The sequence below is a fragment of the Oryctolagus cuniculus genome, chromosome 7 (genome assembly GCF_051225735.1).
Source record: "Oryctolagus cuniculus isolate XC-2025 breed Fujian yellow rabbit chromosome 7, ASM5122573v1, whole genome shotgun sequence".
NCBI classification, from domain to species: Eukaryota; Metazoa; Chordata; class Mammalia; order Lagomorpha; family Leporidae; genus Oryctolagus; species Oryctolagus cuniculus.
Genome location: NC_142873.1, coordinates 102,496,370 through 102,568,458, shown reverse-complemented (window position 1 = coordinate 102,568,458; position 72,089 = coordinate 102,496,370). Strand labels below are relative to the sequence as shown.

The 72,089-nt window shown below is 41.3% G+C and overlaps 1 protein-coding gene across 1 annotated transcript; it reads left to right on the top strand.

Moving 5' to 3' along the window:
- The first annotated feature begins 13,144 nt into the window (after positions 1-13,144).
- CTH (cystathionine gamma-lyase) lies at positions 13,145-41,728 on the top strand. Its single transcript, XM_008265065.5, has 12 exons — positions 13,145-13,459; positions 16,207-16,288; positions 18,312-18,407; positions 21,588-21,697; positions 24,748-24,879; positions 28,045-28,102; positions 28,546-28,623; positions 31,854-32,006; positions 34,810-34,931; positions 36,506-36,558; positions 40,787-40,925; positions 41,156-41,728. The coding sequence occupies exons 1-12, from the start codon at positions 13,292-13,294 to the stop codon at positions 41,198-41,200; spliced, it is 1,236 nt and encodes a 411-aa protein (XP_008263287.3). The 5' UTR covers positions 13,145-13,291; the 3' UTR covers positions 41,201-41,728.
- Positions 41,729-72,089: the final 30,361 nt, after the last annotated feature.

Sequence of the window (72,089 nt, the reverse complement as noted above, 5' to 3'; positions counted from 1 at the left end):
GCACAATTAGATCTACATATTAAAATGATCACTCAGGCTACTATGTTTTTTTTTAAATATTGATTTTTTAAAAGATTCATGAGTACTTTTTAGAAATTTTATTTATTTATAGATTTAATTTTTATAAATTTTTTAAAGATTTACTTATTATTTATTTGAAAGGCAGAGTTACAGAGAGGCAGAGGCAGTGAGAGAATCTTCCATCGGCTGGTTCACTCCCCAGGTGGCTGCAACAGCCAGAGTTGCGCCTTTCTGAAGCCAGGAGCCAGGAAACCACTCTCCCCACCATCACTCGATTCCTCCTCCTCCCAATCTCCCACTCAGGTTCAGCGGCCCAAGGACTTGGGCCATCTTCTACTGCTTTCTCAGGCCATGGCAGAGAGCTGGAATGGAAGAGGAGCAGCTGGACTCAAAAACTGATGCCCATATTGGATACTGGCACTGCAGGTGGCAGTTTTACCCACAACATCACAACATGGGCCCCGGGACTACTATCTTGAGGATGAGCTAAAACTGGGAAAAAGGGAGGGGAGTTTAACTGATAAATTAGTAACCAAGAGATGGATACAAGTGGTGGAAGACAGTGGGGGTTCTTGTGTCTCTGAGGGTTTAAAAGAAGGAATCAAATGCAATATTAAACAATGAGAACAAATTCTTTCAGAAAATGATTCTCTGTTTTAAAACTGTTTGTTTGATCTACTTTCTTACACTTCAGTAAGATCCTTGAGGTTAGGAACTAGGTTTATTTCTTAATTGCTGTATCTAGGTGTACCCAGCACTTAGCACACTGCCTGGCACATAGTTGGCATCCAATAAATATTGTTGAATGGATGACTGGGTGGTGATATTATCCGCCCTAATTCTTACGACTTACAACTCTTGTTTAAGGTTCTGTTAATAAGTGAACATTTAACAAGAAACAGGAAAATGGACTTTGTATCTCTACTTATGGAAGAAATGTGTCATAGAATGTAGCTACTCACAAAATGTTCTGTAAAGATTAAAGGAATTTTAATAAGCAAGTGAGGAGTTATAAATGGGAAAACATGACTTAATGCTGCTATGAAAATAAAAACTATTCTACTAGGAGGAACTCAACAGTGCTCAATTTTAATTGGGTAAAATTACCCAGTGGTCTTTAAGATGAATAATCTGTTTTGTTGATGATTGCATTAAGCAGTCAAGCTTATGAGTGACAATTTGAAGATTCAAGATGTAGGAGCAGAGGAAGATATTATGCTTGTTTTTTCTTCTCTTGAACAGCAACTACAAGGAAAACAGTCTAATGTGATTGACTTTTTTTCTACTCTCCTATTTTTCATTGCTTCTTAACAGATTTTCTACATTTTCATATTCATTCCTTTTCTGGTCAAATTTGTACATCAGAGAGATCACTCCAAGAGGCTTCAAGGGGTCTATGAATAAAGCAATGGGTTTCTACAATACTCCAGTTAGGAATTCATCTGAGAACAAAGTTCTCTTATAAAGAAGTTAGCTTCATTTGGAACAAACACAGCAGGTAATGTGGCAATCCTAGCATGCTTCCATTATTTATTTTTCATACCTCTTGAGGGCACAGACTAAGTCTTGACTGCCTAGCATTCATTCAGTTACTTAACAAATACCTACTGAGTATTTTCTGCATACTGGTAGAAGTGAGTTGCTGCTGATGAAATATTGCTTGCTGCTTCCTTCCTTCCTTCTAGAAACATAATAGCTTAGCAAAAGACATTTTTTTTCTTTTTTTAAAATCTTTATTTAATGAATATAAATTTCCAAAGTACAGCTTATGGATTACAATGGCTCCCCCCACCCATAACTTCCCTCCCACCTGCAACCCCCCCCTTTCCCGCTCCCTCTCCCCTTCCATTCACATCAAGATTCATTTTCAATTCTCAGCAAAAGACATTTAAACAAGTAATTATGATTAAACATAGTAAGTGAGCTAACTATGGGGATAGTAGTTTCAGATAAATTTTGCCAGAAGAGGAAAATCTTGAACTGAGATGTAGAGAACCAGATGAGTGTTAGCTCATCTGGAGAAGTAGGAGGAAGGGAATGCCAAGATAACATTGTATATAAAAGACTCATAATCATGAAAGGATATTGCCATTTTCAAGGAAATAAACATAGGTTGGTATGTCTGGATTAGAGCAGGGAAGGGCAAGATCATGTAGAACTCTAAACTTCAGGTGAAAATACACAGACATAGGGAAATCCTTGAAGAATACTTAAAAATAGGACATACCGTGATCAGTTTTGCAATTAGTTTCCATAGTCCTGGGGTTGACCTTGTGGTGTCACAAGTAAAGCTGCCACCTGCAGTGCCAGCATCCTATATGGGTACCAGTTTGAATCTCAGCTGCTCCACTTCTGACCCAGCTCTCTGCTATGGCCTAAGAAAGCAGTAAAAGATGGCCCAAGTCCTTGGGCCCCTGCACCTGCATGGGAGACCTAGAAAAAACTCCTGGCTTCATATTGGCGCAGCTCCAGCCATTGCAGCTATTTGGGGAGTGAATCTCCCCAAATCTCTCTCTCATTCTCTCTCTCTCTCTCTCTCTCTCTCTCTCTGCCTCTGCCTCTCTATAACTCTGCCTTTCAAAATAAATAAATCTTTTAAAAAATAAGAAAACACATTTTCAAAGTCCTTTCTGGTAGTAGAATGGAGGGATTATGAATATTCTTGGACAGATAATAAAATACGTGAAACCAAGACAAATCATTAAGCTTGCACATAATTGGCAAAATGATGGTTTGTTGAGTGACTAAATGAGTGAAGAGTGTGTACAGATCAATGTCTACATTGTTGCTACACATAAAATGCAACTGTAGAGACACAGAACAAACAGAACTTTCTTGAGAGGAAGGACTTGAGACTACTGACATGATCAAAACTGTACTTCAGAAAAATTATTCTGGCTGTAGTGGGCAAGGTGAAGTGAAAAGGGAGCAGATTGGAGCACACAGTAGTACCTGATCAAGGACACTACCGTAGGGATGAGGACAGGGTAGATCTAAAAGAGAACAGCAATCATGAAGAGATTAAGAGAATTAGAGTAGTTGCTGGAGAGGAATAAGGTAGTGAGGGTTTTTGCCTTTTTTTTTTTTTTTCAAATGGAGTGACTCGAGTATGGAATTGTTGGAGAGGACACAATTGGAAGAAGGAATTGGAGGAGAGGACATAGTAAAAATGTAGGAGAATGGGATGAGAGAGGATGAGAGCTGTAGTTTATATTCTCCATTCACCAGCTATGTGACTAGAGCAATTTAGATCAATGCTTTGAACTTGTTTATCCACTTGTAAAACAGATAATTTCTGTTCTCTGATATTGTTCTAAGGATTAGAAAATAATGGTGTAGAACACTTAGAATAAGCAGGTACTCAATTAAATTAGCTATTATAAAGGCCAGTGTTGTGGTGTAGTGGGTTGAGCCACTGCCTGAGATGCTGGCATCCCATATGGGTGCCAGTTTGAGTTCTGGCTGCTCAACTTCTGATCCAGTTCCCTGAGAATGCACCTGGGAAAGCAGTGGAAGATGGCCCCAGTGCTTGGAACGCTCCCTGTACCCACGTGGGAGACGTGGAAGAAGCTTCTGGCTCCTGGCTTCTATCAGGCCGCTGCAGCCATTTGGAGAGTAAACCAGTGTATGGAAGAACTCTCTCTGTCTCTCCCTCTCTTTGCAACTCTACCTTTCAAATAAATAAAATAACTCTTTTTTTTTAAATTAGGTATTATCATTGCTATTGGTATTATTAGAGTATGACTTCCAGATAGAAGAAAAGACACTTGGAGATGAAGGAAGTTTGCAGTAGAGGGCAGCCAGAAATGAAAATTAACTGAATTCATATCGATTTTTCTGTTAAGATTCCAAGAAAAGAATGAGGAAGAAAGTACTGGAGCTGGGGTTTAAAAGAGAGTGGTGGAAGTATCCACTAGCTATAGTGACTTTTCAGAGAAGAAATAACTGTGGACATATAAAGGCATTTCTGGTTTAAGGGGTCAGAGTAGAGAATCTTAAAGTACTGCCCATTTCTTTATCCAAAAAAAGACGGAAAATTTTAAACTAGTCTTTACTATTTCTTGATTTATTTTCTTCTACACTGGTATTGTTTTAAAAATATTGTGAAACCTGTCCAATGAAGCCCTTTTAAAATTGCTGTTAAGAGAAAATCACTAAAGCACAAAAGGGAAATGGGCTATAGAAAGAAGCAAGTTGGGGCCGGTGCTGTGGCACGGAGGGTTAACGCCTTGCCCTGGAGCTCTGGCATCCCATATGGGCACCGGTTCTAGTCCCGGCTGCTCCTCTTCCAGTCCAGCTCTCTGCTGTGGCCCAGGAGGGCAGTGGAGGATGGCCCAAGTGCTTGGGCCCTGCACCTGCGTGGGAGACCAGGAGGAAATACCTGGCTCCTGGCTTTGGATTGGAGCAGCTCCGGCCATTGCGTCCATCTGGGGAGTGAATCAGCGGATGGAAGACCTCTCTCTCTGTCTCTACCTCTCTCTGTAGCTCTGTGTTTCAAATAAATAAATAAGAAAGAAAGAAAGAAAGAAAGAAGCAAGTTAACAGTCACATGCAGAAGACAGTCTTCTCTTTAGAAATATTTTGCACTTGGCTTTTAACCTAAGACTTCTCTGACGCAGGTATCATGCTAATGATAGGTATTCTCAGTGTAAAGCTGGGTGGTTGAGGCCAGCATTTGGCATAGTGCTTAAGATGCCATATCTGAGTGCCTCAGTTGGCCTCTTCAACTCTGCTTCTGATCCAGCTTCCTGGTAATGCACACCCTGGGAGGCAACACATTACTGCTCAAGTACTTGGGTCCCTGCCCCTTCATGGTAGACCCAGATGGAGTTCTGGGATCCTGGCTTTTTTCTGGCCTAATCCAACCCAGCCCTGGCTGTTGCAGGCATTTGGGGAGTGAACCAACAGATGTCTGTTTGTCTGTCTGTGTCTGTCTCTCTGCCTTTCAAATAAAACTAAAATAAATAAAAAGTGAAAGGTGGATGACTGAATATGTGATGTTTCTCAAACATTTCTGAGCACAGAACTGTTTGTGCATGGGTGATTGAATACATGATGTTTCCCAAACATTTCTGGGCACAGAACTGTTTGTTTTATGCAGACTTTCCTAGGGACACAGTTTGAGATTAGGTTTAGTACATCTTACATTGATTGCCTGGTTTACCTTTTCCTAGATACCACAGTCTACAACAAAATAAGGCCATTTTCTCTTAAATTTTTTCATTGTTTCTGTTACCAACCCATTCTCCTTGTCTAAATTCAGAGCAACCAGGTTGATCTTTCTGTGTTTGAAAATATGTCGGGGAGAGCCCTTGGCTATCAGGGAGATTAAAAAAGCCTTGCAGTGAGCCAGACAGTCTCAAAACATGGTGAATTTATCCCCCTAAAATGCTTTTATTACATATATTTGCCATCAAGGTAAGTCAAAGGCTTTTTGATTGCTGCATCCAGTTGAACAACATTTTTGCATGCCCGGATGGCTCCAATCAGCTATCACTCATATCTCTGTGTCTGTTTAGGAGCTGTGCAAAAAGATGTTGCCTACTTTCTCCATTGCATAGCCTCTGCACAGTGTACTATAAAGATACTGAAAATATCTTTGATTAAAAAAAATCAAAAGTAGCTTTCTGACCTAAATGCTTCCACTGAGTCTACTTGCTCCATACCCATTCCCTGCCTATTGTGACCTTCTGGGAACATATTTTATCTGTTTATTTAGGCAGAGAGACAGAACTGGAACTCAGTCCAGGTCTCCCATGTGGATGACATGAATCCAAGTACTTGAGCCATCACCTGCTGCCTCCCGCAATTTGCATTAGTCGGCAGAATTGGAAGCAGAGCTGGGATTTGAGCTCACGCACTCTCACATGGCATGTAGGTGATCGTGCAACATCTTCACTGTGCATTAAACTTCTGCTTTAGGGAACTGCTAAATATTTTATTCTTATCTTGATTTTGGGAACTGCAAAGTATTATTATTTTTCTCATTTCACAGAAGAGGAAACAGATTTCAGAGGTTAAGCAAATTGTCCTCTCAGGAGAACAGAGACAGAAGGTGCTAGAGCTGAGTTTCAAATCCAAGCATTCTGACTATAAAACTCAATTGCTTAACTGTCACTCAAAAAAGTGTAAGTTGCTACTTTAGTAAGTTACTCAGTCATGGCTGGCCACTTTTACATCATTGTGGAATGCAGCCCAATGATTTTAGGATTACTTTTTTATTCCAAGTATCTGAAACTCTGAATTGAATTCTCAGCCTAGATATTCACTGTAAATATTAGAATGAGAATATCACATATCTCCTTTCTATCTGTAAAACAAAGCCATTATACTAGAAATTTGCTCTACAGTATCTCCATATTAAATTCAATAATTCTATCAACAGTACTTAAACTATTTTATTTTCAAGAGATATCATTTCAATTATTTCATATCAAAACAAGATTGTTTCTTTTTGTTATTTAAAAATTGTTTATACTGACAAGTGATAGTAGTCATAAGTACTATCTAAAGGGCTCTGACCTTTTGCAGTGATCTACAAATTCGAGTCCTGGCTGCTCCACTTCCAATCCAGCTCTCTGTTAATGTGCCTGGGAAAGCAGCGGATAATGCCTCAAGTGCTTGGATCCCCTGCACCCATGTAGGAGACCCAGAAGAAGCTCCTGGCTCCTGGCTTCAGATCTGCCCAGCTCTGTCTGTTCAGTCATTTGGGGAATGAACCAGTGGATAGATGTTCTCTCTCGCTCTTTCTCTCTCTCCTCTATTTCTAACTCTGTCTTTATCACTCTTGGTAACTCTGACTTTCAAATAAAAAATAAATGTTAAAAAAAGGGGGGAGTAATAATATACATATGGTGTATAAAAGGACAAAACAGTAAAGAAATGCAAAAAAGAGAGAGTGAGAGACAGAGAGAGAGAGAGAGATCTCTCATTTCCTTTAAAATATCTGCCATTGCTGAATGCCATTCCAAGGAGAAATTAATAGTTTCTCATCTGAGTAGACATTTCTCAGAAGACATAAAGTGACCAACAGGTATATGCAAAATGCTCAGCATCATCAATTATCAGAGAAATGCAAATAAAACCTACAGTGAGTCAGCTGCTGTGGTGACCCCAGCATTCTACAAGGGTGCCAATTAGTGTCCTGGCTGCTCCACTTCCAACCCAGCTTCCTGCTATTGGCCTGGGAAAAGCAGCAGTAGATGGCCCAATTGTTTTGGCCCCTGCTACCAGCACAGGAGACCCAGATGAAGTTCCTGGCTTCTGGCTTCGACCTGACCCTGCCCTGGCTGTTGTGGACATCTGGGGAGTGAATCAGCAGATGGAGGATCTCTCTCTCTCTGTGTCTCTCCCTTTCTCTCTATAACTCTGACTTTCAAATAAATCAATCAACCAATAAGTAAATCTTTTAAAAAATGTTATTATCAAAAAGAATAAAAACCAAATGCTAGAAAGGATGGAGAGACAGGAAAATTCTTTTTTAAGATTTATTTATTTGCAAGGTAAAGTGACAGAGAGAGACAGAGACAGATATCTTCCATCTGTTGATCCACTTCTCAAATGGCTGCAATGGCTGCAACTGGGCCATTCCAGGAGCCCAGAACTCCATCTAAGTCTCCCACGTGGGTGGCAAGGCCCAAGCATTTGGGCCATCTTCTGCTGCTTTCCCAGGGCATTAGCAGGAAGCTAAATCAGAAGCAGAGCAGCTAGTATTCAAACTGGCACTCCAATCACTCCAACATGTTGCAGGAGCTCAGGACTAAAAGCAGGCCAGACTAACATCATCCCACAGCTCCTTGCCAGCACATACAAACTACAGTGCCTTCCCAACAATAAACAGAACAGGATGGAAGCCCCTTGTAACAAATACTTATCAACAATGAAGGACAAGATCTAGGTTTCGATAAAAACAAGCTAGAAAGGGCTGCATTAAGACTGCCCGTGGCCTTCACAGTAACCGATGTATAACCACTACCTTTGTTCCTTGGAGATAATGTGGTAAGGACATACGAATACCTCTAGACTGCTAGACCCCTATGGTTTGGTCTCTCTATCAGCCCTTCTGATCCCTCAGTTCAGAGGTTCTCTTTACTTAAATAAAACCTCACTTTTACTCTCACCACTGTGTCCAGTCTCGTAAATCATCATCAACACCAGGACACAAACTTGGACCCATCTCACCAGTTTTCCTGCAACAATGGGATGCCTGTGTTGTGAGCAGTGGCTTAACCTGCTGCATGACAAAGCCAGCCTAAAACAGGAATTTTTTTAAAAAGACTATTTTATTTGAAAGGTAGAGCTACAGAGAGAGAGAGAGGGAGTCAGAGAGATCTTTTATGCGCTGTTTCACTCCCCAAATGGCTACAATGGCCAGAGCGAAGCCAAGCCAAAGCCAGGAGCCAGGAGCTTCCTTTGGGTCTCCCGCATGGGTGCAGGAGCCCAAGCACTTGGGCCATCTTCTGCTTCTACCCAAGTGCATTAGCAGAGAGCTAGATCAGAAGCAGAGCAGCTGGGAATTGAACCACCACCTATATGGGATGCTGGTGGTACTGGTGGCAGCTTAACCTGCCATGCTCCAGTGCCAGCCCCTTGAAAGGGGAATTTTTATACATTTTTGGTGGGAATGTAAATTAGTACAGTCCCTACGGAAGATAGTGTGGAGGTTCCTCCAAAAATAGAGAACAATGCTATCACTCAATCCCACTACTGGGTATGTATATATATCCCAAAGAATCAAAATCATTATATCAAAGAGATACCTGGACTCATCATGTTTATCACAGCACTATCTATATTAGCCAACATAAAGAATCAACCTAGGTGTCCATGTATGGATGAAAGGTTGAAGAAAATGTGGGCACATATAAACTCACAATAGAATATTATTTCACCACCTTGTGGCAATATGCATGGAAATGGAGGACATCATGTTACAGGAACCAAAGTAGTCATAGGGGAGACTATTATTGCAAATTGCTATCCATTTGTGGAAGCTAAAAAAAAAGACCTTTAGAAAAAGAGAGTATAATAGTGGTTACTTGGCCGGCGCCGTGACTCACTAGGCTAACCCTCCGCCTGCGGCGCTGGCACCCCGGGTTCTAGTCCCGGTCGGGGCGCCGGATTCTGTCCCCGTTGCTCCTCTTCCAGTCCAGCTCTCTGCTGTGGCCCAGGAAGGCAGTGGAGGATGGCCCAGGTGCTTGGGCCCTGCACCCGCATGGGAGACCAGGAAGAAGCACCTGGCTCCTGACTTCGGATAGGTGCAGTGCTGGCCGTGACGGCCATTTGGGGAGTGAACCAACGGAGGGAAGACCTTTCTCTCTGTCTCTTTCTCTCTCTCACTGTCTAACTCTGCCTGTTAAACTAATAATAATAATAATAATAATAATAATAATAGTGGTCACTAACAACCTGGAAAGATACGGTAGAAGGGTTTCAAATATATCCATACCAAAATATGGTTACATAGGAAGAATTCATTCTAGTGTTCTAGATCATAGTAGGCAAACTGTAATCTACAACAATGTGTGACATATTTCAAAATAAGTAAAGGAGCCAGTGCTGTGGCATAGTGGGTTAAGCCACCATCTGTGGTGCCAGCATACCATAAGGGTACTCCTGGCTGCTCCACTCTCCCTCTCTCTCTTTGTAAGATTTATTTTGTTTATTTGAAAGGCAGGGTTACAGAGAGGCACAGGCAAAGACAGAGAGAGAGAGGGAGACAGGTCGTCCATTCTCTGGTTCACTCCCCGGACAGTTGCAACAGCTGGAGCTGTGCTGATCCAAAGCCAGGAGCCAGGAGCTTCTTCTGGGTTTCCCATGCAGGTGCAGGAGCTCAAGGACTTGGGCCATCTTCTATTGCTTTCTCAGGCCATAGCAGAGAGCTGGATCGGAAGTGGAGCAGCCAGGACTAGAACTGATGCCCATATGGATGCTGGCATTGCAGGAGGCGGCTTTACACGCTATGCCACAGCGCCGGACCCTACTCCACTTCTGATCCAACTCCTTGCTAATGTGTCTGGGAAAGTAGCAGAAGATGGCCCAAGTGCTTGGGCTCCTGCACCCACATGGGAGACCCAGAAGAAGCTCCTGGCACCTAGCTCTGGCCATTGCAGACACTTAGGGAGTGAACCAGCAGATAAAAGACCTTGATCTTTCTCTCTCCCTCTGTAACTCTGCATTTCAAATAAATAAATCTTTAAAAAAGTAGAAAAGTTCAAAGGTTCCCAACACACAGAAATATTAAATGTTTGATATGTGAATGCTTATTATCTGATTTGATCACTATATATTATATACTTGTATCACACTGTATTGTATCCCATGAATATGTACAAATATTGTCTCAGTTTAAAAAGCAGAAGTTAGAGATCTTGACATATAAGTGCATATCAGTCTCCTCCTGCTTCTTGGCCAAAGTGTAGCTACCACAGAGCTATAGTATAACTGGCTGGAAGCTATATTATAACTGGGCTGGATAATTCAGATTTTCCCAACAGCAAAAATAAATGTAAAGAGCATCTTCACACAGATGTAGGAATACATTTAAAGAATGAAGCCGGCGCTGTGGCATAGCCAGTAAAGCTGCCACCTGCAGTGCTGCCATCCCATATGGGCACCGGTTCAAGTCCTGGCTGCTCCACTTCCGATCTAGCTCTTTGCTATGGCCTAGGAAGCAGTAGAAGATGGTCCAAGTCCTCATGCCCCTGCACCCGCGTGGGAGACCTGGAAGAAACTCCTGGCTCCTGGCTTCGGATCGGGGCAGCTCCTGCCATTGCGGCCAATTGGGGAGTGAACCAACAGATGGAAGACTCTCTCTCTCTCTCTCTGCCTCTCCTTCTTTCTCTGTGTAAATCTGACTTTGAAAAAAAAAAATGAAGTCTTGCAAAATAAATTAATGAGTCATAAGAATGAGGCTTTTTTTTTTTGGATGTATTTGAAACTCAGAGTTATAGAGAGATGGGGAAACAGAAACAGACAGAGAGAGAGAGAGAGAGAGAGAGAAATCTTCCATTCACTGGTTTACTCTCCAGACGGCCACAATGACCGGGGATGGGCCAGGCCAAAGCCAGGAGCCAGGAGCTTCTACCTGGTGTCTCACAATGGTGGCAGGGGTCCAAGCACTTGGGCCATCTTCCGCTGCTTTTCCTAGGCCACTAGCAGGGAGCTGACTTGGAAGTGGGGCTGCCAGGACTTGAATGAGTCACAAGCTACAGCTTAACCTGCTGTGCCACAACGCCAGCTTTAAGAATGAGAATTTTTAAGTTCTTGATAGATAATAGTAAGCTGCCATCCAATAAGGTTGTCTCAATTTGTGAGAATAAAAAAGGCCTAATTCAGATGATGTGCACTGATGCACTTTTAAATAATCCCTTATTACAGTAACACTAAATAAAACGTCCACATTTATGTAACTCAGGAGCTGTCAAGAAAAACCAGGAAGTAAAACTAACTGGGACTGTTTTATACCCTCCTAAGTGCCATATCATATCATATAAAAGTACACTCATGCACAATCAAGTATTGAGATGAATGCAGTTTACATTTTTAAAAGATAGTGCTAATTAATATATGTATCTGTATCTATTAGCATTTTGGAGTGCAATCATCTTTTTCTCCCGGTACCAAACACCTTGCACACCCTAGACACTGCTCCTTCAGTACTTAATGGATAAGTGTCCCCGAAGCTAATGTGAAAAGCAAATGCCTCAGTCCTTTTCTTTATATGTTTCTCTTTTTTGTTAGTCTACTTAAGTCTTTATTTTATTTTATTTTTATTTATTTGAAAGACAGAGTTACAGAGAGAGGTAGAGACAGAGAGAGACGAGTTCACTTCCCAAAATACCGAAACGGCCCAAGCTGGGCAGATCCCACACCAGCAGCCATGAGCTGGTCTCCCACGTGGGTGCCAGGGCCCAATTACTCGGGCCATCCTCCGCTGCTTTCCAAGGCCCATTAGCAGGGAGTTGGACTGGAAGCGGAGCAGTGGAGACTTGAACCAGCACTCATATGGGATGCTGGTACGGAGGCCTGAGCTTTAACCTGCTGTGCCACAGCGCCGGCCCCCATGTTTCCTTCAAAGTGTAAATTTTGAGTTGTTTATTCCTTATTCTCCTCTTTCTTAATTCGTTTAATGAAGTTTCAGGTCTTTAGCTGATACTTTGCAAAAAGCAGAACTATTCCTACACTTCCCAGACCTATAAAATAGTCAGTCCCCTAAGTAGGTCGAGTCTGTCTGGGGAACAAGGAGTTTCTTGTTTGTTTTAAAGGAGTGATCCCAGTGAGCACAGGGCGCAGGTGAGTGGTGAAGTGTGAAGACTGAACGCCTTCTTTTTCTTGCAAGGTTTTCACTGTTACCTGTGTACAATAAAACCATTTCACATAAGGCTCCAAAAAGTGTTTCAAAGCCAGTTATCTGTCTCCCCAGGGAAGTTTCTCTGTGTACTTCAAGAGACGATAACAACGCTTGAGAAAGCACAAGTTCTAAGGGCTCTAAGGAGGCGGCTGCAGTTCTGCTTAGGCAGCCTCCAACCTCAGCCCGCTTTCGCTATTACTAAAGAAAAGTTTGGCCCGCGCTCATTTCAATCCTCATTAGCACCGGGGAGTGTCAGAGTTCAGTGTACCTTAAACGGCAGCCAGCCTGCCTGCCATTAGTAACAACCCAAGCGGCTTTAACGTCGTGGCTTACGTTTTTCACCACTGCCCTCAGGACAAAAGGTGGTGGGGCGGGGGTGAGGTCAGGGGCAACGGCCGAGTAAGAGGAGGCCTGTTTACAGGTTACCCGGTTTCAACATCAAGCTAGTCCTTCTCCACGTCTCGAGCGAACCTCCCGCCTGAGGTCACACAAACGCCTGGGTGGCTCACGGGAGCCAGCAATGGCAGCTTCCCCTGGGCCAGCACTCAGGAATTTCGCCCGCAGGCACCCACACCACGTGGACTCAACGAGCCCGGCTTCTCGTCACTTTGTGCACCGGGAAGGGCGTTTGCGGCGACGCTCCAGGCAACGCCTCTGCAGCCAGCCAATGAGGGGCGAGGGCCGCAAAAGAAAGCCTCGCTCATTGGGTCTCGCTGGCTCCGCCCCCACGGTGATCGCAAGCCTCCCAGCCTGCTAATGAGTCTCAGCCCCAGAGTCGTGGTATCCGGCTTTTTGTGAGCTTCCTATCGGCTCGGCTCTCTTTCGCTGGGTTCTGCAGTCTTTTCTCCGCCCTGACGTCCCGGTTTCTTAATTATAGCTCCCTCGCCCCGTGCCTCCCTCCTTTCTTTGAAATTCAGCATGCAGGAAAAAGACGCCTCCCCACTTGGTTTCCTGCCTAGCTTCGAACATTTCGCCACGCAGGCCATCCACGCGGGCCAGGAACCGGAGCAGTGGACCTCCCACGCCGTAGTGCCCCCCATCTCACTGTCCACCACGTTCAAGCAAGGGGCGCCCGGTCAGCATTCGGTGAGCTGGGGTTATCCAGGGCCATCTAGGGTTGGGCAGGAGAAGAGCGATGGCTTTTAAATGTAAAAGGCATGCAGGTAATTTGTAGATGAGTTAGAAATCAGGAAGGATTTCTGCGGTGTAACCCTTATAGGAAAGCTTTGTATTGAATGGTCCAGGTATCATGTTTCTTTTAATGAGCGGGACTGGAAGAAGCAGTTTGTGCACCTTGCCATAAAGATTTGCACTGAAATTCATGTAACTTTGGCAAGTTTGCAGTTCAAAACCGAGGGCCGTAACTCCTTTGAATTAGCTTCAGCAGCATGAATTTTTGGTGATATAGTGAGGAGTCAATTTCAGATACTGAGGGTCTGCTAACTCACCTAAAATCAAGATCATTCCCAATTACTGAGTAGGACCAGGTGCCAAACACATACAGATATATATTGTGTTACATATATTGCCTTTTCTAATCCCAACAAGAACTCTGAATGCATATATTTTTTTTTCCTGACGAAATAGCTGAGATTTAGGGATGTTAAGTTAATAAGTAGCCTAAGGTCTGTAGGTGGTGGAGCTGGGATTCAGATTCTGTAAAACCCCACTCTCAGGTGCTAGGCTACATTGTGCTATACTGCAGTAATGCTAGTAATAATTTAATCTATTGCATCATTTAAACAGTGTGGCCTAGTGATTAAGCACACACATCATATAGTCAATGGATCTAGTTTGAATTCTCACATCACCTCTCCTGAGGTGGGTGACCTTGAGGAAGTTAGTTAACCTATCCACAAGCCTCGAGCTGGGCCTGTTTAAATAGGAATAATAATAGTTCCTACCACATTAAGTTGTTGAGATGTTTGTAAAGCTGTGTGGCACATAATAATTACTCAGTGGTACTATGGCATTTCACAGTGTTCACATTTCCACTATTTTCATTTGATCCTCACAACAGCCAGGGGAGAGGGATGGACAGGTATTATTGTACTTTTATAGAAAAAAAACTGACCAAAGAGTCACATGTACATGACTGTAAAATCTGGAAGAGAACCCTCTTTGTTAATCACAAGCCTTTTTGCCTTTTGACTGCATGCATAATAGATCTTGGAGTATTTAAAAGTTGCTGAGGTTCAGAAGAAGTTAGTTACATAAATTTTCTAGGTACAAAACTCTGATTGTACTTTGAAACCACTTTATAAAAGTTATAGAAGTTGAGGCAAATTCTTACAGATTTAGCCCTTTGTTTTGTGAGTCAGATTCTAGGAGCATTTCTACAACCAGTTTAACATACTCCTGATTACTTTATTTTGGAACAAAAATGCATGCAGTTTATTTTCGGTGTAGAGTATAGTAAATGTGTAGCTGCCCAAGCTTTGGAACATAGAATAAGAGTTAACCATTTGGGTATGATATTAACAATTAAATATTTTCAGAAAAACACCATGAAGACTGAGCTTAACACCTTGAAAAAAAATCAGTTAAGAGTACTAAAGGTTATTTGAAGAGCTGAATTTAAAAAATAAAAGTACTAAAGGCTATTTGAAGAGCGGAATGAAAAACATTCAACTCTCCAGTTTTGGCAATGTGCTTCTACCCAACCCCCCAACCACCCCCCCCCCCCCCGCAAAAAAAAGTTAATTATCTCCACTGAAATGTGCTTAATGCTTTTCCTCCTTCTACATGTTAAATATCTGCAATGAATATTTATGGAAGCATGACTGTTTCTGTGGCACTAGCCACATGAATCCAAGCATTTTTTTCCTGTTTGGTGGGTGCCGAAACAGGTCATAGTAAGAGTGATGATGAGGAGTGGCAAGGATATCCTGGAACCCTATAAAATGTGTCTGTTCAGTTTGTCAAAAACAAGGAAACAAAACAGAAGTTTAAAAAAATTAGTAATTCTGGGAGCTCTTGAGTCAGAAACAAAGATGTAAAGAGTGATGATTGTGTTTTGTTAGGTACTTTAAGAGGTGGCTGGAGGGGGTGCAGTACAAATTCAGGGCTTTTAATTAGTGTTCAAATGTTAGATTTCTGGCTCTGGTTTTCCTTAGATACTATGACATTTGTCTTCACTTTCTTGAAAGTAGGTCCATGAATATAAAATAAAATGACTGGCTCAATATATATGGTGCCATGTTCGTAAAAAGAGCATAATGCAACTTTTTAAAATAAATACTATGTGGAGCCGCTTTGCCAGAATTAGTCTTGGTTTTTTGAATCACATTTGTTGAGCTATGATTCGAACTCTGAGCAACTGTAGGATCTGAATACTTAATAGAACTTGCATCACATCGTTGTTAAATCGAATGCAGATTACAATTAGGTTTACTATGTTGGTTCATTTCCTTTTCCTGATGTTTCCAGAGGAATAGGTAAATGGGGAATCCTGACAAATGCTACTACTACTACTGCAAATAAGTTACCATTTATACAGGGGTGAACTTACACATTATCTCATTTTATCCTCTTGACAGTTTTGTGAACTAGTTGTCTGTATTTTATTCTCATTTCAGAGATCGACTCTTGGAATATTGAATAATTTATGAGCACACAGCTCATGAGTGACAGATTCAGAACTGTAACCCAGTTTGGATGCCTTTAGGGCCTCTCCACACTATTACAGTCATGACACTGTCATGCCTCTGTCTGATGGCTACACAGATCATGACTTGTTAATAGAAAGTCTCAGTGGTAGGAGGAACACGGGGGTGTGCTTATGTCTCTGATAACAAAAAAATCTCAGGATGAATTCCACTTCTTGTCTTCAGGGTTTTGAATATAGCCGTTCTGGAAACCCCACTAGGAATTGTTTGGAGAAAGCAGTGGCGGCTCTAGATGGGGCCAAGTACAGTAAGTAACTTCCATTTCCAAGTTTGTAAAGTCTAGAATCTGTTTTTACATACACGTTCATGCTGCATGTCTGTGGGTTCTGCATCCTTACATTCAACCAACCTCAGATGGAAAATATTCTGAAAAAACTGTGTCATCCTGAGCATGTACAGACTGTTTTTTCTTGTCATTATTCCCTAGAAAACACAGTATAACAACCATTTACGTATCATTTACATTGTATTAGGCATTATAAGCTCTCTACTTGTAGATTATATGCAAATATAATGCCATTTTAACTCAGAGACTTGAGCATTCAGAAAGTTTAGTAGCCATGGGGGGTTCTGGAACAAATTCTCTATGGATACTGAGGAATGTATGTATAGGCAAAGTCATAGGAACAGTAGAACTGGAGAGAAATGCACATTTACTAGTTCAATATTCTTACTTTACTAAGACATTGAATTCTTTGCCCAGGGTTCCTCAGTTCATATTATATGCATATGTGAAATAATCAGGCAGAAATTAATATGAATGGAGGCAGAATACTGGAATCCACTATTTGGTACTCATGTTCACCCTTCACCTGAAGCTGTCAGTATTAATAGATTAGAATTAACTAAGTGTTATAATATTATTTATGAGAATATAAATTTTCACTTCTCTAGTTCATTCACATGATAATTTCTGCCTGAGACTAGCACCAAAGTACATTTATAGTAGTCAATAACCATTGATAATATGCTCTCAGAGATTAGGAATTAACTCCCTGAACTTTTTTTCATGAAGCAAGTAGATTGCTACTTAAATCATTTATACTTCTAAAATAAATGATATTACAGACTAGTGAATAGAAAGTAAATCTTATGTATTTTTTATTATTTATCAGATAAATCTGGTTCTATTCCTCAAGTTTGAAATTTTTCTTTTTTTAAATATTTGCTTATTTATTTATTTGAAAGGCAGAGTCACAGAGGGAGAGAGAGAGGGAGAGAGCAAGAGAGAGAGAGAGAGAGAGAGAGGGAGAGGTAAAAAGAACTTCCATCTGCTGGTTCACTCACCAAAGGGCCATAGGGCCGGAGCTGGGATGAGCTGAAGCCAGGAGCTGAGAGCTTCTTCCAGGTCTCCAAGTGGGTAGAGGAGCCCATGGGCTTGGGCTATCCTCCTCTGCTTTCCCAGGTGCATTAGAAGGGAGCTGGATCAGAAGTGGAACAGCCAGGACTAAAACTGGTGCCCAGATGGGATGCCGGCGCCACAGGAAGAAGTTTCACCCACTATACCAAAGCGCTCACCCCTGAAATTTCTTTTCCTTCCTTCCTTCCTTCCTTCCTTCCTTCCTTCCTTCCTTCCTTCCTTCCGCTTTATTTATTTATTTGAAAGGCAGAGTTACAGAGAGGCAGAAAGAAGCAGAGGCAGGAGAGAGAGAGAGAGAGAGAGAGAGAGAGAGAGAGGTCTTACATCTGCTGCTTCACTCCTCAGATGGCCTCAATGGTCGGAGTTGTACCGGTCCAAAGCCAGGAGCCAGGAGCTTCTTCCAGGTTTCCTAGGGCCCAAGGACTTGGGCCATCTTCTTCTATTTTCCCAGGCCATAGCAGAGAGAGCTGCATTGGAAGTGGAGCAGCCTGGACTTGAACTGGTGCCCATATGGGATCTGGCACTGCAGGCTTGGCTTTACCCTCTTCACCACAGTGCCACCCCCTCCCCACAAATTTCTTCAATTTGTTATTTTTGAATTGCAATTTAATTGGTAGAAGGCCTTTAACCTCTCATTTTTGTGAAGAATTATTTCCTTGAAGTGCTTCGGAGAAATGTAATCAAGGTGGAACTGATGTAACAAAAGTTTATGGGCCTTCATTATTTTAAAGATATTTTATTCTTGAAACAGGGAGATTTTATGATTCTATAAATCAAGGGATCTCTGGTAACTCAGTGGGGTTGTCTGTTCTAGCATAGAGAGGGACATAAAGCAATGCAATAGGTACTATAGGTATTTCTTCATCTTTAGGTCTGACTTCTGGCTTACTCTAATTTGGTTTTATTTTAGGCTTGGCCTTTGCTTCGGGTTTAGCAGCCACTGTGACTATTACTCATCTTTTAAAAGCAGGAGACCAAATTATTTGTATGGATGATGTGTATGGAGGTAAGTGACTCCTCTCATTTATATTGTGTCAACTACTATTTTAAATATAACAAAATGGACGCTAAATTATACTAACAATGTTGCTGGCATTATTGATTACTGATTATTTGTTGTTATTATTTATTTTTGACTTTTTTCATTTTATTTGAAAGACATAGAGACAGAGAGACAGAGAGATTGAGATTTTCCATTTGCTGGTTCACTTTCCAAATGCCTATAACAGCCAGGACTGTGCCAGGCTGAAGCCAGAAGCTGGGTGGCAGGGATCCAAATACTTGAAGCATCATGTACTGTCTCCCAGGGTGCACATTATCGGGAAACTGAATCAGAAGTGGACAAGCCAAGACTCAAACCAGGCACTCTGATATGGTATGCAGGCGTCCCAAGCGGTCTTAACCACTGAACCAATGCTCACCCCTATTTATTATCTTTTAAAGGTGTGTTGGACACCTCTGTGATGGCTCAGACTTAGCAGATGAGGAGCATCAACACTTAGAGTCCATGCTCTGGAACTGCTTATGGGAAACGCTGCTTAATAAGAATGGTATTAATGCTACTGGAATGAATACACAGGACTTGATCGACTTTCAGATGTATTCTGCCCTAGAGAAGATAGTGTTTAAATAGTGTTCTAAAGCCAACTTAAAATTTTACTGTAAGGAAGATAAATTATAACCTGGATTCTTTTCCTTTGCCCCTTCTTTATTTTTCTTTTGGTTTCAGAGAACCTTTTTAAAATCTTTGAAAGCTGTGAGCCCCTTCCCCAAAAAGTGTTCTTGAAATTACCATGAGTATTCAGCATTTCAACTTTAGGTGTCTCCCTTAGAACCCTCCCATGGATCCAAATTTAAGAATTTGCATACCATGTTAGCTACATAAAGAGGGGAAAGGGAATGGGGGAGAAGACAAGCTTACCTCAACCTTTAAACAAGACTGATTTTTGTGTTCAAAACAATAGCAAAGGGTTTTGTAAATGTATATATAAATTCTAAATGCTTCCAAATAATTAGAAGGTGACTTAACAAAGTATTATCACTTTATCTATCTCCTATCTCAACAAAATACTCTGTATATTCTTTAAAGGAAGGGACTTAATAAGCATTTTGTTCCACAGACATTTGTACAATGTGTTGTATTTTATCTTACATCCTTGTAAAATTGAAATTACAGAGCTCTCCAACCATTAGTCACTTTTATAATGCAATGGAAAATCCTCATGGCAAGCAGAGGAAATTGTTGATTTTTAAAAAAAAAAAATTATTTGAGAGAGAGAGAACAACAGATGGACAGGTAGAGAGAACTCCCATTCCCTCGCTCATTCCCCAGATGCCCACAATGCTAGGGCTGGGCCAGGCTGAAGCCAGGAACTGGGAATCCAATCCAGGCCTTCCACATAGTTGGCAGGGACCTGACTAGTTGAGCCATCATCACATGTTGCTTTCTAGGGAAGCTGGATCAAGAGTCAGAGTCAGGACTTGAACCCAGACACTCCAATATGGGATGTGGGCATCTTAACCCCTAGGCCAAGTGCTTGCCCCAGTTGTTGATGTTTTGATAGTTCTTTATATTCTTTTTCTTTCTTTCTTTTTCTTTTTCTTTTTCTTTTTTGACAGGCAGAGTTAGACAGTGAGAGAGAGAGAGAAAGAGAGAAAAGTCTTCTTTCTGTTTTTTCACCCCCCAAATGGCTGCTACTCCCGGCACACTGCGCTGATCCGAAGCCATGAGCCAGGTGCTTCCTCCTGGTCTCCCATGCGGGTGCAGGGCCAAACACTTGGGCCATCCTCCACTGCCTTCCCCGGCCACAGCAGAGAGCTGGACTGGAAGAGGAGCAGCTGGGACAGAATCCAGCGCCCTAATCGGGACTAGAACCCCAGGGTGCCCACACTGCAGGCGGAGGATTACCCAAGTGAGCCGCGGCGCCGGCCTATATTCTTTTTCAATCTTTCATTGCCGAGGGTCAATCTATGTAAAATCAAAAGTCCAATTTATCTTTGATCACAGTTTCTTTCTTTCTTTCTTTCTTTCTTTCTTTCTTTCTTTCTTTGCTTACTATTAGAAATAGTTGCCTGGCCTTTTAATTTGTATATGTAAAAATCAAATCCTGAAGAGTTTATAAAAAAATTATTCAAAGTTGAAATGATTTATCTTTTTCCACTATAAAAATGTAGTAGTTTGATTTACATTGTTTCATATATTAAAGCTTCAGAACTACACAACAACAATGCTGAGAAAGTACAAAGACTAGTAACCAATTCTTTTCCATTACCAAAGTATCAGCAACAATTGTTATTTTAGATTTGAGTACCAGGAAGTAATTGTTAAAAAAACCTAATGTTTCTGGAGCCGGTGCTTTGGCTCTGGCATCTCAAATGGGCGCGTGTTTGAGTCCTGGCTGCTCCACTTCCAGCCCAGCTTTCTGCTATGGCCTGGGAAAGCAGTAGAAGATGGCCCAAGTGCTTGGGCCCCTGCACACATGTGGGAGACCCAGGGGAGACTACTGGTTCTTGGCTTTGGATCGGCCCAGCTCCAGCCATTTCGGCTATTTGGGAACTGAACCAGCAGATAAAAGACCCCTCTCTCTCTGCCTCTGCCTCTCTGTAACTCTGTCTTTCAAATAAATAAATAAATCTTTAAAAAAAAAAAAATCTGATATTTCAGGGAGTATACTGCTTACTGTTTGAAGAGTAGAAATTGAGTATTTTGAGAAGTATGATTAGAAGCCACTGAAAACATCAACAAGATTAAAATAGGTCTGGCATCTCTCAAATATTGCATGCTAGTTAGGTCCATGAATTGTGGAGTGAATTCTAATAGTTGGTATATTATCTCAGCCAAATTATTAACCAAAGTCTGTTTTTTCATTTACAAAATAGGGATAATTGTACCTGCTTTAGAGAAGTAGTTGTGAGAACTGTGTGAGAAATATACCCAAGTATTTTCTGCTTTATGCCACTTGTGTATATTAAGTGAGCTTTAGTTGGCTCTTAAACCTTTAAAGTCAAGCATCATTATTTTTTATATATTGGCTAGCCAAATTATTTAACCCAACTAGAAATGCTTTCAATTGCATTTTTATTGATGAATTGGAGTTTCTTTTATTTTTAAAGTGCTTATACTTATAAGGAATGGCCATTTCTTAATATAATGTTCTCTTTATTTTATCTGATTCTCTTGCTGCAGGTACAAACAGATACTTCAGGCAGGTGGCAGTTGAATTTGGATTGAAGATTTCTTTTGTTGATTGTTCCAAAACCAAATTGCTAGAGGCAGCAATTACACCAGAAACCAAGGTAACTCAGTGTTTTGGTTTTGTCTGTTTTCCCTGTGATGTGTTTTCATTATTTCTGTTTACTAGAGAATAAAATTTAGATATACATAATGAATTTTGTTAGAAGCCATAAAAAACACCTAACAAGATTCAGATAAGCCTGATCTCTTTAAATATTATAACATGATTAGGAACATGAATTCTGTAGTGAATTCAGATTTTAACTATGTATGATAGATGGTATATATTCTCTTGGACAAAGTATTTAAAGTCTCAATTTCTTCATTTGCAAAATAGGATTAATTGTATCCACCTTACTGAAAAATAGTTGTGAGAACTAAGTGTAATGCCTGTGAAATGCTTAATATAGTAACTGGATCTATGGTAATTGTTAACAACAATTGGATACAGGACCATTCAATTCTTAACTTTCTTACCAAACTCCTATTGGTAACAGAAATCATCGTTGAGATTGGATTATAGAAAAAGAAGTTTGCTGAGCCCCAAACCTTAGGCACAGTGGCTTTTTCAGGGCTCCAGGAATATCTTCACAAATAATGGAAGTAGAGAAAGGATCGCAGCAATTTTAGCCTTCGTCCTGGGAATCTTGTGTGCTGCCGGAAGGTGTTTTGTGCCTGAGTGAATGGCAGATGTGATATTCTTTATTGGGATCTCATTTAAATTCAGCAGGGGTAAGAGAAAGACCAGTGTCTTTTATAAATCAGCCATTTCCAACTTCTTGCTCAGGATTGAAAGGTTAGAATTGTACCCAAGATTAGGTTGCAGGGAGTGCTAAAAATTTTAAATCTTTTCTCATACAAGTTACTTTGCAGATTAATATAGGGATGAGCTTTGGTAGTTAAGGTTTGTTGTCAAAGGAACTTGTTTTTCTTGCTTGGGAGAAAAGATACTTATTAAAACAGCTGGTCTGCATTATGCTTAATGAATAAGCCAGTCCCAAAAAGACAAATATCATGTTGTCTCTGATTTGTGGTAACTAATATACAGAACATATAATAAATGTAATGTGTATCAGTGAAATCGACATTTTCAGATATGATTATTGTTTATAACCCTCTTCGGTACTCCTGAGGAACAGTGGTTTTTCTGCTTACCACTTGTTGACTTCTTTATTTAGTGGAGGGTAAAGCTTGTGATTATAAATTGAAAGTATGTCATTATAAAAATTAAAAAAAAAATAAGAAAAGAAGGAGGAGGGAGGGTGGAAGCCACAGAGGGAGGGCAGGTAGGGTGAGAAGTATCATTAAACTCTTACAACTGTATATATGAAATACATGAAATTTATATTTTATTTTATAAAAATAAAAATTTTTAAAAAACAATAAATGCAAAAGTAAATGAGCACAAAATAAAGTAAAATGAAATAAAATAGCTAGTCTTAGTCTTCCTAAGGAAGGAAAGCAAATTATGTGTATGTTAAACTTTGTAAACAGGCTTTTGTATATTGACTTTTTACCAACTTGAGTTAATAAATCCTGCACTTTGTCTGTCCTGAATTATCAGGCTCATCATTTGAATGAAAACTTTTAAGTCAATGTATAACCTAGTTTGCATTTATTTACTTCTTTTTAATTTTTTACTTCTTCCTCTTTGTGTCATTTTATTTATTTATTTCATTTGAAAGGCTTAGAGACAGACACACACATACACACATACACACACATATATATTAGAAAGACAGATTTGCTGGTTGACTCCTTCAATTCTTGCAACATCTGGGACTGGGTCAGGCAGAAGTCAGGAGCTTGAGAACGTGAATCTGAGTCTCCCATATAGGTGACAGGAACCCAAGTACTGAGCCATTACCTGGTGCCTCCCAGGTTGCACATTAGCTGGAATCTGCAGTTGGGGGCAGGAGAATTTGAACACAGGTGCTCTGATATGGGATGTGTGCATCCCAAGTGGTGTCTTAACTATTATACCAGATGCCTGCCCCATTATTTATATTTCAGAACAAAATTTCCAGATACTAAATTTTATCTTTTGAATACATCTTCCTTTTTATGAAAAAATAATTGTAATAATTAGTTTTAGCACTTTTCTGCTTATGTACATTATCTCACTTGATATCCTTACAGGTCTATAAGTTAAATATTATCAACCCAATTATATAGTTGGAGGATTTGAGAAATATACAAGATAAGTTGCTTAGCTGTGGCATCAGAAATTCATAGGGGGAGCTGGTGCTATGATGTAGCAGGTAAAGCCACTGCCTGCAGCGCCAGTATCCCATATGTGTGCTGGTTCTGGTTGCAGCTGCTCCACTTCCAATCCAGCTCCCTGTTAATGTCCTGGGAAAGCAGCAGTAGATGGGCCCAAGTCCTTGGTCCGCTGCACCCGCGTGGGAGACCTGGAAGAAACTCCTGGCTCTTGGCTTTAGATTGGCCCAGCTCCATTTTTTTTTTTTTTTTTTTAAACAGGCAGAGTAGACAGTGAGAGAGAAAGACAGAGAGAAAGGTCTTCCTTTGCTGTTGGTTCACCCTCCAATGGCCGCCGTGGCTGGCGCGCTGCAGCCGGCGCACTGCGCTGATCCGATGGCAGGAGCCAGGTACTTCTCCTGGTCTCCCATGGGGTGCAGGGCCCAAGTACTTGGGCCATCCTCCACTGCACTCCCTGGCCACAGCAGAGAGCTGGCCTGGAAGAGGGGCAACCGGGACAGAATCCGGCGCCCTGACCGGGGACTAGAACCCGGTGTGCTGGTGCCGCAAGGCGGAGGATTAGCCTGTTGAGCCGTGGCGCTGGCCCCAGCTCCATTTGTTGTAGCCATTTGGGGAGTGATCCAGTGGATGGAGGCTCTCTCTCACTCTCTGTCTCTCTCTCCCTCTAACTTTACCTTTCAAATAAATAAATGTCTTAATAATAAAAAAAGAAATTTGTAAGGAAGGCTAGGATTCAGATTTGAACCTTCTAACTTCATTGTCCATATGTTTCTGTTGTTTTTTTAAAGATTTAATGCAGCCTCTCAGACTGTTACAATATATGAGATGAATGTTTGTGTAATATTATGTTGTGTGTTTTTATAAACTATTGTTCTTTACTGAATTATTTTAGCTTGTTTGGATCGAAACACCCACAAACCCTATCTTGAAGATAATTGACATTGAAGCTTGTGCACAAACTGTCCATAAGCATGGAGACATTATTTTGGTTGTGGATAACACTTTTATGTCCGCATATTTCCAGGTAAATGACAATAAATTATTCTGGTGTGATTTGTAGATCACTCAGATAGCTGCATATAGGAAAGGAAATATTTGCTTACAATTAAAATAATTATTATTTAATTCATGAAAACCAGTCATAATTACTGATTAGACAAACGTTAAATTTGGACCTTTTCTACCATCAGTTAGTATTTGTTCACACCTATATTAATATGTTGCATATGGCACTTTGTGTTTGTAAAGGTTATCTCAATTACAGCTTTTCTTTTGGGATGTATAAATTCTTTGAAGACATAGCCTTATGATATATGATTGTGTGTACTAATGCCTTATACACAGCAAGGACTTGACTGTTTATGGGTTAGTTATAAAATAGTCATATTGCTTTTCATCACACTTCATGTATTTTTAAATATATTAGTTAACTTTTTTTAAACCCAGTTTTTCAAATAAAAGGAAAAGCTATATGCAATGAAATCCCTGGATATGTTAATACATATCATTGCTTCATTTGCTACTTTTTTCTGCTCACTGCACCCCAAAGACTATTACTAGCCCCATGTAACTTTATTTATATTAGGAATTTCTATTACATATGTTTTGTGGTAGTATTTATAGTGCGCCTGTCTTTGTATGGGCTGCTATAACAAATTCCCATACTTACAAACAGAATTTATGTCTCAGTTTTGGATGCTGGGATTTCCAAGATGAGGGCCCTAGCAGCAGATCTGGTTTCTGTAAGGGCCTGCTTTCTGGTTCATTCCTGGTGCTTCTCCCTATGCCCTCACAAGGTAAGAGTCCAGGAAGCTCTCTGGGGCTTCCTTTAAAAGGGCACTCACCCCATTCATGAGGGCTTTGTGTTTATGACCTCATCATTTCTCAAAGGGGCTACCCCCCAACCCCCAATACTCTGACACATTGGTAATTAGGCTTCAAACTATGAATTGGGGTGAGGGGAGGGGTACCCAAACATTCAATCCATAGTGGCTCTCTTTAAACTATCTCTTGTCTTCACTACCCTGTGACATTTATCTCTTGAATACAATCCTCCCATCTATATGTCCTTTGTTCTTTCTCTTTTCCAGGTTCTTCCTCTTTTCTGTTTTGCTCTTTTTGGTAGATAATCATGGACTCTGCCTATAATTGACTTGTTTTCTGCCTTTTCCCCATGTCTTCTTCCTTTCCTTATTACAGTTACCTTCTTCTTGCTCTTTCCTTCTGCTTGTATCTTTTCACACCTAGAACTCTTCCTGTAGTTCAACTTGATTCTGCAGAGTTCATGGAACTCCAGCCCATTTTCTCCAGCTTGTCAATGAGGCAGATGGCCCCGGCTGCTGTCTCCCTGTGACTGGCTGAGGCCCCTGTTGCTCACTTTTCTCCATTTTATTTGAAGGCACAATTAATATTTTGTTTTTCTTTCCTGAAATACTTTCTGTCAACATTGCATTCTGCTAGCTTCATGGGCCATCTTTCTTTGGTTCATGATGTATCTTTGGCTTTTGTGTATCAGGTAAGGCAATCTAGTTCCGGCTGGAGAATCTCCTGACAAAGTCTACTTGTCCCAAGTCATTTTCACCTTTGGACTTTATATTCCCACTCTTGAATTCATATGCTACTTACATTAGGCTCTGTATATAGCTTCAAATCACCTTGGCTGAGTCACAGTGAGTCCTGTATATTCCAAGAGAGAGTGCATGATTTTTTTTTTAGCCTGGCCCTGCCCAAGTTACTCATCAAGCCAAGCCCTCTTTCTCATGCTACTGTCGCTAGAATAGGTCTAGTTTTTCTACCTTTCCAAAGCCCACATCTCATTTCTCATGTCAAGGGTTGCATTTGCTTCATTTCAATTTGGATTCGGTTCTAGTTGAATGAATTAGCATTACATTGTCCCTGGGTAGCCACCTGTATTGATTTCACAAAGTCAATCTCCTTCTGAAAAGATAGATCCTCATTGTCTTAGTTTCATTAAAACTGGATATATCCTTTCCCCCTCCCGTTGTCTTCTGCATCTTCTCTAAGTCTCACAAAAGGGAAATAAATGAACATCGCACCATGACGTTCAGAGCCTGTGGAGTCAAGCAGTCTGGGTGGGCGTGAGTCCTATACCAGTTTTTCATCTGCATGATCCATCTTTTTTAAAGTCCCTTTTCCATCCTTACAGGAAAACCATAAAAGTACTGGTTTTTTGAGTTAAAGAATTTTTTACAGTGCTTTACTGGATTATATAAGATATTCAGCATGATTCTTGGCACAGAATGAGAGCAACAGCTGTTAGTGGTTTTTATTTTTCCTTCACTTTTGACCATAGAATTTACAGAGCATCATCCGCTTTGGCCCATTGCTCTACAGAAGAGCAGACGCATGTGTTGAGATTGCTTTGAGCAATACCTTACATCCTATTTTTGAAATAGTCTGTATGAAATGGTCCTGTAGCCACCCACACTACTTTCCAAAGACATCTAATGAGGTCACGATATACTTTCCTAAACAAACTTTTATGTTAAAAAATGTACATGGAAAAATGTTGAAAATCCATTGTTTAGTAGATGAATTGATTTTAACTGTAAGTCTTACTGTAAACAAACATTTTGACTATAGCATTAACTTGTAGGAAAATTAGGTGGGAAAAAACAAATTTTTTATGAGTAATTTTTACACTTGTCAAAAGTAGTGTAATAAAATTAGAGTAATTAGGAGTCAAGATCATGATAAACCAAGTATAAATAATTACAGCATACATCATTAGGTTTTAATGATTAAAAATGTAAGCAGATTAGCTCATACTTACTTGACATAAACACTGGTGGATGTTTATGTTAACTATTTTATGTGTATAGTAAGTCATAAAATGCTGTGTCTCTGCCATAGGTAATGAACTTAGGGGCCAGTAAGCAACCACCATAAACAGCTCCAGGAGCCTTGTTGACTGGGTCTGTCTGCTATTTCTACAAAACTTGTGCCTTCAATTGAGTATTGGTCCACTGCTTCATATTTGTATTTTTATTTGGTGGGAGGGAAACAAGACAGCATAATATCAAAGATCTGGAAAACATTAAGATATATGTATATTTCTGCAAAGTTAGTATTGGTTAGAATGGGAATGGAATTACAATTGCACTAGTCATGGTAATGAAGCATATTTTCAAATGGTTTCACATTCAAAGCAAACTTCCGTTTCTTTCAGCGGCCTTTGGCTCTGGGAGCTGATATTTGTATGTATTCCGCAACAAAATACATGAATGGTAAGCTATGCATAGTCCACATTTGAAATGTTTTTTTCCATAGATAGGTGGGAATAGCCTAGGGTTTGATATTTTATGCCTTTTACTTCTATTACAGTTTTTTTTTCTGTGATTTATGGAGAATAACATTTTAATTTGATTAAATATATGATTTCATTTGTAAAGACAGAACTATGCTCATGATTTATGAGGAGAAGATTAAAATTTACTGTAAAAGGTTGTACTTTATCCTTCTGACAGCTTAAAAAGAAATATTTAGCTTTTATATGATTTTTATTTTTGGAGTGATGTAGTTTTTGCCCCTGCCAAATTGAATACAGTTTACTTAAACTTGTTTCATAAGATTTTGCTCCTGAGAGGTTTTCTCAGATGATAGTCACATTTTGGATATTACAAAATGAGAATAAACATAAATTGTTTGCAACATAAATGTTTCGTCTTAGGCCACAGTGACGTTGTGATGGGCTTAGTGTCTGTTAATTCGGAAAGTCTCCATAACAGGCTTCGCTTCTTGCAAAATTGTAAGTATTCTAACATTTACATTGCTTACATTTAGAGGGAAAAGATTGTGATTTTTTAGAAGAAAGTGGAGAAAATTGGGCTATCGAAGTATTAGTTATAGCATGCGACAACTAACTGAGCACCAAAGAGGAAACCTGTTGAAGTGAAATGGACACTATGAGAAACAGTGACTTGATCAGCTCTTGTCCTGACTGTTGATGTACAATGTAATACTTTATCCATTTTAGTATTTTTTTTTGTTCTAGTACTATTGGTTGAACTCTGTAATTAACACACAATTATTCTTAAGTGTTTAAATTTTAACTGAAAAGTGATCCCTGTTAAATGTAAGAGTGGGAATAAAAGAGGGAGGAGATGTACAATTTGGGACATGCTCAATTGGACTTGCCCCAAATGGTGGAGTTAGAATCATGCCAGGGGATTCCAATACAATCCCATCAAGGTGGCATGTACCAATGCCATCTCACTAGCCCAAGTGATCAATTTCAGTTCACAATTGATCACACTGATAGGTCTAAGAGTCAAAGGGATCACTCAAACAAGACTAGTGTCTGCTAATACTAGCTGATAGAATCAAAAAGGGAGAGAATGATCCATCATGGGAAGCAGGATACACAGCAGACCCATAGAATGGCAGATGTCCTAAATAGCACTCTGGCCTCAGAATCAGCCCTTAAGGCATTCGGATCTGGCTGAAGAGCCCATGAGAGTAGTTTAGGCATGGAAAGCCAAGACACTCTGGAAAAATAAAAACAGGAACCTAAATGAAAGATCTCTGCGAATGAGATCCCAGTGGAAAGAACGGGGCCATCAAAGAAGGAGGTACCTTTCTCTGAAGGGAGGAGAGAACTTCCACTTTGACTATGACCCTGTTGGAATAAGATCGAAGTTGGCGAACTGAAGAGGCTTCCATAGCCTTGGCAACTCATGACTAGAGCCTAGGGAGATTACTGATGCCATAACCAAGAGTGTCAAATTGTTAAGTCAACAACAAGAGTCACTGTGTACTTGCTTCTCATGTGGGATCTGTCCTTAATGTGTTGTCCAATGTGAAGTAATGCTATAACTAGTACTGAAACAGTATTTTACACTTTGTGTTTCTGTGTGGGTGCAAACTGATGAAGTCTTTACTTAATATCTACTAAATTGATCTTTTGTATATAAAGATAATTGAAAATGAATCTTGATGTGAATGGAATGGGAGAGGGAGCGGGAGATGGGAGGGGTGCGAGTGGGCGGGAAATTATGGGGGGGAAGCCATTGTAATACATAAACTGTACTTTGGAAATTTATATTTACTAAATTAAAAAAAAGACCAAAAAAAAGTATTAGTTATAGCATAATAAGGCTTTATGATATGATACAAGGAGTGTCTTTTTATTTTCATTTCTATGTTAATTTTTTTAAAAAAAGATTATTTATTTATTTGAAAGGCAGAGTTACAGAGAGAGAGAGAGACAGAGAGAGACACACACAGAGAGAGAGGTCTTCCATCTGCTGGTTCACTCCCAAAATGGACGCAAGGGCCAGAGCTAGATGGTCTGAATCCAGGCCAGGAGCTTCTTCTGGATCTTCCACATGATTGGAGGGACCCAAGCACTTGAGCCATTCTTTGATGCTCTTCAAGGCACATTAGCAGGGAACTAGATCAGAAGAGGAGTACTTGGGACTTGAACTGGTGTCCATTTGGGATGCTGGCAACAGCGTGACCTACTATACCACAGTGCTGGTCCTTCCATGTCTATTTTACTTATAATATGTTAGAGTACAGTGAATTTTTAGTTTAGGACGATGAATTTTTTTGAATAGCTTTTAAAAAACATTAGAATTTTGGCTTTCATATATTATATATTTTATATTTGGAAAGGTGGTTAATTTTAAATACAGTTAAGCTATAAAGTTACATTTTTCAACAGATGCTTAAACACCATTTCCTGTTTATATTATTTAGTTTATCTTAAGTATGGCTCAAGATTTAACCATTACAATTTGACAGATGAGAAACAAGCATAATTGGGAGTAAAAGTACTTCTCTGGGAAGTAGATAAAACAGAAACGAAAGGAGGCGGGAAGCCAAAACTTAATGCTTGATGAATGTTCTTTCATTGAATCAAAGTAAGAATGAGGGGTGGGGTTGTGGCTCCCATATTGGAGGGCTGGTTTGCATCCTGGCTTCCAATCCAGTTTCCTGCTAATGCATCTGGGAGGTAGCACATGATAGCTCAACTGCTTGGGCCCCTGCCACTGATGTGGGAGCTGAATGGAGTTCTGGGCTTCTAGCTTTGGCCTACCTCAGCCCTAGCTATTACAGGGGTTTTGAGAGGCTGCCCCACAATGTCTACCCCATTTTCATATTTGGAAGTTCATATTGTGTGTTTTTTTTTTTTTAAAGATTTATTTATATATTTGAAAGTCAGAGTTACACAGAGAGAGAAGAAGAGGCAGAGAATGAGAGAGGTCTTCCATCCTTTGGTTCACTCCCCAGATGTCTGCAATGGCTGAAGCTGAGAGCCAGGAGCTTCTTCCAGGTTTCCCACGCGGGTACAGGGACCCAAGGAATTGGGCCGTCTTCCACTGCTTTCCCAGCCATAACAGAGAACTGGATTGGAAGTAGAGCAACTGGGACTTGAACCGATGCCCATATGGGATGCCAGCATTGCAGGTGGTGGCTTTCTCCGTTACACCACAGTGCCGGCCCCTTAGTGTGTTTTTACTTAGTTTTTAGGATATCTGTTTCCCTTCTCATTCTTTTTTTTTTTTTTTTTCTTTTAAAGATTTATTTATTTGAAAGTAGAGAGAGAGAGAGAGAGAGAGCACGTGCCAGGGCTGGATCAAGCCAAAGGAGTTTTCCAGGTCTCCCACGTAGGTTCATGGACCTCAGGAATTGGGCCATCTTCTGCTGCTTTCTTAGGCACATTAACAGAGAGCTGGATTGGAAGTAGATTGACCTTGACATGAGCTGACATCTACATGGGATGTCACAGGCAGGGCTTTACCTGCTATGCCACAACACTGGCCTCTCCCCTCTCATTCTAAAGTGCATTTCTCTAAGCATATTTTGTGCTTCATTTTTATGCTTGTGACTTGGTAAATTCATTTTCTCCCTAAAACTCAAGCATTGAGCTTTGTAGCTAGCTTCTCAGAGTCACTATAATGAAAAGAGGGGGGCAGAGAATTTTCTGGGTCCCACTCCACCTTCAGAGTAACCCAAGATGTATTCATTTTGCAGCTATTGGAGCAGTTCCATCTCCTATTGACTGTTACCTCTGCAACCGGGGTCTGAAGACTCTGCAAATCCGAATGGAGAAACATTTCAAAACTGGAATGGCAGTAGCTCAGTTCCTGGAATCAAATCCTCTGGTGAAGAAAGTTATTTATCCTGGTATGATATTCTTATTTCTAAGCACATTTGCATATTGTAGCATTTGAAGGGGTGTCCTGGGCATCCTGTGTATGTAACATTTATTTGTATGGTAGGCACTTTGATGTGTTTTTGTTTGTTGGTTTATCATGGATCTGGTGAGAAGAAGAGAGACATGATCTCAGGTCTTGCATTAGGTTGCCAGTAGTCTAACGGAGGCTTGGATGTTAGGAATTGTGTTATGTGGTAGATGTTCCTCTGATGGTCTTTAGCTGCAAGGCTTGGGTATATATTTTTCCAAGATGACAACATTGTACTTTTCAGTTGATGTGCTTATAATCTTGTCAGTCTGCTGTTCAACACTAGCTGTAACTTTGATCCAGATTTGTGCCCAGTTGAGACTTACTACTTGTTTACCAAAATTCCCAGTCTTGATACTTGGTTACCAAAATTCCCTTGGAGCTGTCTTTTTGAATTTCTTCACCTCTCCCAGTATTTTTTTTTTTAAGATTTATTTATTTGAAAGTCAGAGTTACACAGAGAGAGGAGAGGCAGAAAAAGAGAGAGAGAGGTCTTCCATCCGATGGTTCACTCCCCAACTGGCCACAATGGCCGGAGCTGTGCTGATCCAAAGCCAGGAGCCAGGAGCTTCCTCCGGGTCTCCCACACAGGTGCAGGGGCCCAAGGACTTGGGCCATCTTCTACTGCTTTCCTAGGCCATAGCAGAGAGCTGGATTGGAGGTGGAGCAGCCAGATCTCAAACTGGTGCCCATATGGGATGCTGGAGCTTCAGGCCAGGGTGTTAACCCACTGCACCATAGCGCTGGCCCCCACCTCTCCCAGTATTTAGGCATATTCATGTGTACTTAACAGAATTATATGTCACTCTTTGAATTTATTTTACCATTGTTTTAAACTTAGTAGTCTTAAATAAATCATTGTTTATAGATTTTAAAAAAGATATGTATTTGTTTATTTGAGAAGTAGAATGACACACACAGAGAGACAGAGAGGCAAAGAGAGCTCCCATCTTCTAGTTTACTCCACAGATGACCACAATGGGGGAGACAGAGACAGAGAGACATCCTTTGGTTTACTCCTCAGTTGCTGGCAGTAGCCCATGCTGGGCCATGCCGAATCCAGGAGCCTAGAACCATAGTCTGAGTCTCCCACATGGATGACAGGGACCCAAGTATCTGGACCATCATCTGCTGACTCCCAGGGTGTGTATTAGCCAAGAGCTAGATTAGAAGTAGAGTAGCTGGGAGTCAATTCAGGCACTCTGATACAGGGTTTGGGCATCCCAAGTGGCATTTTGACAATGCACCAGATGCCTGCCCCTTAGATCCTTTTGAGGTCTCTAACCATATACTCTTGGTTACACAGGAGAATTAAAAATTCTCACTGTTCTCAAGGAACTTAGGTAGATAAGGGCAGTGATAGGTATGAGGGTACTTCAAAAAATTCATAAAAATGCATATTATGGAAAAACTGCTTGGATTTCAAAATTTTTGGTATCAAAGTAAACTTTCAGTCTATTTTATGAACCTTTTGAAGTACCCTCCTATAAAATTAAATACCCCATGTATAGTCCAGGTAAAGAGTTGTATATTATTTTGAATGGAGGGAGGGAGAAGAATTTGAGCTATGCCCTGAAGAATGAGTAATATTTGTTAAAATATCATGAATAGAGCATTTCAAATTCATTCAACTGTTTTTTTTTAAGATTTATTTACTTGAAAGGCAGAGTTACAGAGAGAGTCAGAAAGCAAGAGATCTTCCATCCTATGGTTCACTCCCCAAATGGCTGCAATGGCCATGGCTGGGGCAGGCCACAGCCAGGAGCCAGGAGCTTCATTTGGGTCTCCCATGTGGATGCAGGGGCCCAAGTACTAGGCCAACCTTCTCCTGCTTTCCTGGGCACATTAGCAGGGATCTGGATCAGAAGTGGAGTGACTGGGATTTGAGCCATGCTCATATGAGATGCCAGCATCACCGGCAGCAGCTCAGCTCACTATGGCATAACACTGGCCCTTCAACAAACATTTTCAATTGCCACCCATGACCAGATTTTGTACTAGGTACTGGTATCCAATTATTAGAAGAAATGGATTTGCTCTTATGGAGTTAGTTTGCTGGATAAGACAGATATTGAGGAAGAAATTACCAAAGGAGGTAATGGAACAAGTGCAGATCAAAAGAACAGCATGTAGGCAGGCTCTGTGGCTCACTAGGCTAATCCTCTGCCTGCGGCGCCAGCCCACGGGGTTCTAGTCCCAGTTGGAGCACTGGATTCTGTCCCGGTTGCTCCTCTTCCAGTCCAGCTCTCTGCTGTGGCCCGGGAAGGCAGTGGAGGATGGCCCAAGTCCTTGGGCCTTGCACCCGCATGGGAGACCAGGAGGAAGCACCTGGCTCCTGGCTTCAGATCAGCACAGCACCAGCCGTGGTGGCCATTTTGGGGGTGAACCAATGGAAGGAAGAAGGAAGACATTTCTCTCTCTCACTGTCTAACTCTGCCTGTCAAAAAAAAAAAAAAAAAAAAAAAAAAAAAAAGGAACAGCATATACAAAGGTCCTGAGACAGAAGGGTGTGCAGTGCCCTGATTTAAAGAAAGCTGGTGTGGCTGACTCTCTATGGAGAGTGTAGAAGAGAGAAACCAGTATGAAGCTGGGAGAGCAGACAGGGGTCAGAATAATAGTCAGATGTGAACATGGCAGAAAGCTCATTGGCAGTTGCTTAAGTGGAGAGTGAAATCCACTCCCCCCCCCCCCAAACTACACATTTGACTGTAAAATAAGACTTCTGTTATACTTTCTGATTCCAGGGCTGCCCTCTCACCCGCAGCATGAGTTGGCAAAGCGTCAGTGCACAGGTTGCCCAGGGATGATCACCTTTTATATTAAGGGCACTCTTCAGCACGCTGAGTCTTTCCTCAAGAACCTAAAGGTAAAACTTTGAAATGGGTTTTTAAACTGTAGATGCAAGACCTCCTTACAGCATTTCATTATCTGTCATTTCACGTTTTTGGACCTCTGTGTCATACCTGCAAGCCTCATCATCCTGAAATGTATTGAGATGAAAATAACAAACTTCAATGGCAGAGGAGCAGGCGTCTGGAGATGGATGTTTGCTTAACTGTTCACAACCTACAATCAGTTTGAGAGGGATAGAATGTTATACATTGGCTTAAAAATGTATTTAAAAGTGAACACTTTTTCACATGAAATCTTATGGGAAACATCAAAGCTGTGTGAAGTTAAGTTAGGGCACTGCAAAAGGCTTTGCAACTCTACGAAGGCTTCCAGACCCTGTGCTTCCCAAGCTGGGGTGGAGTGAAGAGGAGGCCTTTGTCTAATTCTCACAGAGCCAGGAGGCTTTGCGAGCCCTGGGCAAGAGGCCTGTCTAATTCCACACACTGTGTTTACCTTGAGCTCATGCAATAGGCTTTGAAGTTCCAATGGCACAAGTCTAATGAATGGGTCATAGCCAGCTTAGGCAAAGCCCTCCCAGTGTCTCAAGTTTGTCCACCTCTAAAATCAGAAAGATAATAATGTACATATAATTTAATATACTAATGAGTATAAGTTTGAAAACATTTGTAATATTCCACAACACTCTAATACTGTCTTTGTTCTGTATTGCTATAACAAAATACCAGAGATTGGGTGACTTATATAAAGAGGTTCATTTAACTCATAATTCTGGTAGCCGGAGAGTCCACGCAGCATACTGGCTTCCTGCTGAAGACTTCTGGCTGTGTCACAGTGTGATGGAGAAATAGAAAGGGAACCAGCCCTGGGAAGAAGAAACACATGTGTGAGCAAGAAAGCAAAAGACCAGGAAGGATCAGGCTCACTTTTTTTTTCTTTTTTTAAAAAGATTTATTTATCTATTTGAGAGGCAGAGGCAGAGAGCAAAAGAGAAAGTCTTCCATCTGTTGTTTCATTTTCCAAATGGCCACAATGGCTGGAGCAGGGCTGATCCAAAGCCAGGAGCCAGGAGCTTCTTCCGGGTCTCCCATGCAGGTGCAGGGGCCCAAGGACTTGGGCCATCTTCTACTGCTTTTCCAGGACATAACAGAGAACTGGATCGGAAGTGGAGCAGCTGGGACTCGAACCAGCACCCATATGGGATGCCGGCACTGCAGGTGGCAGCTTTGCTCACTATGCCACAGCGCTGACAGGCTCACTCTTATAGTAAATCCAACTCAAGGGAACGAATCCTAAGAGACCTGACTCATTCCCAGATCCAGCATTAATCCCTTCAAGAAGAGATGCACTTTGATCAGTTTTTAATATTTTAAGCATTTCCACACAATATGTATAATTGGGGAAATTATTGTTACAGACTATATTCTCATTTTTTTCTCTGAGTTTTTTGGCTAATAGTTTATTCATAGTTGCGACCATTCCCAATCTACCACCCACTGTGTGAGAACCATTTTATTAAAAACAGTTACTTCTAGATTTTAGTATTTTTATTTTCCTGAAAGATCTAATCTCATGTTTTCTTTATTATAGCTATTTACTCTGGCTGAGAGCTTAGGAGGATATGAAAGTCTCGCTGAGCTTCCGTAAGTATATTTCTGGGTTTTTTAGTATTTTAAATCGGATGTGTGATGGAACCAGGGATAATTCCAGATATTTAACAATAAGACTAGTGTGGCAATAACTAATCAAGAGTGGACTCCACTTTAGGATGGAGACTGATTATAACCCAGTGCTGGGCTACTGAACGGTGAGCTGTATCTTCCCAGATATTACTTCCTTCCCTGTTTTGCCTGAAATAGGTTCCAGCTGTAATTGTATCCTAGGATCTCTGACCTCTGACCCAGAGCCTCAGTCTCAGTTGGTGACTTTGCATTGGAAATGCTGTTTTTCAAGACTTCTTTTTGGGAGATAGAGAATGTGTCTCCGATGAAGTTTTTTCCTCTTTTCCCTTAGTTATCAGTCAAGAGCCCTACCAGATATTTTCAATCCAACTTACATTCTTTGTTGAATAAACCTTTAAGGGTTCCATGTTGTCTGTGAGAGAAATCCTAATTTGGTATTCCAAGCCCTTTACTATCTAGGCCAATCAGTTCATTTGTTTTTATCAAAATATTAGAGGCAATTGGAAGAGGAAGCAGCCTAAGGTCATACAGTCCTAACGTCTTATTTTACAAAAACAAAACAATGATCTAGACTGTTTAGCTGATTAACCAAATGTCAGACAGGAGCATGCTAGCAGCTTTACTCTTAAGGCTCTGCTAGAAAAGCAATGAGGGAAGAATAAAGGCCCTTGAACCTGGAGTCGAGACTTCCTTCAAGCAGTGACTTAACTAATAAGCTTCAATTTTTCTTGTACAAGAAAAGAGAATAATAATTAAAGTAGTGAAGATAATATATTGATAAGCTGTCCCACCAACCCTTCCTGAGCTGTATCTTGCCTTTACTGTTTGTTGCTATGGCCATTACAGGGACAGTCAACATGATTACCTAATAATTTTCAGCTATACCAAATGCACATGGTGTGTGGGTGGGTGTTTTAATTTTCATAAATATTTATGAAATGGCTGTTTCCTGGAAGCCTTGTGTTGAGGAATGTCAGGGATTACCAAAATTTACATATCTTTCCTACGTTTGCAGAGTAGTTTACAATTATGTAGAGGGTCAGACAATTTCACACAGTTAAAAAAATTGTGATGCCTAAATAATTTGAAATAATTCAGATAACACAGACAGCTTTTTGGTAGTCTTTTGAGAGAATGCCTGCTAGCAAATCTGGATGCACAAGAGGGCACACTCAGCATATGAAATTGGTTAATTTAATTTTTCATCATAATGAAATGTGTATGATTTTAAGACTCTTCTTCAAAACAGACCTCTCCTGTTTATTAAGAGATTCGGTTTTCAGTTGCTTGGCCCTCATACACTCCAGCTCAGGCTGAATGAAGCTCTGATGCCAGTGGATGAGTGAATTTAGGTCAGGGCTTGTCTGCTCTGTCACGTTCATTCTGTATCTGCTTCAACTATTGCAGCGTTGCAACAAGGGAGAACGGAAGTGGAGCCAGTGTGCACTGAGTGAGTCTCTCAGCACAGCAGCACATGTAACATGTAGAACAGACACTCGGGCTCCTAAGGCTGAATTTTCTCATCTGTAAAACGCAGATAACACTGTGCCTCCACGTTATGAGAACAAACCAAAACAAATCCCTAAGCTAATGCCTTGGTTCATATTAGGTATTCACTAACAAATTCTTTCAGATAGGGAGAGGGAAAGAGAGGGAGAGGGAAAGAGAGGGAGAGGGAGAAAGAGAGCACACTAGCTTCCATCTACTGGTTCACTCTCCAAATGGCCATAGTGGCCAGGATTGGGCCAGGTAAAGCTGGGAGCTGGGAATATAAGCTGTCTCCCACCCACCCACTGTTGCCTCCCACTATCCACATTGGCAGGAAGCTGGAGTCAGGAGCTAGAGCCAGGAACCAAACCCAGGCACTTTGATAATGGACTGCAGGCTCTTAATCACTAGGCTAGGTTGCCTGTTCCCTAAATTGTTATTTTTTATTAGGCACCTACTACATTCCAGGTATTGTATTAGTCAGTAATTTATATGTGTTCCTTTAATTAATATGTGACAAACTTTTTAAGAAAGAGTTATATCCAATTTTTATGAATTTTTAAAAAATTGACTCCATGCAATTCACCTTGTGTAGTACCTGCCTCATGGTAAGCACGTAACTAACGCTGTAATTATTTTATTTATTTATAAAGATTTTGTTTATTTATTTGAGAGAGAGAATTACAGGTAGAGAGAAGGAGAGACAGAGAGAAAGGTCTTCTATCCACTGGTTCACTCTTCAAATGGCCACAATGGCTGGAGCTGTGCCGATCTGAAGCCAGGGGCCTGAGGCTTCTTCCAGGTCCCCCATGCGGGTGCAGGGGCCCAAGGACTTGGGCCATCTTCTTCTGCTTTCCCAGGCCACAGCAGAGAGCTGGATTGGAAGAGGAGCATCCAGGGCTCGAACTAGCACCCATATAGGATGTTGGCACCACAGTAGAGGCTTAGCCCACTACACCACAATGCTGGCCCTGCTGTCATTATTTTAGATGAGAAAGAGGATGCTAAGGATAGATAACTTTTATAAGCCCACGCAGCCTTATGTGGAAGAGCTAAAACTTGTACCAAAGCCTATTGGTCTCTGAGGCCTAAGTTCTTACTTCCACATGTGTACAAGGAATTAAGAGCTTGCCAAGGCAGAACATTTTAAGCAGGATGTTTGTCTGTAAAAATTTGATTCAAGGGGCCAGCATTGTGGGTTAAGCTGCCACCCGCAATATGGATGCTGGTTTGAGTCTTGGCTGCTCCACTTCCCATCCAGCTCTCTGCTAATGCACCGGAAAGGCAGAGGAAGATGGCCCAAGTTGTTGGGAGACCTGGATGGAGTTCCAGGCTCCTGGCTTTGGCTTGGCCTAGCCCCAGCTGTTGCAGCTAATTGGGGAGGGAAACAGCAGATGGAATCTCTCTCTCTGTCTAGCTCTGCCTTTCAAGGAAATAAATAAATCTAAAAAAAAAAAAAAGATATCCATTTACTCAGAGTACAATTGATGTTTTGTTCCATGGTTCTAAAGTGAGATGGGAGAAAGCAGCTTGAGCATTTATTTTTGTGTGTAGTGTACAGGAAGAGTGTTGTGGCATTATAAGTACTTGGGTTGAGAAAGAGTATCTGCCTCTCCTCCATGATGCCTCAGCCTACCGTGATTCTCCATCCTCTGAATTCTGGTAGTCCCCTTGTCCGTACTTCTATGGTATTTGCTAAAGACTATTCTGTATTGTGAATTGTCATAATGTTTAGCTCCTGATTTGGAACTAGGGTAAATAAAATACATCATTCTTATTTATTTATTTATTTATTTTTGTTTATTTGAAAGGTAGAGATACAGAGAGAGAGAAGGAGAGAGAGCGAGAGATCTTCCATCTGCTAGTTCCCCCCCTAAACGGCCACAATGGCAGGACTGGGCCACGCTGCAGGCAGGAGCCAGGAGTTTCTTCCAGGTCTCCAACATGGGTGCAGGGGCCAAAGCACTTGGGCCATCCTCCGCTGCTTTTCCAGTTGTAAGCAGGGAGCTGCAACAGAAGTGGAGCAGCTGGGAATCGAACTGGGATGCCAGCGCTGCAGGTGGAGGCTTAACTTTCTGCACCACAGTGCCTGGCCCTCACTCTTAATTCTTATTGTAGTGCCGGACATGTGATAGGTGCTTTACTTTCATATATGTTGATAATGGTGGTGAATGGCCTGTCTGCTCTGGGAGCTCTTCCAGAAATCCTGGCGCACAGTAGTCACTACTAGTGGTCCTGAGTGTCCTTCCTTGATCTGCCTCAGAAGGGTCCAGTTCTGGATAGATCTGTTGATTCATAAGGTATTAATTCTGGGAGATTCTTGATCTAGGAGACCTCTTGCTGCTGGTTGGTCACAGGCTCTATTACTTCTGGCCAAAGCTTCATTCAGGCAGATGTTCAAATCTCCATGCCAGAAGCTGTTTCTTTCCCTCCCACGTGGGAATGTTTGACAGGTACCTTCAGTGTCTGGACTAAGTGTACTTGCTGATGGTATAAATAAGACTAGCAAAAATCATAAGTGGAAGAAGTAAGTTTCATAATTCATCTTTTTATGTTTTTGCCTAAGAAAAATTAAAAGGTTATGAAAAATTTGATATTTGGAACAGAAAAAACATATGAAGGTAATTGCAGTTTATGAGGCAGAAGTGTGCCTGCACTGTTACAGTATAGTGATCAAGATTTGGCTCCCATCTGATTCCAGGGCAATCATGACCCATGCGTCAGTGCCTAAGAACGACCGAGAAGTCCTTGGGATCAGTGACACACTCATTCGCCTGTCTGTGGGCTTGGAGGATGAAAAAGACCTCCTGGAAGATATAGACCAGGCTTTGAAGGCAGCAGTAAGTTTTGTTATTTACCTGTGTGTGCGTAAAGTGTATGTTGAATCTTGGGGGTGGGGGCTTCACTGTGAACTCTGAAGGCTTTCTATCTCTGCAATAGATGAGGTGAAGAAATGTGCAGGGACCTCAGTCCCAGCGTAGATTTAAAGGGTTCAGGAAAGTTTTCTTCAGGGAGTGAAGCTTCTGCCTACAAATTATTAACATATTTTTCTTGTGCACTCTTCATATAGCACCCTTCAAGTGGAAGTTGCACTAGCATTCCAGAACATCTATGAGAAGCTGCTCCCTGCAAAGGTCACGTCTTCTGAATCATTGAATGGACCATTAATGAGCCTTTGCAGAATCTTCAAGTGACAATTTCAGGCACCTCATTGCCTTTCACAGCTGTAATCTCCTAGGGATCTTCTCTGTTAAAAACAGCTTGCTGTCTGATCGTAATTGACAGGTCACTTCTGTTCATATCTTCTTGTTAATTTTGCTATACATTTGCCTCTGAAGGAGGTGAGATTCGTGCTGCTTTTCGGTATTGTACTTGTTTTTTTTTCCATAGCCTATGATTTATTTTGATCATGTTTACAATGTAATGGTGATTCATTTTGATGTTTTGTGGAGAATTTAAATTATTAAATGAATGTTCTTAAATCAAGTGTGATTTTTGCATATTGTTGAAAAAAGCTTTCAAAGTGATGGTTTACACTTAATTACTAGAACCAAAAGATAAATACTTGAAAAGTCTACTGTGAAATTCTACTGATTTAAGGCTGTACTTATTTTTTTTAAAATAAATCTAAAAGTCAAATACATCCCATTGTGATTTTCCTATGTTATATAATATTATCTATATCCCTGGATCTTTTTAATTCCCAACTGTTTCTCTTAGAGGTCTCAGTCCTTTTTGTAAATTGTTGTAAACTCAAATGAATAACTATCATTCTTAAATCTTAGTGTTTGAAGATATGAATTCTATATATGGCAAGTTAAAAACTACTTTTATAGAAGGAAAAATTAATTTTTATATTTTTATGTGAAATAGTAACTTTATTGAGCTACAAGAAAATTGGTTTAAAAATATTGTTTTTAAAAAATATTTACTTATTTATCCGAAGGCAGAGCAACAGAGAGAAAGGGAACAACAGAAGGAGGTATTTTCCATCTGTCAGTGCATTCCACAAATGGCTGTGGCAGCTATGACTGGACCTGGCTGAACCTGGCAGTCCAGAACTCCATCCTGGTCTCCCTGCAGGTGTCAGGGGCCTGAGTGCTTGGGCCATCTTCCACTGCTCTCCCAGGTGCATCAGCAGGAAGCTTGATTGGAAGTGGAGCAGCTAGGACTTGAGCTGGAACGCTAGCATTGCAGGCAGGCCTCGTGGTTAAGCCATCAATTAAGACTTCAGATCCTACATTGGAGTCGCTTGGTTTTGATATACTCCTGGTTCCCAGTTTCAGTTTCCTGCCAAAGTGGACCTGGGAAGCAGTGGTGATAGTTCAAATAGCTGAGTTCCTACTACTTCTTGGCTGTTCTGGACATCTGGGAGTGAACCAGCAATGAGAGCTCTCTGTCTCATTCTGTCTCTCAGATAAATAAAATTTGTTAAAAAAACTTGTGGTTAAGTGCATAGTCACCAAGTCATTGCCAGTAAGCTTATAAGTCAAATAATTAGATTTTTAAAATTGTTTTTGTACCAAAGGCTCTCTCATCTCAGGTCGTGAGGGCTGTGAAGATAAACAAAGACCAAGCACATGTGAAAAGCAGAGGCTGTTAATTCAGAGCTTGCCATTGCCAGGGAACCAGCCCTCATCACGTGTGTTATGGCAGAGTCAGAAGCAGGCAGAGCATGAAAGTTTTATAGTGGAAAACAGGGTTTTCTTCAATTATGCCTTCATTGGAGGTCGTTTTTGGCATAGGGAAGCTATAGGTGGGCTGACTAGAAGCAGGCATTCTATATAACTGGCTGGGGGCACATAGTTGGTTTTCTCTGGCTGGTCTTAAATTGAGAGCGGGGACAAAAACGCAGTCGTTTATCAAGTCTTGTCATTTGGGGCTGATCCTTATGGAGGCCATTGTTTAGCCTCCTGGATTGTCCCTAGAGACAGCACCTGGCTTCCTGCGAGTCCAACTTATAGCTGGCTGCTTCCTGAGTTTGTTTTGTAGATAATGATGTGGATTTCTGAGGCAGGAGGGTCAAAGTTCTATTTTTACATATGGTCTGACCATTGTCTGTATGTTCATTGCACAAGGCTTCTGGTGTTAGGGCTTCTCCGGACAAAAGAACTCTGTGTGTATGTGTGTGTGTTTAGAGAGTGTGAGATTTTAAGAAATTTGGTCATGTGATTGTGGATGCTGGCCAGTCTGAAACCTGCAAGGCTAGCTAGCAAATTGTAAACACTGGCCGGGAATCTCTTTTGTTCTTAGGGCCTTCAACTGACTGGACAAGGCCCACCCACATCACCTTTACGAAAAGTCTACTTATTTAAATGTTAATTACATCTTAAAAATACCTTTATGAATCACTGGGCCCCAGACTTGACATAAAATTGACTATAAAATTCAGCATCACAGCCATGTTCTAGGTACTGTTCCTTGCTGAGAAGGCACCATCATGTTAATTAGAATTTGTGTTCACCCACAGCAATTGATTAACTGTGCAACTGTATCTTCTACTAACATAGTTCACCCGGAGATGACAATTCACTGCTTCCACACGGCTGAACGCTGCCTTCGTAGTACATGTGGCTTTGCTGAGGGGATGTAACTGGAGAGCCCCACGATGCTCTGGTTAGTTGCGGCCCCGCCTCCAATTTTCACTGAGTTGTTTCACAGGGCACATTATGTGAAGTTCCATTCTAACCTGTGCCCACCACATTCACTGTTGAAATCCTGAGTGAGATGAATAGCTCTCACCTAAACTAGTGAGTACACTTTTTAAGTAGGCACACAGCACTGTGTCCATATTTCACTCAGATATTTCAGAAAAAACCTTATTATGGAAACTTGTGACTCAGGTAGCTCATGTTTCTGTACTTCCAGCTACTTTTGATTTATTCTTCTTGAACTTTTTTTTTTTAAGGTTTTCAGGGAATTCTGTGACTAAGGATCTAAGATATGAGGGGTAAGTAAGAAAGTTTAATGAAACTAGAAATGAAAACATTGTTAGCAGTAGAATAGTCTTAAATGACCTGATTCCACAGAGGAACCAGAAAATACCCTGCAATGACAAATTTATTTTGCACAAAGGTGGACATCTTAATACTTTTAGGATGGAAATCTTAATAATATTTTGGTAAAGTCAGGATAATGTAGTCATTTAGTTACTCAGGTGGACTTGAAGAAGTTTAATGGAAGAAAAGAAAGCTTGCAATGCCCTTTAGGAAAACTGAAAAGGGAACACAAATGTTTCATAGCAAATCTCTTAGGAAGCCAATATTGAAGAAAAGGAAAATAAAAGGTGGTAAACATAATTAACCAAAAGCCATCAAAGAAGAATAAAAATATAATTCAAAATAATTTCTTTTTTTAAGGTTTATTTATTTATTTATTTATTTTTGTTTATAGGAAAGGCAGAATAACAGTGACAGAGAGAGAAAGGGGTCTTTCATCTGCTGATTTTACTTTTCAAATGCCCACAGTAGCCGGGGCTGGGCCAGGCCTAAGCCAGGAGCCAGGAACTCCATCAGGGTCTCTTACAAGGGTGGCAAGGACCCAATTACTTGAACCATCAACCACTGTCTCCCAGGGTGCACATTAGCAGGAAACTGGATCAGAAGCAGAGGAACTTGATGCCAGGAACTCCAATGTGGGTTGCAGGAATCCCAAGTAACTACCATGATGCCCACCCCAGGAAACATCTTTTAGGAATTACCCAGTTATAAGTAAGAAAAATAATGATTTCTATTTCTACATAGTGGGTACACTATTCATTGTAGTCCCACAAGAACCACACAAAGGATCCATGCAGAACTAGGTGTGAGCACAGATCCCACAGCAGTGACCCTCACCAGGGAATCAGAGAGCCTCGAGCATGTGGAGCCACCCACAGTGACTGCCCAAAGGCCCAGCCACACCCTGCACTGTCACATGCAGCTACAGTGTTTTTATAGTCCCAGCACACAAGGCACCCTTAGTCATGAATCCCCCTGGCCCCCTGCCAGTTCTCCCAGCCGGACTAATGTGTGTACTCCTGGCTGGTTCTAGGGGCGTGGACACGAGCTGTCACAGCTGTTACATGTGTCCCAAATGGCACCCACCCTCTCTTGGCTAGTTACAGGACACTGGTGCCAGGTGGTTGGGGAGAGAGAAACCTGCGCTCCTTTTTTTCCCCCTAGGTTGGCAGGTACACTCTACCCAATAGGGCTCCAAGCCAGATTTGCTCCAGGCTTTTCTTGCAATTTTATTGCCAGTGGCTTGGGCTGCTGCAGTCAGGTCTCATCTCACAGTCCAAAGTGGATGCTGAGGCTCTCGGCTGCTTTGGTCCTGAGTCGTGCGTGTCCACACTCTCCACATAGATCCATAGTGTCCCTCTAATTTGCGTGGAGTCTCCTTTGTCATTTTCTCCCTCACCCTTCCCTGAGATTGGACTCTCTCCACATTTTTTTTTTAAACTGTCTTCCCCTAGACTAGAGCAGTAAGCTCCCTCCCTATTCTGCCATCTTGGTGTCTCCCCTTGTTGTTTTTAGCTGATTAGTAAAGAAAGAAATGAATTAGTAAAGAAAGAAAGGATCTCGGGATCCTGACTGGCTCATATGTCATTCAGATGATAGGAGAGTATTTCAAAGATGTATCAAGCTTGAAATTTTTTCATAACCAAATGGCAAGAATTATAATTGTAATATTATGGAAAAGTTGAAATTGTTCTCGCTATACAACCCCCAAACCTGGGTCTGCTCTCTCAGTACTTACTAAGCCAATCACGAATACTAGGGTGGTTGGAAAAAGTAGATATTTGTTTTATAAAACATAGAGCAAGATATATGGCAGCTATTATCTAATTCTTGGTCTCCTTAAGGGGAAAAGGCTAAGGGAACTTGAAGATTAAAGTTGGAATTGACAGGTATATAATTAGCTCATGTAGAGCTCTCTGGTTGTTCTGTAGTACCTGTGGTCCTCCATTGATTGGCTGATAGGATGATCATCATGCCATTTTAGAAATTTTAAAAATATTAACTTATTTGAAAGGCAGAGTGACAGAGAAAGAGGGAGAGATCTTCCATCTGCTGCTTCACTCCCCCAATGGTCACAACACCTGGGGCTTGACCATCTGAAGTTAGGATCCAGGAGAAGCTCCTGGATCTCCCATGTATGTGCAGGGGGCAAAGCACTTGGGCCATCCTCCAATGCTTTCCCAAGCAATCACCAAGGAGCTGGATCAGAAGTGGAGCAGCCTGGACATGAACCAGTGCCCATATAGGATGCCGGTGCTGCAGGTGGAGACTTAACCTACAAAGTCACAGCACCTGTCTTCATAAAAAATAAAAAAGAAGAAGAGGAGGAGGAGGAGGAGGAGGAAGAGGAAGAGGAAGAAGAGGAAGAGAAAGAGGAAGAAGAGGAAAAGAAAGAGGAAGAAGAAGAAGAAGGAGAAGGAGAAAAGGAGAAGGAGAGGAGAAGGAGAAGGAGAAGGAGAAGGGGAAGGGGAAGGGGAAGGGGAAGGGGAAGGGGAAGGGGAAGGGGAAGGAGAAGGAGAAGGAGAAGGAGAAGGAGAAGGAGAAGGAGAAGGAGAAGGAGAAGAAGAAGAAGAAGAAGAGCAGCTGGGACTTGAATCAGTGCTCCGATATGGGACCTAACCTGCTGTGCTACATGCCATCTCTTTTAGGATTTTTGACAATGGCAAATGGTCTCTGGATACATGTGTTGCTGTGGATTCTTTCTGAGAGGAGGAGCGCGGTGAGGCCAAGAGATGCGGAGTTACCACATAGACACTGGGAGTTGGGTGAAGGTAGGCCAGAGGCGAGCAGCCTGAAGATTCGTTTATTTCAGTAGGTACAGCAGCTTATATAGCTGAGGCAGCCAATCTGGTCAAGGGGCGGTTTATGCCCTAACCAATCACAGCCTGTTGCCAAGCAGGCTCCGTTGCTAAGTGGTTTCCCAGGGGGTTTCCAAAGCCATTCCAGAGTAACTGAGGCTGACTTGCCAGCAGCCATCTTGGCATGGCCTTCTCATTCCACCACATACGTGTAGGTGACTTTTATTTTGTTTGCTCAGTGCCTGGGGTCTATATAAGGATAAACCATATGACAGGCCCTAATATCAAGATGTTACCTGGAGAGGAAATAAAACATCTCCTGAGTCTTGTAATCTGGGACCCTGTAGGGCTAGCTGGACCCAGTGTAGCACTACTTCAATTGGTGAGATAATTCTTGGTATGGAGTTTAGTATAGTAAAGGGTCACCAAAGCAGGGTAGAAAAATTTAAGCTATGAGAGAGAGATTGTGTAAGAGCTCAGTTTCATTCTTGTTATAAAGCGGCCTAAAAAGGAAATTCTGTTATAAATGTTTGATGTTTGATGAATTTTTAGCACAGACCATTCAAAAATATTTAATGTCAGGTATCTTCTTATCTTTTTGAGTCTCAAAAATCAAATAACCTTTGTAAAAGACAAAAATAACCAAAACTAAAAGCAGTGGTTTTGGTGAGCAATTTGAGTGGCCATCTTTTAACTGTCTAGTGTCCATTTGACCTTCTTGAAGGAGTATATATCCCATGGAAAATCCCCCATTCAAGCTAGAACCCTGGTCTTCTTTTATTTCTTTGTTTTGTTGAAGTGCACCACTCTTAGTTGGAATAGGGGATTTTCTGTTCCTATTTTTCCTTGCTGGCTCCACCATTGATCACTGGGTTGATGGAGAGCTCTTACAGTAAGCAGATATTAACCAAAACCAATCCATGTATCTAGTGTCATGGCCACAGTGATAGCTTTGGGTGAACATTTTATTCTAAGCCAGACTACTTAAAATGAATCTCAGAAATTTTATGGGAATTAACAGAAAAGATACATCCTCATTCCTGTGTGACCTGAGCCTAGGAGTATGTGGTCATCTCACTGCCAGAAGGGGAACACCTATCTGAGAAGGAAACCCCATGAGGAAGGTGTCTCTGAGAGATGGAAACCAGGCCCTGGTCAGGTTTGTGAGATGTGGATCCAGTTAGCCTGGAACCTAGACCCATGCCAGTGCATGTCAGTTACATGACCCAATACATTTATTTTTCCTCCTTTTTTACTCTTTTTTGATAAATTTTTTGTTGTTTTTTTTGTTGCTGCTGTTAGTAACCGAGAGAGTTCCATCTGCTATTGAAATGAAGGGTAATGGGAATCGCATCTATCTTCAGATTTACATTTTTACAAGTTGTAGGTAATAATCTCTGTTATGCGCAGATTGTTGGATCCCGTTGAGACCCCCAGAGAGTCAAACACTGAAATGCAAAAGCAAGGTTTATTTAGGAATTACAAGCCACGGCAGGGATCCTCGTCTAACCAATCAATGCAGTGGAGTCTCTCTTGGGGAGTGCTTTTAAGGGTGGGTTACATCAGCTGGGGCTTACAGTATGGGGCCGCTTGTGATTGGCTGTTTCTGGTTGGCTCGGGTCTAGGGAATTTCCTTATTTGGTCGTAATCTGTGAGCTGCCCTTTTGTAAGTTTTGGTTTTCTCGAAATACTTGCTTTTACGGGAACTCGGACCTGCTACAGAAAATGGAGGCTGCTTTTCAAAATGGAGGCACTTTGACTCTTCCATATCATCATAGTTGCAGGTATGATATTGTATTACAGTTCTTCAGAGAAACAGAACCAATGATGTATGTGTGTGTCTGTGTGGGTGTGTGGGTATATGTGTGTATGTGTGGGTATGTGTGTGTGGGAGTGTAGAGTTGACTCTTGTGGGGACCGGTGCTGTGGCATAGTGGGTAAATCCACTGCCTGCAGTGCCAGCATCCTATATGGGTGCTGGTTTGAGTCCTGGCTGCTCCACTTCTGATCCAGCTCCCTGCTAATACACCTAGGAGAGCCATGGAGGAAGGTCCAAGTGCTTGGGCCCCTGCACCCATTTGGGAGACCTAGAGGAAACTGCTGGCTCCTGGCTTCGACCTGGTCCAGCCCCAGGTACTGTGGCCTTTTGGGGAGCGAACCAGTGGATGGAAGATCTCTCACTCTCTCTTTCTCTCTCTGTAACTCAGACTTCCAAATCAATAAATAAATCTTAAAAAAAAAAAACAAAAAACCAAAAGAATTGGCTCATGTGATTATGGATGCTAGTAAATCCTAAAGTTTCAGGAGGGAGGGGGCAGGACAGAGACCCAGGAAATTGCTGATATTATAGTTCAAGGAGAGCCCTCTACTGGAGAATCCTTTCTTATTGTGGGGAGAGGAGCCTTCATCTGATTGGAAGATGCCTGTTACATTGTGGAGGGCAATCTACTTTTCTCAGAGTCCACCAATGTAAATGTTGATCTCATCCAAAAATACTCTCATAGAAACATCCAGAATAATGTTTGACCCCTTATCTGGGCACCATGGCCCAGCCAAACTGACACATAAAATCAGCCAATTTTATATTCGGACCAGCAAGTTAGAGAAGATGCCCGAGTCTCTGGGCTGAACTATGGAGTCTTTATTTCTGAAAGCCAGCGGCTGTACAGGGACCTGAGCTCTCCAAATCATGCTGCCCTGACTGAGCTCAGGGGCGAACTTATAAAGGCAGAAACCGTGTCTTGTTGGAAGTTAATTACAAAGCCAAGCTTTTGTTACAGAAGCTAGCGCAAACAAGATTACGCTTATCTCAGGGGAAGGGACTCCAACACATTTCCCAGCACTTAATGTAAATAAACCTTCTGGGTAACATTCTTACAAGATTAGTTTTTGAGTAGATAGAAGTTGTGTGACTGACTAGAAAATAGAGGACATCCAGGGACAAAATGGAATGGCTCTGGTCAGGCCACAGCTCCCTGGCACCTCACCATCACAGATAACTAGTAATAATAATGGTCTATTTTTATTTATCTTTTACTATTTGCTGCATATTTGGATAAACAAATACCATTTCCATGAATTCTCATGTAATACTTTGAGGTAGTTTCTATTATAACCTTTTTATATTTTATTTTATTTTATTTTTTATTTTACTTTTACAAAGTGACACTATTGGAAGAAAAAAAAATTGTCTAAGGCCACAATGTTAATAGATGCTAGAGTCAGAAAATGGACCTGGCTTGTGTGATTCAAAAGACCATGCTTTTCACAAGCAGCTATGTTGCCACTTAAAGGTGTCCATTTGTTGGCCATGCTTTAGTTATTTTAGCAGAATACTATGATGGCACGGGCAAAAAAAATCAAGGGACATGACATGACTTCTTTTGCTTGTTGGTCAATATTTATTCAGCTATAACTCCTGGAAATACATTAAAGTCAAGAGATATCATGTTGAATAAGACTAAAGTCATTGCTTTTTTTAGGTAGGAAGTCAGATATGAGCTTATGTGTGTGTGTGACAAAGGCCTAAAGAAAAGACATCTATGTCCAGCATATGCATCTGCATCTCAAAGTCATCCCGATAACGTTTCAGGGGCAGCCCGGTATTCGCATCCTGCCCTGTCCCCTTCTACCTGATAATCTTCCAGATGCAGCCCAGTATCTGCATTTCAAATACCCTCCTCTGGATCCCAATTCTCCAGGGGATCTTGCTCACCCTTCCTCTAAACTCAGGACCGAGCCAGCTAGGCTTCCTCATGTCTGATACCTTCAGGAGAAAACTCAGATAGGAGCGTCTTAATATTTACATCCATAAAATTCTTTGTTTCAGGAGGAAATGTGTGAAGGCAGAGACCCAGCTCCTTAAAAACCCCCAGCCTAAATGTAGACTGGGCACTCTCTAAGGTTCTGTCTGGAGAGGTGCCCATCCGTTCTTATGGATGTCCTTTCCCTAATAAACTTTGTTACTTTACTTTCCACTACTCTGTCTCACGCCTGAATTCTTTCTTGTGCGAAGACAAGAACCCTGCCATTCACTGGTAACACTTTCACAAGTTGTAGGAAACACAGAGAAGCAGACAGTGTGCTAAAATATGCTTGGGATGTTTCCTGGAGGAAGAGGTACTCAAATCGAATCATGAGGGCAGTGTAGGGATTGGTGAGATGAACAGAGTTGGAAGACAATTCTACAGCATAGCTGAGGCTCAGTCTCAAACTGGTAAAATGAGGGACAGAACTAAACTATTTCTGAAAGCTTTCTGTATTGGCTTTCTATTACTACCATAACAAATGACCACAAACTTAGCTTGAATAGCATAAACTGTAGGTTTATGTTCTGTAGGTAAAATTCTCACATGAGGCTTATTTCACTGAAATCAGCAAAGACGTGTTGCTCTCTGCAGACTGTAAGGGAGAATCCATTCCCTCACTTATGGGATTGTTGAGAGAACTGGGGTTCTGGTATCTTGCTGGCTGTTAATTCAGGGCTTTTCCCAGATTCTAGATGCTGCCACTTTCCTTGTATCCCTATTCCTCCATCTTCAGTGCTAGCAATGGTGGGTCAAACTACTCACGTGCTTTGAATCTCTCCTTGCTCTTACCTCTCTGTCCCAGCAGGGAAGGATTCTCCACTTTTAATGGACTCACATGATTAGAACAAGTCCACCTGGATAATCCAAGATGCTTGCCCATCTCAAGGTTCTTAACCTCGGTCACATCTGCAAAGTTCCTTTAGCTGTGTAAGGTAACATATTCATGAGTTCTGAGGATTATGGTATAGGCATCTTTGACGGAGGCTGCCTTATCTCATTCTTCCAGTGTTGACATTTTCTCATCTTATGGGAAATAATGTTAAGACAGTAGAAATTTGGAGAAGCAACACCTTGGTTTCCCATATTTAGAGACAATGTTTGCTTTAGCCAACATCTGTCAGAAAAGGTTCTTCATTGAGCAAAAGGAAGAGGTCACAGTCTGCTTTTACACACTTGAAGGCTCTCTTTCTGGGAGCTTTCTAGGTATCTAGAAACAGCTGGGAGAGGGTCAGGATGGGAGTTCTGGTTAATGAAGGGGGAACTCTGTGCTAGATTTTCAGGTTTTTTCTGGAAAGGTTTATAACCTGCTTGTGTCCTCTCTTGTTGTTTGGCCTCTGGTTTCCAAGCTGTACAATCAAACTGTTTATGTTGTAGTGCTTATTGCTTATCAAAATTGGAATAATGGCTTACATCATGCTTCATTCCTACCACCAGGTCATATGTGAGGTTGACTGAGTCTTAAGAGATTTCAGACCTGGGTGGGTTCTTCCTTACCCCTCACATCTACAATAACCAGCTCTGTATTGAGGTGGATCGAATCTGGTGGTAGGAAGGAGCTGGGCTGTTGGACTATCACCCTCACTTGGTGGGAGATAACAAATTTGAAACAAATAGCTTGATTCTCTAACCTGGAATGCTGGAGGCTAGATTTCTTAAGTTCAAAGAAGGAAGTGGTATATCTGGAGTGGAAAATTAAACCTTCAGATCTGTAAATCCCTCCATGGCCTCCCTCATCAAGCTGCTGGAAACATGTTGTTAGAAATAAAGCAGGAAGAATGGATCCAAATACTTTTAATATGATTATCATAAACTATGATTTCAATGTGTAAAACACACAGATTTTATAATACTGAGAACTACCTCATATATATCATATATATCTCTAGAATACATGTTTTTTTTTTTTTTCTCAAATACAAAAGGTTATTTGTATGGACTCTGGAGCCATACTGCTTGATTTTATTTTTTTAAAGATTTATTTATTTATTTGAAAGTCAGAGTTACACTGAGAGAGAACGAGAGGCAGAGAGAGAGAAAGAGAGGTCTTCCATCCACTGGCTCACTCGCCAATTGGCTGCAACTGCCGGAGTTGCGCTGATCCAAAGCCAGGAGCCAAGAGCTTCTTCCAGGTCTTCCACGTGGGTACAGGGGCCCAAGGACCTGGGCCATTTTCTACTGCTTTCCCAGGCCACAGCAGAGACCTGGATCGGAAGTGGAGTAGCTGGGACTTGAACCGGTGTCCATATGGGATGCCAGCACTGCAGGTGACGGGCTTTACCTGCTACGCCACAGTGCTGGCCCTCTGCCTGATTTTAAATCCTTGTTTTTCTTCTCATGAAATTTGAGACTAATTATCTATTACTCTGTTTCCTCATCTCTGATACAGTGATAAAAGTGATATCTACTTCCCTGGATTATTTTGAACAGTAACTGATATGGATCTGATACATACATAGCATGGTGTAAAACATATACTATGCACTTCCCAAATGTTGTATTCTTTCCTAGAATATATTGTTGCTTTAAAAATTGAAACGAGAATTTATTATTGGAAGAGCATCATGATACATGACATTGAAAAGGCACTTGAAAGTAGCTATAAGCCACATAGTCTGTATAAACAGTGATGTAGGGTGATTTATTTTTCTCTCAGCCATAGAGAAAACATATAGAACAGAATATTTATCTTGTCTCTCCATCCCCCAAATCAGTTATAACCAACTTTGAATGTTTTTGCTTAGCCATTGCAAGTGACATGTTCATATTCCTCTCCTTTTTCATGCTTTTGAGTCCTTGGGAGTTGTAATAATGTTTTCCTGATTCTATTTTTTTTTGTTTGTTTTTTGAAGATTTATTTATTTATTTGGAAGTCAGAGTTAGGGGGAGAGAGAGAAAGAGAGAGAGAGAAAGCAAGCAACCAAGCAATAGACAGAGACAAATCTTCCATCTGCTGCTTCTCTCCCGAAATGGCCTCAATGGCTGGGGCTGGGCCAGGCTGAAGCCAGGAGCCAGGGACTCCACTCGGGTTTCCCATGTAGGTGTCAGGTGAGTTTGCAGAAAGCTGAATCAGAAACAGAGTATCTGGGACTTTAATTAGCTCTCTGTTATGGGATGTGGACATCCCAAGTGGCAGCTTAACCTACTGAGCCACAATGCCCGCTCCATTATTGCCGTCTTTTAACTCCTCTCTTCTAAGGTCTAGAGAAACAGATTTACTAATTTCTCTGCCTGATAAACACTGATTCATACCAACATTATCTAAAATGCTATGATCAATTTTGAGAACATAGTCACAGGAAAAAAGGGCTAGAGGGTGGGTTTATATGGAATTCAGAGTTTTGGGGCCAGGGCTGTGGTGTGGTGGGTAAAATCTCCTCCTACAACCTTGGCATCCCAAATGACCCCTGCACCCACGTGGGAGACTGGGAAGAAGCTCCTGGCTCCTGGTATTTGACCTGCTCAGCTCTGGCCTCTGTGTCCATTTGGGGAGTTATCCAGTGGATCTCTCTCTCTCTCTCTCTCTTTCTGTAAACTCTGCCATTCAAAGAAATAAATAAATTATAAAAGAGGAAAACAAATGAAGAGGGTAAAACAGGAAGGAATTACAAGATTTAAGAGTGATTTAAGTGAGCTAGCATGTTTTGGCATCTATATGATTTTTATTGAATGTTTTGTTGTAGATGATGAATTTTGTTCTCACAGAGAATAATTTCTTCTCTTGCCAATCACACTCTCAGTGAAGAGATCATCTGGTGTTTATGAGAAGAAAGTCTGCTGACACTCCAAGGAAAGTCACCATGCATTTTAATATTTATTTTTGCCAAAGAATCAAAATGGATGTGGAAGAAAATTTATGAGGCAGTTGACTGAGAAGATAAATTATTACTGCCACTGGCAAAGACAGTAATACATGAGGAGATAGATAAATGATTTTAAACCACAAGCAAATCACATTTCTTGTGCTTCCTTTATATTGAAAGAACTCTGCTAAACCTTTTTTAAAGATAGGGAAGAGAGAATCCACCTACCTTGTCTTATTTAGTTCTGTAATAAAGAGCTCATTTATTTCTTCTAAACGTGCCTTATGGCTTTTTGTCTCCCTTGCTTCTGGGTCTCAGGGTCTATTCAGGGGTGAGTGATGATGGGAACTTTTATGGTCTGAATAATATCACTTGGCTCCCGAACTCATGCAAATGTTTAAACACTAGCATCAAGTTAATGGTTTAGAGAGGATGGAAACTTAATCCAATTACAGGCCGGCGCTGCGGCTCAATAGGCTAATCCTCCACCTAGCGGCGCCGGCACACCGGGTTCTAGTCCCGGTCGGGGCGCCAGATTCTGTCCCGGTTGCCCCTCTTCCAGGCCAGCTCTCTGCTGTGGCCCAGGAGTGCAGTGGAGGATGGCCCAAGTGCTTGTGCCCTGCACCCCATGGGAGACCAGGAGAAGCACCTGGCTCCTGCCATTGGATCAACGCGGTGCGCTGGCCGCAGCACGCAAGCCGCGGTGGCCATTGGAGGGTGAACCAACGGCAAAGGAAGACCTTTCTCTCTGCTCTATCTCTCACTATCCACTCTGCCCGTCAAAAAACAAACAAACACAACTTAATCCAATTACAGACTTTAGGAGGTGAACTTAGCAGGAGGACCTTAAGTCATTGACATTATGCCCTTGGAAGATAATTCGCTGGAAAAGGTTGATTACGAAGGCTGCATTGGGTTCAATTCCTCTGTGTTTCTGTCTCTCTTTTCTGGGTTGCTACAGGATTTTTCCTCTGCTTGTGTTTCACCATTACCATGACACCTTCACCAATTTCAAAACAATGGGACCACCTGATTTTGAAATTGAGCCTCCAACACTGTAAGATGAATAAATCTCTTTCCTTCATAAGTAGCTTAGTTCAGATATTTCATTATAGTAGCCAAAAAAACTGATAATACAGGAAACTAAGAGACCATTTGTTCTGAGGGGTTCATTCAAAAAAGGCTCTAAATTTAGACTTTTAAGTATTATCTCCAAAATGAAGTTATGATCACAAACAGATGCTATATTTTTGAAGAGTCATTTTTTTCTTTTAATATATTAATAGCCTCACAGTTGAAGTATCTATGGACTTGTGATAGCATGGCCTTTCTCTCTCTCTCTCTTTCTTTTTTCATATTACTGGCTGTGGAAATCTTATCCATTCTTCACAAGCTCACACAAATGTTCCTTCTATGAAGCCACTTCTGGTGCTTTAGCTGTGTCTCCTCCGTGTTCCCATGCTCCTGATATGTACATCTCAATGCCTGTGTACTAGGGATTAGGCTTCCTCTGACAAAGACCTTGTCTTACTCTTCTACTATTAACTGATGTCTCTTAGAAATTCCCAAATAATTGTTTTTTAATACAAGACTATGATTGTTCTATTTCTTTTTAAAAAAGATTTATTTATTTATTTGAAAGTCAGAGTTACATAGAAAGATAAGGAGAAGCAAGCAGAGAGAGAGAGAGAGAGAGAGAGAGATAGGTCTTTCATCCACTGGTTCACTCCCCAATTGGCCGCAATGGCTGGAGCTGCACCAATCTGAAGCCAGGAGCCAGGAGCCAGGAGCTTCTTCCCTCCCCAACGGGTGCAGAGGTCCAAAGACTTGGGCCATCTTCTACAGCTTTCCAAGGCCACGGCAGAGAGCTGGATCAGAAGTGGAGCAGTTGGGTCTCGAACCAACGCCCATAGTGCACACTACACCACAGTGCCGGCCCTGATTGTTCTTTCCTTTAAGATTAATTAAATTAATTTACTAGAAAGACAGAGTGACAGAGCAGGAAAAACAAAGCACAGAGTTTCTACTTCCTAATTTATTCCCCAAATGCCCACAAAAGCTGGGGCTGGGCCGGGTCAAAGCTTTCTATCCAGCTTTCCCAAATACTTGGATCATTGTCCACTGCTTTCCTAGGTGCATTAGCAGGAAGCTGGATCAGAAGCAGAGTAGTTTCCAATATGGATGTGGGAGTTGCAAGCAGCAGCTTACTCCACTAAGCTGCAATACTATCTCCTATGATTACTGTATTTCTCCTTTCTCTCTCTTTTCCCATAGTTAATAGGGCAGGATATTTTATGTGTTCTGATGTCAACATTTTTTGAGCAAGGATAATTTTCAGAACATGAGAACTATGATTCATAAATCAATCTTCCCAGAATTGGATTAAGTGTCCTATATATTTACAAAGATTTCCATTAGTGTTGTACCTCTAAAATCAGTCTAATTTAGTGTGAAAGTTTAAGAGGTCTCTGCCTGACTAGACAATCATTCTTTGGACATATGAAGGGATTTCAAAAAGTTCATGGGAAAACAGAATTTAGAAAATAAGTTTATTTTGGTTCAAAAGTTTTTTGGAACCCATGCATAGTTTTCCATAATATACATTTTCAATGAACTTTTTGAAGACCTCTTGTTCTTGGGGCTACTTGCAATGTAGTTAGTGACCTTATTTCTGCAGACACAGACAAATCATTCTTTGGAACCCTCAAAGGTCATTAGACAGAGGTTTAGCTACTTTAGAGATACTGTTTGACAACATCACTAGAAGATTTTTTTCCTGGTTATCTTCTAATTTTTATTTCTTAACTCCTATTCAACAAGATTTTGTCTGTAGTAAATCATAAGCCTCTAGAAAATCATTGCATCACAGAACAGGTTGGTCCTGGGTCTCTGAAGACAGTAATTTAAGCACATAAACTGCCCCTTGGTGGTATAGATGACATTTTCTCCAACAGTCAGGAAGGTAATCTTGTGTACTGAGTGACTCTCTCATTTCTGGAGAGGACCATTTCTCTTTGGCTAAGCACGTTAATTTGCCCTGTGGAACTACGGAAAAGCTCAAAAACACCAGTTAGTTTATAACTAGGTATAATGTGGTATGTAATAATCTAATGGAGGGATTATTTAACAGTCTGTAAAAGGGGCAGTGAGATTGCTCTGGTCCCCTCTCTAGCTAGGTTAACATCCCCCTAAGGCCTACAGAAGCCTAGAGAGTTGGTCTGTGGAGAAATGGAAACCAGGGCATTTACAAAAACAGGCATTGGGATGGATTTAGCCCTAGGTCATAGTTTGCCCACCTTGAAATGGACAACAGAGGGGCACAAGAAGTGTGAAGAAAGCCTTCAGCCCAAGACAACAAGCAAAATACAATAGAATAAAGGAAATCAACAGGTGATGCAGAGAACAGAAGAAAACTTGAAAGAAGCTAATGTCATCAATTATGCTTAGAGAAATAAAAGCCAGTATCCTTAGAAAAATCATTATCTCGAATCAAGAATGGGATACCATAAAGAAGGAGAACTTGTAATGCAAAAGAACTCCAAGAAATTAAAATTATGGTAGCTGAAATAAAACAAATTCTAAATAAGAGTTGGCTCAAAAAGTTAAAATTCCTAAAAAAAAAAAAAAGGGAAAGAGATAGAGGACAGGAGAGAAATGAGAAGGTGTGAGAAGATTAATCTTGGAGGTTCAACATCCTGTGCCAGCAGGAACGAAAAGCAGAAGGGAATTGTCAATTGAATAATATTGTAGAATTTCCAAGAATTGATGCACTTATTATTCCAGATTTAAAAACCCATGTATTTCCCAGCACAAAAAGTGATAACAATACCAAATTCTTTCCAAGGATGATCATCATGACATTTCTTTTTTTTAAGTTTTTTATTAATTAATTTATTTTTAAGGAATACAAATTTCATATGTACAACTTTAGGTTTATAGTTATTCTTCCCACCATACGCACCCTCCCATCTGCACTCCCATTTCTTCTCCTCCTCCCTCTCCCCTTCCCAGTTCCATTCTCTATTAAGATTCATTTTCTTTTTTCTTTAAAGGTTTATTTATTTATTTGAAAGTCACAGTTACACAGAGAGAGGAAGAGAGGCAGAAAGAGAGAGAGAGGTCTTCCATCCGCTGGTTCACTTCCCAGTTGGCCACAATGGCCAGAGCTGCGCCGATTCAAAGCCAGGAGCCAGGAGCTTCCTCCACGTCTCCCATGTGGGTGCAGGGACCCAAGGATTTGGGCCATCTTTTACTGCTTTCTCAGGCCATAGCAGAGAGCTGGATCGGAAGTGCAGCAGCCGGGAATCAAACCAGTGTCCATATGGGATGCTGGCACTGCAGGCAGGCAGCGGCTTTACCCGCTATGCCACAACGCTGGCCCCAAGATTCATTTTTCAATTAACTTTGTACACAGAAGACCAACTCTATACTAAGTAAAGATTTCAATAATTTGCACATACATGCATACACACACACAAAAGGAACTGTTTGAGAACAAGTATCACAGTTAACTCTCGTAATACACTCATTGAGGACAGAGGTCCTGCATGGGGAGTTAGTGCACAGTGACTCATGTTGTTTAACAATTAACACTCTTATATATGATTTCAGCAACCTCCCAAGGCTCTTAACATGAGTGCCTAGGCTGTAGACGCCTTTTGAATCCACAAACTCTGTCAGTATTTGGACAAGTCCATAAACAAAGTGGAAGTTCTCTCCTCCATTTAGAGAAAAGTCATCCTTCTTTGATGGCCAGTTCGTTCCATAGGAACTTACTCACAGAAATCCTTTATGTAGAATATTTTTTTGCCATGGTGTCTTGGCTTTCCATGCCTGAAATGCTCTTGTGGGCTTTTCAGCAGACCAGTAAGCCTTAAGGGGCTAATTCTGAGGTCAGAGTGTTACTTAAAGTGATTATCATTTTATGAGTCTGCTATGTGAACTGCTTCCCATAATGGAACATCCTTTCCTTTTAAATTCTGCTTATTATAATTACTTGACAGCCTTTTGGAGTAAGAACCAATGGATAGAAGATCTCTTGCTTTCTCTCTCTCTCTCTCTGTCACTTTACCTTTCAAATAAATAAAATAAATAGTTTTTTAAAAAGAACAGTCATAGTTCACTTGGAGTCAGGGGACAGCAGGAGCACTGTCTCCCATGAAATACAGGGAATCAAGAAGTTATCTGGCAGCGATGATCAAATTGAAATTTTTCTTGCAAAGCATTTTATAGAGTAGCTGGAGAGTGGGGAATGAAGTAAATAGGAAACATTTGTATAAGAAACTAAATGTAATCATGATACTCCATTTGACTAAGCAGTGATGAATAATTACATGATTATAAGACAAACATCTCTGTATTTGGAAGCAAGACAGTGAGAGTGACAGGGGAGTGTACACATGTGTGAGAGAGAATTATGTTGGGTGAAATAGAAAAAGGGGAAAAGAATGAGTGAAATAATTTACCATGTTGAAAATTAGTAAAATATGATGAGTTGGGAGAAGTGATATATACATATTGTTCAGAGATTTGAAAGCCAATATTTTTAAAAGATATTTGTTTACTTTTATTTATTTGAAAGGGAGAGAGAGAGAGAGAGAGAGAGAGAGAGAGATCTACCATCTATTAGCTCACTCACTGGCTGGGCCAGACTGAAGCCAAGAGCCCAGTACTCCATCTGGGTCTCCCATGTGGGTGGCAGGCACCCAAGTACTTATGCTATCAGCTGTTACCTACCAAGTGTATTAGCAGGAAGTTGGACTAGAAGCAGAGATGGGATTTGATCCCAAGGTACTCCAGTATGGGATGTGGGCATCCAAAACAGTGGCTTAACTTGCTGTGCCACATGGGCCCCTGAAAGTAAATATTAAAGCTGAAAACAGAACAAGAAAAAGATAAGAACATGGAACTTTCAGCATGGTATAAACTGCAAAAAATTGGTAAATATAATTTGTTTAAAAATTAGAATTAAATCCATCTACCAGGGGAGAATTCTGTGTATAATCTTTTGTTTATTCTTTCAAACTTCAAATAAATTCCACCTAAAAGAGATGTTGGTAGTCAACTAGCAATTATTTCTAGAATTTAGGTATAAGGATACATTGGGTAATAAAAATACAAACCATGGGCCAGTGTTGTGGTACAGAAGGTTAAGTCACCACCTGCGATGTCAGCATCCCATATGAGTGCCAGTTCCTAGTTGCTCCACTTCTAGTCCAGCTCCCTGCTAATGGTCTGGGAAAAGCAACAGAAGATGGACCAAGTGTTTGGGCCCTTGACATCCATGTGGGAGACCTGGATAAAGCTCCTGGCTCCTGCTTTGGCTGGTCTCAGCCCTTGTTTTTGTGACCATTTGGGAGAATGAACCAGCCAATGAGGATCTCCCTTTGTCCCCCCACTCCGTAACTCTGCCTTTCAAATACATGAATCTTTAAAAGCAAATAAATAAATAAACCAGAAACCTAGGAAACCCAATTCACATGCCTAAAAGCCACCATACATTTTTCATATCTTTTAACAGGATGCACTAAATGATGAGCAAAATCCTAATTTAAGAAATGACATATTATGAATAGAATGAATCCTGGAAATACCTTCCTATTTTATCATTGCTCTTCTAAGCTATTTTCTGTTGAAGAAATTATCCAATTGTCTTGAATGAAATGGCAATTAATTTTGTTTCACCATTGGAAACTATGTGAAAAACCAAGTTGTTTGTTACATGATTGTACCGTAGGATTGAATTAAGGTTGCACAAGCCAGTGTTCTATCAGTTAGTTTGTTCTATCTTATGTAACGTTAGAATTGACTTCCTTCAATAAAAGTTGCCCTCATCAAAAGAAGCCTATTTTAGCGATTTGAAGAACTAGGGACATCTTTTCATTTCAAGCTATACTTACTTGGCTCTGAGATCACTGTGAAAAGCTTGCCAACATCAAGGACAGGGTCTTTGGAAAGCCTGTAACCGAAAATGCTGCCCTTCCTGCCTCCCAGACTGAATTGGGAAGTTGTTTCCGGTACTAGAAATGAAGTGTTGCCTGGTGTCCCCATCCAGGCGACTGGAGGTCTGTAGGGGACTGTGGGATCATGAAAAGACTGTGTGTGCTACTCTGGAAATTGGAAATAATTACTCTTCACAGTGAAGTGCTTTGAAGTTGCTGTGTGAAGTCAATGCAAGGGATTATGTGGCACCCACATGAAGGCTTCTTTTCTTCCCTCTCTCTGGGCTCCCAGAGGGGAGGCTTGCAGCGGATCATTCATCTTCCTTCCCTGTGGAAACAGATTGCGGAGTTCTGTGCCATGCTCGGCATGTGTCTCCTCTGTAGGCCACCAGACTTCACACAACGCTAAATAAAGACGGCTTTTATCAGCACATAACTGCTCGTCTGTGGCTTCTCTCATAAATAAGACCTGGTAAAATGGATTCTCTTTCAGAAAATTAGCACAGTTTAACCCCCTGGAGCAAATGGAACCCAGGATGCTGACACAGAGCAGGTGACTGGTGGAAAAAGAAGCTCAGAGCAGGATCCAGAGGCTCCCTCCCACAAGGAAAGGCTTCAGGGAGCAAAGTTGTCCTGTGACATTTTTAAACTTTAAAAACTAGAACCAAGTCTAAATACAGTTTTCTTCCTTTTTTTAAAAAAAATTATTTATTTATTTATTTGAAAGTCAGAGTTACAGAGAGAGAACGAGAGGCAGAGAGAGAGAGAGAGAGAGAAAGAGAGAGAGCTCTTCCATCCATTGGTTCATTCCCCAATTGGCTGCAACAGCCGGAGCTGCGCTGATTTGAAGCCAGGAGCCAGGAGTTTCCTCCGGGTCTCCCACACCGGTGCAGGGGCCCAAGGACTTGGGCCATCTTCTGCTGCTTTCCCAGGCCATAGCAGAGGGATGGATTGGAAGTGGAGCAGCTGGATCTTGAACTGGTGGCCATATGGGATGGCTGCACTTCAGGCCAGGACGTTAACCTGCTGCACCACAGTGGCGGCCCCAGTTTTCTTCCTTCTTTCTTCTCTTCCTTTCTTATCCTTCCTTCCCTCCATCCCCTCCCTCCCTCCCTCCCTCCCTTCCTTCCTTCCTTCCTTCCTTCCTTCCTTCCTTCCTTCCTTCCTTCCTTCCTTCCTTCCTTCCTTTCCTCCTTCCTCCTCTCCCTCCCCCCTCTCTTTCTTTCCTTTTTCTTTCTCTCCCTCTCCTCTCCCTCTTCCTCTCCCTGACCTTCTCTCTCTCTCTCTCTCTCTCTCTCTCTCTCTCTCTCTCCTGGCAACCAAAGGTATCAATTTCTTTGCAGGATCTTACATTGAAATAAAGTTCCTAGCAGATCACTGCAGTTAATAGTGTAGGCTTCTCTTGAGAAGAGTGTGTCCTGGTTTGAATATGAATGGTCACTGGCTATAAGATACTTATTTAACCAAAAAGGATGATAAAATCAGTTAATGAGAAATAAATGATGATACAGTAAACATTTTAACTTATGAATGTGCATTAAATTTAGCTATTATATAGAGAGCTTTTCTTCATTAAATCATTCAATAAACATGTATTGGATTGTTATTATGTGCCAGGCATTGTTATAGGTACTAAATATAAAACTAGTAAAACAGACAAAATTTCCTATCCACATAAATTATATATATATATATTTTTTTTTTTTTTTTGACAGGTAGAGTGGACAGTGAGAGAGAGAGACAGAGAGAAAGGTCTTCCTTTGCCGTTGGTTCACTCTCCAATGGCCGCCGCGGCCGGCGCGCTGCGGCCGGCGCACTGCGCTGATCCGATGGCAGGAGCCAGGAGCCAGGTGTTTTTTTCCTGGTCTCCCATGGGGTGCAGGGCACAAGCACTTGGGCCATCCTCCACTGCACTCCCTGGCCACAGCAGAGAGCTGGCCTGGAAGAGGGGCAACCGGGACAGAATCCGGCGCCCCGACTGGGACTAGAACCTGGTGTGCCGGCGCTGCAAGGCAGAGGATTAGCCTAGCGAGCCGCGGTGCCGGCCTATATATATATATTTAAAGGTTTATTTATTTATTTGAAAGTCAGAGTTACACAGAGAGAAGGAAAGGCAGAGAAAGAGAGAGAGAAGCCTTCAATCTACTGGTTCATTTCCCAATTGGCCACAATGGCTGGAGCTGTGCTGATCTGAAGCCAGGAGCCAGGAGCTTCCTCTGGGTCTCCTACATGGGTGCAAGGACCCACTGCTTTCCCAGGCCATAGCAGAGTTGCTGGTGCCCATATGGGATGCTGGCACTGTAGGTAGCCCAATCCACATAAACTTAACACAAGAGTGGAATGCATGTATGTAGGGCCATAAGAATATGCCCCCAGACTTCCTACTACAGAGTGCATAACTGAGTCCCATTTTCTTGTCTGTGTCCTCCTCCCCCTTCCTCCCTCCATCCCTTTCTTCCTCAAATACTTGCAGAATCATCCTCATCTCCAGGTTGAGAGTTGAAATTACACAAGCAATGAAAGCATTAAAGGAATACCTAAATTTTGGCACATAAACAAATAGTTACAATATCTAACAGTTGAAACTGCATTAGAGCTATGAATGAAATTTTTTTTTGGAGATATATTTATTTATTTGAAAGGCAGAGTTACAGAGGAGATTTTCCATCTGTTGGCTTACTCCCCAAATGGTTGCAATGGCCAGAGCTGTGCCAAGCTGAAGCTAGGAGCCAGGAACTTCTTCTGGACCTCCCACGGGGGTGCAGGGTCCCAGCACTTGGGCCATCTTCTACTGCTTTCCCAAGCCATAGCAGAGAGCTGGGTCGGAAGTAGAGCAGCTGGATCTCGAACCGGTGGCCATATGGGATGCCAGTGCTTCAGGCCAGGGTTTTAACCAGCTGTGCCACAGTGCCAGCCCCACATCATATTTTAAATATAGGAATATTTTAGGCCCACTTGATGTGAGACTAAATTGCACTTAAGCCATGTGGGACTATGTACTTTCATGCCTTTCAATATCATGTTGCTGGAATAAAACTGTTCATGGCAAGTATCAATACACTATAGCCCCTGGCCTGCCATCTGCCAACTACATCATTAGGCTTTTAAAAGAGAGTCTTTCTCTTTCAAAATATCCATAGTAAAATTTTTACAGACATCTTGGATTTTAGCAGAACATAACCAGAGCTCAGTTGTTGATGTGTTGTTATAACTGCTTTTGAATTATGTCAGAGTAGACTATTTGTGAGAAAATTCATATCACCTGTGCTCACAAATCTTAAAATATTTACACATAGGTATGGTCCTTGAACTTTTTTACATGTTTAAAGGGCAAGTTTCACATATATGTTCCAAAAGACATGAGATTTTTTGTTATTTGGTGTCAACCTAATGCTACATTTTCACTCCAGATTTTACATCAATTTGTATAATGCTGTATACTGCTTTACATCACTCTTTGAGCACAACAATTTAACAGAAATCATCTCAGGTAGAATATAAAAGTATTCGCACAATAATAAAACTTTGCTGTATATCTGTAAGATGGCACCATATGCCAGTATATTGTTACACCTGCTAATCATTTGACTACCCTTTGTGCTGGATATAAAATATTATGGTATGTATCTTATTTGTTGATTTGTTTCTTGCTTCTCATAATTATTCTCTTTTTATCTGGTAATTGGGCCATAATTTACTTTGGGAAACATTTTTGTAAATGCATAGTTTTGCAATTTAAGTGGTTGAATTCTGAACCACTAGGATTTGATTCTGAACCAATAGGAGTTGATAATGAGTTAGATATGGGATGTGAGAAAAAGAGTAGTCAAGAAAGATTTTAAATACTTTGCTTTGATCAACTGAAAAGAGAATCTATCACTATTAAGCATAACATATATTTATTATTGTTTAATTCATTTTCTTCTTTACTAGTGGCTTGAAGTCAAAGGCTTCATATTTTTTCTTCTTAGAAACTAGGAAAATACCTGGAGTATAAGAAACTATCAACACATATTCTGTTGAAGGAAAAATGTGTATGGGTTTCTATGGCTTAGACTTCATAGACTTGGCATTCTATAAAGTTAAAGAGAAGGTACTGTATAAAGTTAATTTTGATATTTTTGAAACTAAAAAAGCTAACTTGTCAATTACAATTCCATTAATTGTGTATTAGAATCCAATGACTAAGTACGGATGGGCAGTGTAGTAGGCAGAATAATGCTCTTCTCCAAAGACGTTTATATTCTGATACCTGGAAATTGTGAACATATTACTTTACATGGCGAAAGGAACTTTGAAGTCATAATTAAGGCTAAGAACCATAGGATACAGGGAAGCTGTGATCCGGTGGAGAAATAACTCAGAAGATGGAAGTAGGGTCAGAAAGTTGGGATATTGCTGACTTTGAAGATAGAAGAAGTAGACCATGAGTTAAGCAATGCTGGAGACCGCTGGACAGCAGAAATGGGGAGAAGAGAGATTGTCCTCTTGAGCCTCCAGAAAGGAACCAGTTACCTTGATGTTAGCCCTGTGAGATCTACAAAACTGGAAGACAATATATTTGTGTTGTTTACGGTCTATGGTGACTTGTTTCATTCAGCAGCCATTGAAAACTAGTACAGGCAAAATTTCAACAGGCAGACGAAGGTTGTCTGATCAAAAGATAAAAATGAACAGATGTGGAGGCAGACAGCCACTAAGGGCAAATAGAGTTGGTGGAGTATTCAGTAACATTCCTGGAATGAAATATAAGGCCATATAATAAAACTCTTAAATGCCGCATTAAGACACTGTACTCTAATCAATGAATAATTTTGACTCAGAGATTTTAAAGCTGGAGAATGATAAGACTGAAAGAAAAATTTAGAATATTAACATGGAAATGGTTATTGAGAGGATTTGGGTTGTGGAAGAGAGTGGGACTGGACCTAAGAAAACCTGTTATAAGAGCCTGTTACAAGAGTCATGATAATAATAAAAGAAGACCATTATTGTTTTAATCACATTTGCTGATTGCCAACATTCTGTTACTTTTTCTTACAATCCTATGGTATGGGTGCTATTTTTAAAAAAGATTTATTTATTTGATAGAGTTAATCACAGAGAGAAGGAGAGACAGAGAGAGATCTTCCATCCACTGGTTCACCCCCCAATTGGCCACAACAGTTGGATCTGTGCCAATCCGAAGCCAGGAGCCAGGAGTTTCTTCCAGGGCTACCACATGAGTGCAGAGGTCCAAGCACTTGGGCCATGTTCTACTACTTTCCCAGGCCATAGCAGAGAGCTGGATAGGAAGTAGAGCAGACGGGACTCGAACTGGCCCTGATATGGATGCTGGCACTGCAGGCGGCAGCTTTACCTACTATGCCACAGTGCCGGCCCTGATGGATGTTATTGATGATACCTTCATTTCATGGGAGAAGTGGAAATTTAGGTTAGAAAAATTTTCAGTCATACAGCTGGCAAATGTAGGGCCGGGACTGGAACTAAATTTTTCTCAGAACCCTGGTTCCTGACCTTTCCCTTCAGGATCCAGGTCAGAGTGGGGACCTTTAAATCAAACATGCACTTTTATTTGCTGAGCTTCTTTTTCTTTCTTTTCTAAATTTTTAAAATTTATTTGAAAGGCAGAGAGAGAGAGAGAGAGAGAGAGAAAGTCTTCCATTCCCTGGTTCACTCCACAAATGGCCACAATAGCTAGAGCTAGGCTGATCTGAAGCCAGGAGCCAGGAGCCTCCTCAGGATCTTCCATGCAGGTGCAGGGGCCCAAGGACTTGGGCCATCTTCTACTGCTCTCCCAGATCATAGCAGAGAGTTGGATTGGAAGTGTAGCAGCCGGGACTCGAACCGGCACCCATATGGGATGCCAGTACTACAGGTAGTGGCTTTACCCATTACGTCACAGTGCCAGCCCCTGCAGAGTTTCTTTAACCAAAATATGTCTTCAGTGCATTAGAATTACTCAAACCCATAATGACAAAATCAGGTACCCAAATTCCTATTTTTCTCATTTCTTGCTTTTTAAAAAAGATTTATTTATTTATTTGAAAGTCAGAGTTACAGAGAGAAAGGGAGAGACACAGAGAGAGGTCTTCCATCTTCTGGTTCACTCCCCAGATGGCTGCATAGCCAAGGCTGAGTCAAGCTGAAGCCAGGAGCCAGGAGCTTCATCCAGGTCTCCCATGTGGGTAGCAGGGGCCTAAGTAGTTGAGCCATCTTCCACCGCTTTTTTCCAGGCCATTAGCAGGGAGCTGGATTGGAAGTGGAGCGGCTGAGACATGAACTGGCTCGCATATGGGATTCCGGCACCACAGGCAGTATCTTTACCCACTACACCACAACACTGGCCCCATTTGCTTTGCCTTAAAAAAAATGTGAAAATTCTACTTGTGAAATACGTGTTTCTCTGTGAAGTTAAATTAGCCATCACTTGCAGTACCTAACTTGTATGTCGACCTAATATGTAGTGAGTAATATGATTTGACTGGAAAAGCCCTGGAGAGTCTACTCTGGATATAGAAGGGAATAAAACCTCACTAGATCACTTCTGTGATCCAAACAGGTGCGGGGCTGTCTTCCCACCAAAAAGCAAGCCTTCAGTACTACAGTGGATACCAACTGGGCATCCTCTGATTGGATTCATTCTAGTTACTACCTACTTGGAGATAGCATCAGAACCAGAGTTGAACCTCAGTCCCTCTAGACTGCTCTTACTCCAGGCACAGTTGCAAGTCCTGGCCCCCAGTACTTCTGACCAACTGGTACTCATGGGGAGTCTCATGACCCACACTTTAGGATGGATTAATTGGTTGCAGTGGCTCACAGAAGTCAGTGAAATTAAAGTTTATTGGGGAAGCTATTTTAAAGGATATAAATAAACAACCAATTGAAGAGATACTGAGGTGAGATCTGGAAGGGTTCCAAGTTCAGGAGCTTCTGTTCCTGTGGAGTTGGGATGTGTCACCCTTCTGGCACATGGATGAATTCTTGTTCATCTTCCTATAAACCTCATCTTACTCAGCTGTCCAGAGCCCTCCAAACCCTATCCTCTGTTTTTTTTTTTTTTTTGAGACATCCTTGTATAGGCATGACTAAAGTATGAGCAATTGTTTACAACTGTGATTGGACGAAAAGGCTATAATCTAATGCCAGTGGACTGGGTGGGAAAACCCAGCAAGGCCTATCTGTTCAGATTCTTCTTTACTTCTCTGTACAGCATTCTTTCCTCTCAGGTATGGGGCAGGGTCTCTTCCGCAATAGAGTCTGGTGATCTACTGTTGGATGAGGTATGTCAGAGAATTTCTTTATCTCAGTTTTAATACAGAAAAGCAAGGGAATATTAGAGTTTCTATGACCTGCCTTGGAAAAGAAAAATTTTGGTTTCTTTGACCTTGAAGATGGCCATACTGTAGACAAAAACATATAAGTATATATATTTTTGCTTATATATATATTAATACAGCTGTGCTTTCCAAGATACCTCCCATGTTGAATGTTATCTCTAGGTCCTGATATTATACCCTCTCAGTCCTTCCCTCCATCCTGCCCCTTTCCCCCCATCTAGCCCTTTTTATTTTATAAATATTTATTGAATACTTTTTATGGTCCAGTAGTATAAGAGTTGGGGTGCCTAGCACAATCTAGTAAAGTCAACATAATTCCTCCAAGGAACTCTGTGCATAGCTGGGCCAAAAGACATCTAGTAACTTATATGAAGAGATTAATCATGGTAATAAAGGGGTGAATGAAGGTCTATGGGAAGCAAGACATAGTTTCATGGAAGAGATAATACTTGAACTAAATCTTGATGAGCTACTATGAGCCAAGATTTAAAGAGATTAAAGGCCAGCGCCGCGGCTCACTAGGCTAATCCTCCACCTAGCGGCTCTGGCACACCGGGTTCTAGTCCTGGTTGGGGCGCTGGATTCTTTCCCGGTTGTCCCTCTTCCAGGCCAGCTCTCTGCTGTGGCCCGGGAAGGCAGTGGAGGATGGCCCAAGTCCTTGGGCCCTGCACCCCATGGGAGACCAGGATAAGTACCTGGCTCCTGCCATCGGATCAGCGCGGTGTGCTGGCCGCAGTGCGCCGGCTGTGGCAGCCATTGGAGAGTGAACCAACGGCAAAAGGAAGACCTTTCTCTTTGTCTCTCTCTCTCTCTCACTGTCCACTCTGCCTGTCAAAAAAAAAAAAAAAAAAAAAAAAGAGATTAAGCTAATTAATTAAAAGATGTTAAAGTAAGTCAACTGAGCAGAATGATTCAAGGCTGCAAACTGGTAGACATAAACTGAGAGAATACAATATTTTTAAGAACAGGTAAGACTAGTATTCAATTTTATGTTATTCATGTTGCAATGATATAAACCTTATGCATTTCCCAAAAACTTCCATAAAATCTGCTATCTAAGAAATGCCTTTTATTAGAACTCAAGGAGAAGGGCTGAATTCTACATTTTGGTTAGTGTGGAGCAGAAAGAGGGCAAGAATTGTAGAAGGTGGCACTGTGGTGCAGCGGGTTAACACCCTGGCCTGAGGCACTGGCATCCCATATGGGCGCTGGTTCGTGTCCTGGCTGCTCCTCTTCTGATCCAGCTCTCTGTTATGGCCCTGGAAAGGAGTAGAAAATGGCCCAAGTCCTTGGGCCCCTGCACCCACATGGGAGACCTGGAAGAAGCTTCTGGCATCTGGCTTCGAAACGGCTCTGTTCCAGCCATTGTGGTCATCTGGGGAGTGAGCCAGCGGATGGAAGACCTCTTTCTCCGTCTCGACCTCTCTCTGTAACTCTGTCTTTCAAATAAATAAAATAAATATTAAAAAAAAGAATTGTAGGCGGTGATTTGAGGTTAACAGGCTTTGAACTGTAAAGTGACCACAACAGAGACTGGCTTTGTTGCATAGCAGGTTAAGCCTCCGTGTGAGATGCTGGCATCTTATATAGGCACTGGTTTGAGTCCTGGCAGCTCCACTTCTGCCCCAGCTTTCTGCTAATGTGCTTAGGAAAGCAGCTGAGGATGGCCCAAGTGCTTGGGCCCCTGCACCCTTGTGGGAGACCCAAGTGAAGCTCTAGTCTCCTGGCTTCAGCCTGGTCCAGCCCTGGCTATTACAGCCATCTGGGGAGTGAACCAGTGGGTGGAAGAGTCTCTCTCTGTCTCTCTGTAACTCTGACTTTCAAAAAAATAAACAATAAATCTTAAAAAAAAATAGCAACAAAAGAGTAAATCTTGGGAAACATAGAAATCCTGGAAACGGCATGACTCAAGGGAGAGGTTGAACCATCATTAGTGTTGAAATACATAGGAGTAAGAGAAGAAAGAATTTAGGATGTTTTAATAATTAATACCTTAGTGTAGATTAGTTATCTATTGATTTACTTCATGTCCTGGAAAGTAGCAAGTATGGAAATTCAGACTTCTAGGAAAAGGACGACTTCTGTATTGGGATGGGCAGAGAGATGATAGAAAGGAGGGAGTAATAGAGGAACTCCATCTACTTCTTTCCCAGGTAGAACAGGGCTCCCTGGGCCATTGATTACTCTTGGTGTCAGACTGGTATATGCTAAAGAATTGAGTCCAGTACATAGCTCTGGTCCCTGGAGGAAATTTGGCATTTCTACTCTCAAAATTATTTGTTTTATATGCTTCATTGCTTTAAAATGCAATGAAATTTGTATGTTATATCTTCTGGGCCTTGGATTCTCCATGGACTATTTTAAGGTACAAGGTAGGTAATTAATTTCTGTGTACCTGGGTTCAAGTAAGTTCCTGAATCTAAACATGAAGGTCAAAGAAAGTTATTTGGAAATTCTGGACCATCTTGCCAATAAAGAATAAGGTCTACTGGTGATCAAGTGAAATTATAACCATCATCAATAACAGCAGTTGATCATCATAGGCATTTTGGCTAGGGAATATAGGGAGAAATTAGTTTTGGTCCAAATAATTTTCACTCTGGGCACTCTCTAATCCCCATATCTTGGTATTATATTCTAGAAATCTAAAATCCAGATCAAACATCCAAATCTTTCTAGAGGATTGATGCTCCAAACATGCACAAGCATTGTATAAGGAAGCTGGCACTGAAGGACGTGTGGTTGGTTGAGATGCTGAGCTATCCTCCCTGGAGGTTATTCATTATATAACTCCAAATAATCAGTAATGCCAGTTGGAATGCAAGCACAGACTGGAACCTGATTTTTTATTTTAAAGAATTATTTTTTTATTTGAAAGGTGGGGTTACAGAGAGGGAGAGGCAGAGGCAGAGAGAGAGAGAAGTCTTTCATTGCTAATTCAATCTCCAAATGGCCATGACAGAAGCCAGAAGCCAGGAGCTTCATCTGGGTCTCCCATATGGTACTAGGGACCCAACCCCTTGGGTCATCTTCCACTGCTTTTCCAGGCAAATTAACAGTGAGCTGGATTGGAAGTGGAGTAGCCACGTCTCGAACCAGTGCCCATAGCGGGCGACAGCACTACAGGTGACAGCTTTACCTGCTATGCCACAGCGCTGGCCCCTGGAGCCTACTTCTGATTCATGATACTTGTTGATCTGACTCATAACACAAACAAAAGTTCAGGGAGATTCTTCTAATATAGAGCACACATAAAAAATTGAGTTCTGTGTCTCTATTTAGAATAATGGCTTCGAATTCATTTTTAAAGATGT

What these genes read in the sequence shown, in the direction of transcription:
- CTH (XM_008265065.5), top strand. Translation starts at nt 13,292, where the DNA reads ATGCAGGAAAAAGACGCCTCCCCACTTGGTTTCCTGCCTAGCTTCGAA. An exon ending in CGCAACAAAATACATGAATG is followed by an intron (nt 28,103 to 28,545) that starts GTAAGCTATGCA and finishes GTTTCGTCTTAG; the next exon opens with GCCACAGTGACGTTGTGATG. An exon ending in GAAAGTCTCGCTGAGCTTCC is followed by an intron (nt 36,559 to 40,786) that starts GTAAGTATATTT and finishes ATCTGATTCCAG; the next exon opens with GGCAATCATGACCCATGCGT.